Below are 72,089 nucleotides of genomic sequence, written 5' to 3'. Positions count from 1 at the left end.
ATTTTGGTCAACTCCACTGGACCAAACACTCAAACCAAACTCTCTTTGCTCAGCTGGTGCTTTACCTGATCAAACTGTCCAGGATTTTGCCTCAGTCTACCTCTCCTAAAAGTGAGAAAACGTAGAAATCTGGTGCCATCACATTTCCACTCCCTTCCTCTGCTGCTTGAGCTTTGCCAGGAAACAACTCCTACAACCAAGGAACTAATAGTGAAAAATCATTATTATTACAAAACAACTGAGTCTTCTAAAACCTTGCCTGTAAAATGACTTTTGAAAAGGTTACTTTCTCAAAATATATAGTGTCTTTCATTAACTTGTGGGAATAAAAGTAGGAGCAGAGCTGACAAGACTAATGACAAGGCAGTTCAGTGCAGTCTCTGTGCCCAGAGCACATCAGGGGATCAGAGCTCCTACAGCCACCTGAGAAGTGTCTTTTGAAGTCATTAGGATTAAACAATTAACAGAGAGATTTGTTTGATGGTTAGATGCAGCCACATAAGAAAGACATTCAGCTCCAATTACCCATTATTTTACCTGTAACAGATTAACAGCATACTTCAAAGGCATTTTCATATCCAAACCTATATAATTGAAAGAGAAAAAATTCAATTCACCAACTTCACTACATTTAAAAAAGAATACAGAGTTCTCTTTTAATAACAAATGTGCAAATAATCATGACTTTGAACGGAAAGGATGAAAGACACCAGTCAAACCTGAGGAATCAGTGATACCCATTTTCTATTTTATCAATTTTAATAGTTACACAATATTTCCATGATGGTTGTCAAATTTTTTCTATTGCCTGAACTGGGATATATTGAACTAGATAGCAAATGTTCATCCCTCTGCAGTCAGCAACAAAAATCCTTCTTCTTTTTGAGAGTTATTCTTTATTAATTGGGTCTCTGGACCCTGTTAATTGTTAACAGCAAAGGGATCGAGAGACCCAGGGCTGTGTCTGATCTGAGTTACAGCTCTTGAATGTGCTCTGAATATTTCATTATAAGACTTAATTTTGCACCATGAGACAACTTGAAATAGCTATTATTTTTTCTTACCTGCACTTCCCATTTAATGTTTAATGCTTCTCTCACTCCCTTCTCAAAAGGTGCCTCAAATTCCCTCCAACTTGGTTTAGAAACTTCTCCTATTTCAGAAAATTTAGAATTGACTTCTATTCCATGCTCTGGATAATTCATGAGGTGTTTTTCTGGTTTACTCCTTTTAGTTTCCAAGCAGGAGTTTTTTTAAGTTAAAAAAGTAGTTCTGTTGATCTGTAATTGATTGGCTGACTATATAATGAGCCTTAATTAACTTTTGTCCAAGTTCAACCAGTGCAACTCCAATTTCCAAGAACTGAAAGCTCATCAGAAGCTGCAATTTTTTTCTCCCCCATACAGACCCTGGGAATTAATTTGGTGAATGAGTGTGTGCTTTTAAGGAGAAAGAATATGGTCTGTGTGTTTGTAGGGGACAGTTTTTCCTAACCCTCCTAAATATCTGGTAACACAAAGTTCTATATAAATACTGTCCTCTCTGGCAAGATCTACTCTCGTGGAGTTGAAATCACAAATATTTCAAATTCTGGAATTGGTTCCCATTAATTGAAATACATTTTTCATTACCTTGCTATTTGTCAACTTGTTAATTTATTTATATTTTGCTGAGTGACTCACAACAGCCATCACAACTTCCTTTGAAAGATAAAAGTTAGTCTTTTTTATACATTTGTTTGCCTCAGGTTTGAAATCTTATAGAAAACATCAAATATTCCATCACTTGACAATAAAATCAGAAATGGCAGTTTGGAATATTTATTCTAAAATAATCAAAGGAAACCTTTGATGCATACTTCAATAATTATTTAGTACATTTTACTCCTATAAATATGTTTCTTTGCCTTACAGACACAGGGAAAAACTCTTAAAAGATATTTCAAATGAATAATTCAAACAATGACTGACAATATAATTGTTTATGTTTTTTTATGTTGGCACATTCACTTTATTCCTTCAATTTATAAACCAAGTTATCACTCTCTGTGATATTTATAAAAGTTGAATAAATAAAAGAAACTTTATAAAGATGTCTTGTCATTTTTTCTTCCTGTATATTTGCTAATCTGCTCCCATTATTTTAGTTCTTTAGTTGAGAGCTCCTGGTACCACTTGTATCCCACCTTTGGTGGGATTTTACCTATACCAAGAAAATACATAAGCACTGGCAATTAAATTGCCTTATCAACTTTCTGCAGCTTATTAAGTTGTTTTATTGTAAAGGAAGATTAATGTCTTCCATAGACAGAGGAAAATACCTAAGCAGGAATCCATGGATTAAAGCTGTGATATCCTGTACAAACCCACTTTCTGAAGGAATTCTGAAAGAGATAAAAGTAAATTGAAGTGAAAATGTAAGGATATAAAATAAAATCACAAGTTGAATACTAATGAAAATACCAAGTTGGAATTGGAAAATCTTTCATATGTGGAAGAATCTCTCAGGGAATGAACTGCATCTCTTGTGAAGCAAAACTGTTTTATATATAAAAAAATCTTAACGAATTCATAAAAAAACAGGACAACAATAAAGCTAGAAAGGGAGATTTAAAAACTCACTAAAAATAAAAATCTGCTTGGGGCAAACCAAAAAGTTATAGGTAGATATAAGAACAAAACAAAGAGCAGGAGCAAAGGAGCAGGTGGGAGTGCAGGAAATGGAGCCCACCACTCAGAATTATGGCTCACAAGGACAGAAAGCACTTTGAAGTGATGGGCTTGGCAGCAGCAGCAGCAACTCACAGAAAAAAAGGAAATATGGATGGAGGCACTTCCACGTCAGCAAGAGCAGCCTCTCCTTTATCCTTGTTTCCCTGGATCCTGTGAATGGCTCTGGATCAAATTCCATCCGGACTAAAGGGCAGTTCCTGAGCTGGGGAGTCACACACAGCTCCCAAAATGTGCTCCTCCCAAAGCCAGGAGAGCAGTGCCAGCCCTGAGGCACAGCTGGAATCCCACCCCGAGCCAGAGCTGCTCCTGCTCCCCCAGGGCTGGGGGTCCCTGCGGGGCAGGACAGGCTCCAGCACAGCCCCGGGGGGATTCAGCTGGGAGCACTGCTCTCACAGCTGGAAATGGGAGCACACCAACATCCAGGGCTATGAGAGCTTGTGATAACAGAGCTAACAACAATTGTCCCTTGCCTAAAAAAATCTAACAAGTGTTTCTGCAGGTACCTCTAAACAAAAGCCTCAGCTTGGTAAAACAGAGGCAAAAAAATGTTGAACTCACCCCCTATTGGGAGTCAAGGTCCTACATTGTGGCTGTGAGGAAATTCAGTGAAGAGCTGAATTTCGGTAAATCAATTAAGATTACATCAGATGAATTTCTAAAGAAGAAAAAAAAACCACTACCAAAAAAAATTCTCCTGGGATCAATGCCACCTTCCCAGTTTTCAGCCAGACAGTTCTGTTTTAAAATATTTTGCTCAGAATTCAGACATCTGCTTTACTATGTGTTTGTTTTGCAGGTTTGATGGTAGAGGGACTGGCAAGGGATGAGGTCTGCTGTTTAAAATGCTGGCCTGCCTCTGTCTTCTCTGTTTGCAATTTATTACCTTATTTAACTGATTGAGAAAGATATTTTAAAAATTGCTGAGGTCTCGCTGCAGTGCCAAATAAAATTAAGTATGTGCTTAAGTACTTAATGGCATGAAATAACAGTTATTCTTCTATTTGCTTTTTTTGTTTACTGGAGACTTGTACTGAACTCAGTTCACTGCTTTTGAAGAAACATACACTGAAAACTTAGTTAATTCAATTAAGGAGCTGAAAGCACACAATAAGGCAAAACATCATCCCCAAAATATGTACCTTTTCTCTTTTCATTGCAGCAACACTCCAAGGCAAAAGGACACACGGGCAAAGGTTCCATCCTTTACAGAACCACTGCATTCCGGGGAAAAGCCTTTCAGACTGTCTGGAGTTCTGAGAGAAAATAAGGGCAGAGGGCAGGAGGTTGTTTAAATTGATCTCTAACTACTAACACAGGAAAGGGGGAATGTACTGGAGAAAGGGAGAAATCAAAACAAATCTAAATCAGGGGCTTTTATCTCTTGGTAGCACACTGAGGTGCCACAAAACCTGCCTGGCACTAATAGAAGTGCCCAGTGCTCTGCTGGGCAGGAACACGTTCTGCTCTGAGCAGCCCAGAGCTCCTCAGCATTTCTGTGTTCTGCTGCTCCCACAAATGATGCTTTGGAGCATTGATTCTGTCAACACTGTTCCTAATCCTGACATTTTCTGACATTTTCCATTTCGTAAAATGAAAAGAGTTTAAAATTTTTAGCTTTGACCTTGACATAACAAACTGATGGATCCCAGCAAGGAAATGGAGGTAGTATGAGCGTATTTGTTCCAATCTTTCCTTCAGGTGCTATCAAAACTGCAAATTAAATTATATTTTTTTATCAGAGGTGCCTGGAAAATGGATAATCTTTCTGTGGTGGTGGTGAAGCCATAGAAATGTTTCATCCTATATGGGGAGAGAAGTCTCAATAGAAAATAATTCAGGGCTTCCAGAAGAAAATGCATTTAGGCACAAACAACAGGGTGCAGTTTTTTTTTAGCTTACCCAGTTTAACTACCTGCCCACAATCCAAATGAATATGAATATCCAGTGTAAGGTCCAGAGGTTTTCCTTTGGTGTTATGAACAAAGCAAGGTGTTGTGATGCCTCCTGGATAGGCAAGAGCTTGGTATGTTTGACTCTTAGAACTTCTTACCTCACAAGAATTTGAAATTAAAATGTGTACAGTAGTAAGAAGTGTGTCCTCCACATGATTCAGGGGCCAATCAAGCCTGATCACAATCAAAAGGCAAATGCAAAGCAGTTCTTCTTACCTTTAATCCCTCTCTTCCTAGTAAATGCACATCATCAAAAGAGCAGTGGCATATAAAAGCTTTAAATGAGATCACAGATGTAACACAATCTTGTTTCTGCCTTCTATCCATTCAAACAAATGTCATTGTAAATGTATTGTAAGACCTGTGATTGATCAGATCAACTTCTATGACAGCATCATTTCATGTCACAAAGTCAACTGATTATGTTCTACAAGTCTCTTCTTTGTACAATCTCAATAGCAAAAGGCATAAACATTGAGAACGGGAAAAAAGATTCTTAATTTGCTTATAATGATGTCTTGTCATTTTATTGCTACACATCCTCCTCTTTTTCTGTCTTTAGTCCCTCATTCTTCTTCAAGGATCAACTCAGAAAGGTTTGATGTACTAAAATTTAAACCTTTATTACTTTTTAACATAACTAATACTGCATCCAAACACACAGCGAGGAGAGCATCGTGGCCAACACCCAGCCAGAGCACACAGCCAGTCCTGCTCAGTCACCCAGGACCAAAGAAGGTGGGGAACCCAACCTGTGTCTTGGTTGGCATCCCTTCTAACAGCATGGCAAACATTTAGGGACTGACAGCTTTGGTTATTCTTCCAAGGCAACACCAGGAACCCTGGAAATGATGGTAAACCCTCCTCCTGGGGGATCTGCAGCATATCTCACATATTAAGGGACCATGAGCCATGTTTCATCAGAGGAACTGCACAAAGATCTTGCAGGGGTGTTGATGAGTCACACTGCACCAACTAAAAGGCCTTCCCAAATCACTGCAGCCCTGAGTATCTATTTCCAGTGGGTTTCTGCAAGAAAGAAAAAGGGAATGCCAAAGGCAAAAAGAACTGAATGGCTGTGGATAAAGTGGGGAAGGGCAAAGACTGAGCAACTGGCAAGTGGGAAGAAAGGAGGTTAAAAGGTAGGAAGGAGCTTGGAAAATGGAGGTTAACAGAGGTGGAGAGGGCTGGTAAGGGTGTACCTGGAAATCACAGAATGGCTTTAGCTGGAAAGGACCTTAAAGCTCATCCAGTGCCACCCCCTGCCATGGGCAGGGACACCTTCCACCAGCCCAGGTTGCTCCAAGCCCTGTCCAACCTGGCCTTGGACACTTCCAGGGATCCAGGGGCAGCCACAGCTTCTCTGGGCAACCTGGGCCAGGGCCTCCACCCTCACAGCCAGGAATTCCCCCCCAGTATCTCATCTATCCCTTCCCTGTGTCAGTTTGAGGCCATTCCCCCTGTCCTGTCACTCCAACCGTTGCCAACAGTCTCTCTCCATCTTTCTTTAGTCTCCCTTCTGGCACTGCAAGGCCAAAATTAGGTCACTCCAAAATCTTCTCCAGGCTGAACAATGAGATGGTTGAAAGTATTTATAGGTTCATACTGTCATTTTAGACATTTCAAGTTATTCCATTGATTTCTCCCATATCAAAATCTAATTTGAGGGACTAAATCTTGGCTTGATATCACAGACCTTCTTTCTTTGTTTCTGTGTAAGACTGCTTCTCTTCTTCCAATCATTTTAGAAGGGTTGATGTTTACAGATCCTGCAGGCACAGGCAGAAACACCTGGGACCTGCCCAGCTCAGGCCAGGCATCCTCTGTCCATCCCTGTGCCCTTGTCCCTCCAACAAGGTGACAGAAGTGCCCTTCCCTTCAGCACAAACCTCAGCACACAGAGCTGAAGGCTGGCAAAGGGGCTGAACAGATAAAAGGGGGATCAGCATTTACAAGTAACCACCCCCAGAGACATGTTCACAAAAATGACCATAACCTTCTGACACCTCATCAGGGGGAGGTTGTCTGTAAGTTCCTTGCATGGAGAAATCCATAGAATTGAAAAACGGAAACAAGGCAAGGATCTTGGAGCCATTTGTCCACTCTCCCACCTCCTCAGACAAGCCCAAGGATGAGTCTGCAAAGGGCTGACAGTGCTGGTTTCAATGTTTATCTTCAACACGATCCATCCTGGCAGTTCTAACTTAAATCTACTGCTTTGTCTTCCAAAGAGGGACAAGTGTTTTAAATAAATCTTCTCTTCCTGCACTCTGTGTTAGCACTTCATTCTCTCCAAACTGAGTAAAGCATCTATCCTGATTTACCAGACATCTGGGAGAGATGGGAGCAACAACACTGGTTATGAAATCCTCGGGACTGCCCCAGAATCCCTTGTAGCAAATGTCTTGGGTCAGGAGTTCAAACTACACTCAGAGCAGAGATGGATTTTTCCATGCTCTATCCCAGCCTCTCTGTGTCTTAGTCAAATCTGATTGGAGTCAAAGAAAATAACCTGCACTGGACCTTCTGCCTGTCAAAGGGAGCTGCTTTCCCACGCTTTACAAGCTCATATTTCCTCCTGGCTGTTGGATGGCAAGTGAAATGTGAGGAGGAGAATTCAAAACAGACACATCTACCTGCATCCCCTCAAGCAGCTTGGATGGGAAAAGCAGTTGTTTGGAGTCATCACATTCCATTTGTGAAAACACAGCATCTAGCACAGCAAAAAGCCCCTGAGAACTGTTTCTCTTTAAATATATTCTAAGTAAAACTCAATGTCCCACTAAGGAAAAGCCTGTGACTACATCAGGAACACGAGGAAACAACCACATTGTGTATAAACAGCCTCAGTGGGGGAAAAGGCTGTTTGCTTATTTTTATTTTCCCTCTAAATTGCAAGTGTCATGTAAACCCTTTAATAAAAAGATCAGAGCCAGTTACTAAAGTGCTAGTCAGAAATGCCAGGCAGTGCAGAAATCAGCATTTTAATTTGAGTTTTGAACAGAATGAAGCCTTAACAAAGCTCTCAAGTTATTTAAATATGGGGGAAATTAGCTGAATGAATGAAAGAAAATAGCACAGCTGGTGACTATTTAAAAAGGAAGAGCAAGACTGTTTTTGTAAGTTCAAACAGGGATGTTCAGAAATAAGTTCTTATAAACTAAGCAAAATCACATGTTGCACAAATATACACCTATATATCTATTTATCTCTCCAGATCAAGGTCTTGACAATAATTAACCATAATGAAGGTTTCTCCAAGGAAACTCTAGAATCCTTAACTCTGAAAGAGTCTGCAAAGATCTGGTAAAGTTCATATATATATATGTATGTATGTAAGTATGTATGTATGTTTATACACACACATTTGAAACTAATCCACTGAAAAGTTCTTTTAGAAGCATCTCTTCTTTCTGTACATTATTTAACTTTACTGAATTATTCTGTAGCATCTGGGAAGACTACTTTAGGCAAAAAAATTTCCAGCTAAAACCAACATCCAACTTTTTTGTAATTTTTGGACTCTTGCAACATAACAGCTACTCAGAGAGTACACACAGCCTGCTCCACCCTCACTCTGGGCTCAGTTCCAGCAGCTGTCCAGCACGTCTCCAAGTTCCTGAGTACTTTATTTTGCCATCAGAACATTAGAAAATGTAGTTTTTCCTCTGCAGGCAAAAGGCTGAAGTGGGACAGGAGCAGCACGTTGAGCTCAGCTCCTCAGAGTCCTGGACACCAGCAGTTCAACTTCCCTGCAGAAATCCTTCCTTCCATACAGAATCTCAGATTGTCCAGCAGAATTCCTCTGGCAGAAATGATGCATCTAATTTGGAAAAGGAGAGAGAGAATAAATAAGAAGGAGGTCTAACAAAGTCAGGAACTGTGCAGGTGAAAAGCTTCCAGCCATGGAGGCACTGATGGAACTGGGAGGCCAAAGGATGGTTCCATCTGTCCCACAGCCCCACCACCTCTCCTGTCCCCACTGCTGCCAAAAGGATGGATAATGCAGCACTTTTTGTTCTAATAATACACATAATTGATCTCTGTGCTTCATATTTTCACACTTTTTATAGGTATGCTGATTTTATTACAGAGTTTCTTCTGCAACCCAATCATTTCTTTTCATGAGAAACCCTCCAGGGCTTCACTTGGGAGTTTTTGACTGAAAGAACTGGGTTTTTTCAAGTTTTATAGGTTTGAAAAAATATTTTAATATCTTTAATTCTCCACTTACACCTTACAAGTCAGCCCAGCCCCACAAAATCCTCCAGTGGCAAACAGCTGCACTAAGTCCTCTCTAGGGCAGTGAAAAGATGAGAGGTGAAGGAGAAATTAGATTGCTGAAGTTAAGTCATCATTTTACCAAAGCAGAGGAGCATTCCCAGGAGCCTCCAAAATAACCAGGAGGTGTCTCCAGCCTTCCCCTCACCTTCCACAGCCAGAAGTGTTTATCTTCCACTACCAGGAGTATTTAATGCATCCTTGCTTTTATTAAAACCTGTGGACACTTTAATTCCAGCCTGAACATATTTATCCTTGCCAGTGTCTCTGAAACCCGTTCAGCAGGTGAAATGTTCCAAGATATCCGAGCTTTAAAAGGTCAACTTCCTGGTTTAGACTCTCATTCCTACAGTTTTGAGTCTAATCAACTCCAGTACCACTGAACGACTTAACAGGCTGCCAAAATTTGATAAGACAATGTAATTGCCAGCTTTTATGTATATTCTTAAAATAGCTCCTTTCCTCACAGAGGTTGTACAGGATATAAGTGTTAGCAGAAACAATTAAAGAACTGAAACAATTGAGGCAGATTAGAGAATTATAGCATGCAAAAGCTACAAAAAATTCCAAACAAAATGCCCTTACTCCTTGTCTTGCAAAACCAATAATTTCATGTACTGGAACAAATTCCTTACAACCAAAAAATCTCATTCACTATGAGGAACGAAGATAATATTTACCAGTACTGCAGGAAAAATAGGTACAAAGAACCTCATATCAGTTCAGGTAATTGAAGTTCCTGAACTAAATGAACTTTATCTTATAAATTTCAGGTATTCAAGCCAGTGGAAAAACACAGACAATTACTTATTCCAAATATTGGTGTTCAACACATCAGATGTTGGAAGGTGCAGTCTTATTGGGAGTTATTTCCATCCCCAGTGTCAACACCTTCTACCTCCTGCTTGTGGAAGCCCCAGCCTTGCACCCCTATGCTCTGACCCTGCAGCAGGCTGAGCACAAACTCATTATTTCAAGTATTTCAGGTACAGCTCCAAAGAACAGACCTCTAGTTTATTCTAGCAATTATATTTGAATAACTTTAGGGCTCACTCATAGAAAGCCTTTGGCAGCAGCTCCCCTTTCTTATCCAAAGCCTAAGAAGCCCTTAAATAGTATTACAGCTGTGGAAACACAAACAGAAATACAGTACAGTGGTTTTCCTCTAACCTTGACTCCTATCAGTAAAGCATATTTCCTTCCCTACATCTCTTGATCACATTTTAATGTATTCTTTGGACCAACGCTGTCAGAAGTCATGTAAGTTCACTGTTCTAGTATGCATCATATTAAAAAGACAACAAAGCTTTTTCGGGGCAACCAGAGGGTAAAATAAAAGGATTTGTAGGAAAGTGGATTAGAAGGCACTAAATTAATCTTGCACTCCAATCAATCTGCAAGTGGAAAGATACTTGACTCAATCTGTCAGCCAAGTCAGGCAGGTATCTGATCAGCTCCATGGAAATCTTTCATAACTCAGGCTCTGGTGAATGCTGTAACCTTACCTGGAAATGTCATTGCCTTGTGCTCACATGCCTGGGAATGGGTGAAATTTGAAGTCTGAATATCTGATCAAGGCATTTCTTTCTTTCATTAAAGGAATGATTCCATTAAGTGTTTAAGCAAACAGTACAGTTCTATCAGATGGTGAGACTTCTGAAATAACAATCTTGAAATTTCCCCATGACAGAAAATTTCTGCATTGCATAACCAGACAAATTCTGAATATCTGCTTAGTGCAGTACATAAGAAGAAAAATTATCAAACTGAGATCAGATTTCCAACCGGAATTATTGCAGATTTCCTGCAATACAAATCCAAGCTGTTGGGATCATCAATATAACATATTATGCATGTAAGTGCAGCAAAACCAAAGCAAATGGCACTACTTTATAATTCTCTCTTTGCCCACTGGAAAATCAAGGTCAATGTTAAATTTTTCTAGGACATTTGATAACCAGATCCTTCATTACCTCATGCCTCCAATGCTACATTACAGAAAGCAATTGGGTAACCTGATTATTAAGGATATTAAACTCTTATTTCAATCACACCCAGCGGCTGCAGAACAGCTGCTTCCTAAAAATGGAGGTGCAGGATTGGAATGCCAACACTGCAGCCAAAGCTGGGGCTCAGCCCTGTCCACGTCTGGCCAGTTCAGACACTGCTGGAATCTGTTAAGAAGCATCACAAAAAGGTGTCCATGAGGAGACCCAAGTTGATCAGAGGACTGGAGCTCTGAGAGAGGCTGGGAGAGTTGGGATTGTTCAGCCTGGAGAAGAGAAGCCTCGAGGTGAACTGACTGTGACATTCCAGTGCTTGAAGGAGCTACAGGAAAGATGGAGAGAGGCTATTGATAAGGGCCTGGAGTGACAGGACAGGGGGAATGGCTTCCCACTACCAGAGGGCAGGGTTAGATGGGATATTGGGAAGGAATTCCTGGCTGTGAGGGTGGTGAGGCCCTGGCCCAGGTTGCCCAGAGAAGCTGTGGCTGCCCCTGGATCCCTGGAAGTGTCCAAGGCCAGGTTGGATGGGGCTTGGAGCAACCTGGGCTAGTGGGAGTTGTTCCTGCCCATGGCAGGGGGTGGAATGAGGTGATCTTTAAGGACCTTTCCAACCCAAACCAGTCTGGGATTTTATGAAAAACAGACCAGCTGCAAGTCTCCTCCAAATCCCAAAGCAACTTCCCAGCTTTGCTCAGAGTCCTGCAGGGATTCTGGCTCTGAATCCAGAGCACTTCCAGTTCAGGCTGTCTCAGGTTGGTCCCTCCTGCAGCTCCACTACAAAGTGGGACAGTGAGACAACAGGAGCTTCATCATTTCTCCCTTGGAATAATGAATTCCTCCTCCACAGGAGGGAAGAGCTGGCCCTGAGCCCCCAGGGAAGGGTGTGGGGACCCTCAGGGATGCTGCCCTGCCACGCTCCTCCCTGCACCACGGTGGGAACTGCCCCTGGCAGAGGTGGGAGACTGCTGAACACAACACCTCAGCAGTGAGGGTGTTCCCTCCACTCCAGCCCAGCCAAGACATGCTCCAATCCAGTAGAGCAGACATTCACAGCTGACAACACTGCTTTTGGCTGGAGGCTCATCAAAAGGCTGCACCCAGGCAGAAAACAGCTTGAGAAAAGCAGGAGGATGTAAAAAAAGGTATGGGATAGAGTTTAAAATAAAGGTTGAGGACACTTTTTCCCACTAATAATGAGGATGTAGGGTTCCACATTAAGTACATGTGCTAAAACACACAACTCATGTGGGAATGAAAACTCACAGAGAGTTCAGGTCCTTTAGTGGAAAATGCCCCCTGACTCCCAGGCAAGGTTTTGCCTTAGTTATGTCAAGCAGTAAGGTTAAAAGCCTGAGAGGAATAATGTTTTGTTAGATGATGTCAATGCCCTGGCTTATTTTATATTGGAAATGGGATGAAGAGGATGTTCAAAGGAAATATCACCTCCATTCAATATCAGCAGGTCCTGGAAGATCACTGAGACACACAAGAGTGCAAGAACCTGCTGTGCTTTTCCTGAACACTTGTCATTTGCCACATGGAGACAGGAGACAGACAGAGGGAGGGAGGTGTGGAGTCCTGGCGTGGGTGGTTGCAGAGCTGACATTTAGCAACAGGAAGGCTGAGTTTCAGTGCTGAAAGGGAGCCAGAAGGGCTGAGAAGAAAGTTTGCAGTATCTGGGAAATACTGCAAAGAGAGAAACTAAAATATACAGAAGAGCAACACAGTAATTGCTATTTAAATGGCAAGCAGAGCTGGAACAAGGTGATTATGGGAACTTCTGCCATTTCTTACACGTGACTGCAAATCAAGGCCAGGGCCACTGCTCAGCACTTTTGGGAACATTTGCAGACAGATTCTCAGTCTGTGTGCTGACTTGGTCGTACATGAACCCACCTTGATTTACACCATCCAAGGGTGTGGCCTCAGCCCAGCATTAGATTTACAGAGAGAGGAGATATATGTTATGGGGGTACACATAAGTCCATTTATAAAGTTAAAATTACTAACTAAACCAAATTTCAGAGCAGCTTCTGATCTCAGAAGGGTATTACAGCTGCAGTGATTATGAAGGCAAGTAGTGATAATACACCCAGCAAACACAACAGGTAGATCTGTCCAAAACAACAATTCTGTCACTTAAGGTCCCTCATTCCATTTTGATACATGGTCTGGGAAACAATGAGACAGGAGAGACCTCTCTGCCCATAAACATGTGACACAAAATGAGTCTGCATGAGCAATTTTTCAGTTCCAGGACTGAAATTTCTATTTCTAGTGTTGGAGAATCCTGTCTACTACAGGTAAACACCCCGTGGTGCATCAGCAGCTTGGCAGGTATGAAAAACCCTCCACCTTCATTTAATCTCAAGGCATAATTTACAAAGATCTATAATTTGGGTGCAGCCCAAGTGAGTGGCCCTTTTCTTGATTTGAGAGCAGTTGATTATGATCATTGTGGACAGTGTTTTTTGACAGGTAAGCAAAGGTTTCTGAAAAATATCACTGACCTGAACAGGAAGTCCTGAGCAAAGGTGAGATGTTCAAAGCCTTCCTCAGAGGGAAGGAAATTGCTGGGGAAAAACTGGAAAGGGAAGAGTACAGTTTTTTCAAATCTAGCTGGTGAGAAAACATACACACATCTGATTGTGGACATTAACACTGAACATTTCTTCCACTGAAGAAATAAAAAAAGAGAGTCATGAATATATCTTTGAATAATTTAAAGAAAGGCTCTAATAGAATTTAATACAATACAGCTCTCTTGCCTGCAGGCTATGGGTTCTCTCCTCCACCAAATAAATTCTGGATCCTTTCTTGTTGAATAGTGGCCACTGTCACAAGAACTCTGCATTAATATTCTCACCAGAAAAGCACAACTGCTCTAACAGAGAACTTGTAGCAGAGTAACTCTTATCTGCAGCAGAGAATATCATTATGGGCTCCAATAAGAAAAAAGTAGATGGAAGAATATTAAGGAAAGAACCGAAAACCACTGCAAGAAGATAAATTATTTACACAGAATTCCATCCAGGAACACAAACCTTTTTTTTTAAGTCACCTTCTTTTAAGTCATTGATTTCAGAAAAGAAACAAAGAGGTGTTGAAAGATAAATGATAGTCTCAAAACTACATGGTGCACTTAGCAAAAGGAGGGAAGAGGAAGGAATACAAACTGTATACAAAAGATGCTAAAATAACACTCATCTAAGCCATATTTATTGGCATTATTTATTCTTTAAAAGATGTACAATTGCTCTTTTATCAGAAGCACTTCACATTAATCCAAGTTGTATCTTGGGAGTCTGTTGTGTGTGTGCCAACTTTTAGAGAAGTGAGACATAGTTATTAGGCTTTTAAGTAAAATATGTGAAACTCAGAAGATGGTCGAGATCATTTGTGCATTTTAATTGGATGACTACTAAAAAAAAAAAAAGGATTTTTATCACATCACATCTTAATAGAGCCTCTGGATTAAATACTAATTAATTTGCCACCAAAGTTTGCTGCTAATCAGCGGCATGTCAGCATCCATTCTGAGTGACATTTAAATGACAAAATATAGTGGGATTATCTGCAGCCTTGCAAATTACCTCTTTATAAAAGTCAGAGTAAACATTATGTGTTCACTAGAGGTATCATTAGCCTCCTGTTTACTCTCTCCATGGTTCTTTGGATTACAGGTTGTCTCAGTCTATAGATACAACACTTAGATCACCTCAGAAAAAAAGCAGCTGCAAGTTTTGAGACTGAGCTTTGAAGGTCTGAGCTCCACCAGCCACCCTCACCAACAACTGTCCCAGTGGTTTATGTGCAGCTGAATGTTCTCCCAGGCAGAGACTAAACTGAGCACTGAAAATGCTGCCAAACCCATCAGCAGTACAGGGGCCTCGACTGGAGCTCTCAGGAACAGTCTGAAATCAGCAGGAAATGGGAACCCTTTGAGAGAAATGGCCAGTCTCCATCTGGGAGATGTACCAGTCACAGCTCACCTTCAACCCCAGCTCAGCTAAAGAGAACAGCTGAGGAAAGGTGTGTGAAGGAGGGACCAAGCAATTACAGGACACAATTGATGCAGTATCTGTAACAGTATCACGAATAGTTACTGTGGTCCCAGGTTTTAAAAAGCAATAGAAAATCAATTCAGTGAAAAAGCAAACCATTTTGTTGATGAATAACTGGGACAAGGAAGGAGAGAATTAGTTTTTAGGCTTCCTCGTGTTTGAACAGTCTATTAGTATTTGACAAAAATTATAATTGAAGTGTCAGCTCCATCATGTAATGTAAACCAAGGAAGGAGGGTGTCTAAGGGGATGGAATCCTCAGACTGTTCAAAAGCTGCTCACTGAGGCTCAGGGTATATCACATATATCACCATATAGCACAAACACAGCCAGTAAAGCACAGCTTCAACAGTAGAGATAAAAAAGGACTTGACAGAAAAAAGGTCTTTTATAATAGAAGAAATAAAATAATAATTTCTACCAAGATGGACAGATTCCAGTGGCCTCAAATTTGTCTACAATATAAAGCAGTAATATAGAAAAATCTCAAGGGATGACTGTGAAAACCTTGAAGAAATCTGATTATTTTTTTTTTTTTAGAACACTGAAGAAGAAATCAATGACAGAATATTAGTTCTAAATTATTATTTTGGTCTCAAAGATCTTGAACTTGGCCACTAACCTCAATCCAACAACTGACTCTAGATATAGATTTAGGGACCAGTCAAACTCAATCAAATGGGAAAGGAAAACATCTTGAGAAGAGAAAAAAGAAAACAAACTTTCACACACGTAAGCCACATTTTTCATTCGTCATTGCAACTGTTGATATGTAAAACTGCACCCAGATGGAGCAAAGACATCAAGTGTGGAGGAAAGCAGGGCTGGCTGCAACATCTTCGTGTCCTCACCTAACTGTGCCACCCTTACACGATCCACTGAGACCCCACCATGGGATTGGAGTGAGGGCTCTGTGCAAACTCACCTTATCCCTGCTCTTTTGGATCCACCATCTCTGCTCAGCAGCAAGAAGGAATTGTCCTCATACATAGGTGGGAGAGGGAGATAGTTACCAAGGAAACGGGCTTAGTTTGACAGAGATTTGGAAACCCAAACCCAGCTGGAGCTGGGAAATCTGAACACCCTCCTCCAGAAAGCATTTGAAAACTAGATGCAATCTGGCAGTAATTAAAACCCAGTTAACTCTCAACTCACTTCCCTTTGTGAATCCATCTTTCATTTCATTTATCTTCTCAGTAATTCTCTCCGTGGCTCTGTGGATTCGAAGGGGATGGTAATGGACACTCCTGAGAGCCAAAACCTCAAAGGGACACACAGATATTTGTCTCTTTTTAGGACCATTACTCTTTGTATTCAGGTGAGGGAAGCCCAAGCCATGCCCCAGGTACTCACAAGGGACTCTCACTTTAAAATAAATTCAACCAACATAACCAAGACCAGAATTTCTCCTGAGGCTGGAGCTCAGCCCAAAGCTCAGTACAGCCCAGACATGCCATTGATTATTGGAGAGGGGCTGGAACAACGATTAACAGCACCAGGATAGATCCTGAGCTGGTGTAAATCAGTGGCAGCCCCATTGATTCACTCCCAGCCAGAGGAGAGTTAATCTAATTTACACAAGCTGAGGGGGTGAGGCATCACACTTGAAGGAGTGGGCAGTGGAAAATGATCCTGCACAGAGGAGATACAGCAGGGGAATGGAAATATAACAACAAAACAAGAACAGGGAGGAACTGCTTGAGGTGAAAAGTCCAAGAGTAATGGCTGCAAGATGGACAGGAGACCCACTGAAGGCAGTTAAGATGCATTTTAAAGGAGGGACTTACAAGAGAATTTTTTTTCTTCCAGAAGAGGGGCTTGGTTGTTTTTTTTCTAGTCAGATTTTACATTTTGTTTATGGGCTTTACTAGCAGGAATTTTAAGAGGGTTAACTCTCAACAGCTGGAAAGGAGGACTGAAAAACGTGTTAGTTTTTGAAATAAATGGCTCAGCAGATTCCCTTCAACAGGCTGGAGCCTGATTCCACGTACAGCCCAGGCCCTGAGTCATAAATACCACACTTGGCCCTGCTCCCAAATGTCAGAGCAAGAGCTGCCTTGCTCCTCCTTCCAGTTCTGTGCATGACATCCTGCACAGAGCGGTCAGGGATCCTGCGTAACACGCTCTTCCCATTGGAGATATTTTGTGACTGAACTGAAAAGTTGCAAGGAATTTGGTGTCTGATGGACCCAAAAGGCTTTTTTCCTCTTCCTGAAACCAGTGAAAAGCTCTAGAGGTACCACAGAAAGTCTTCTATGAGATACCAGTAGGATGATTTCAGAGTATGACCCAAACTGGGACTTGTTAAATAGCCAGGGAACCACTTCCATTTTCTCTCAAACTAATGAGCATTTCACTCTTCTTATTTTGTCATGTTTTCTGACAAGACTATAATTTGAAGCAGGAATCTGAGCTATAATTTGATACATCAACTGTAAATTTGCTTGGTTTTCCCTAAGCCAGCCAGTTAATACTATTTACAATAATGTCATTGTCTGGCACTGATATACAGTAACATAATACCATGTCATGTAGTTTGACACATTTTAAATTAAAATTGGGAAGATTGTCCTTTCCCATACCAAGTTCCACTATCGTTAATCAGGCACATATTGTTCCTGAAATTTAATTGTTTTAAAGGCACGATGTTAATTCAGGGATGTACAGGTGGAGATTGCCAGCTGGGGAGCACCAGATGAGAAATGGCATTGACCTTCAAACATGTGTAACTGCCTCAACCCTCTGAGAGATCATCTTTTTCAGATGGAAAAATAAAAAAAAACCAACTCTTTACTGGGAGCAGGCAAGAACAATTGGGAGTTGGTCTAATTAAGAAATTCAGATCTTTAACGAAAAGATCAAATCAACGTTTCACACTTCAAGATGATTCTGACTCCAAATTACAAAATCAGAGTTCTTAGGCTGGTTCCCAAAACTGGGCTAGGTGGTTTAGGCTACCTTTGTCTCCACAGGCTGTCTCCACATGGCTTCTTTCCTTGACAAATGTGACATTTCCTGGGCACAGGCTCCCTACAGGTGGAAAAGAACCATTGCTGGCCTAGACATGACTGACATTCTGCCATTGCATCAGAGATGGCCAAAGTGTCCAAACTGGAGGAGGATTCTCATCTCAAATCAGATGCTAGCCATTAAAGGTTTCAAAAACTGAAAGATCTGGGGTACAGACTTATCAAGAAGTCACAAAAGCCAACATTTCTTATTTAATTTTGGGGTTTGGAGTTAGAGACAGAATATTTATTCCTATTTAATTCTAGTTCTCAACTATATAGCAATTAGATTTGACCAGCACCCAAGTAAAAGAAAGGTATCTGCCTCAGATCCGGTGAAAAATACATGGACTATTATATAAATATAAATTTAATAAATCCATTAGGACCTGAAATTATATGCTTTTACAGTCAAACTGGAAAGACCCTCACTTAAATGAACAGAGCCAATTCATTGAAGTTGGAAATGTGCCTACCACTGCAGTATTGAGAGAGAAATGATTTGTACTCAAGAGGCAGTTTCTAGAATTTACCCACATTCTGGAGCCAGGAATTTGCTTCCAGATTTCCATTCAGTTCCAGTTACCATTCAGCCTCGAAAAACCCCTAATCTTTGGTTTAAATATTTGTCATTACATGACGTTGGAAGTTTAACATTCCTGATACAGAGAGATGAAATTAGAAACATCTTGAGAAGAGCATTCTTGTTATCAATCATGTCATCTTGAACATGTTTAGAAGCTTGCTGCTGGCACCAGGAATTGATATTTTATTCAAAAGAATGCATTTAAAGAAATTTACAGCACTGTTCAATTCAGCTGTTGTAAAACAAGAAAACTTTCAAGTTGTCCAAACCGTGTGGATTTCAACATTCCAGTGATTAAGACTATTTTCAATTATACATGCTTTTCCCATTATTTTTTCATAGCTTTAGGGTAGATTTTCAACACTCTGCATGAAGAATTAGACACACAAATCACTCACAACTATTAATGGGAATTGCACAGATGGTGGAAGAACTGGTACAGAACAAGAAAAGCCAACTCAAACCATCAAAAACTTGAGAAAAACCTGCCATGAACTTTGCAGAGTGGATGGATCTGCCATTTCTGCTCCTCATCCTGCCAGGCTGCACACGTTCAACGTGAAGCACTGGAAGCGAAAATGGAAAACAGCCTTAAGAAAATTAGAAATGAGGAGAGAACCTCTGCAGCTTCACACCTTCAGGATTGTCAGAGAGCAACTTTTTGGTCTAAATAAACACAGCTGGATGACCCTGGGAGGTCTGCACAGCCTGGAGCTTCTGGGTGAGCAGTGGAGGGCTCTCCACTTGAAAGCAGAGACCATATAACGTCACCTGAAAGGACTGCAACTGAACTGGAAGAGGATATGCAACACACTGGTCTGGTTTCATCTGGGTGTTCATTAGAGAAAACTGCAAAATTTAAACAAAGTTGGTATTCTATTCTTTTAATCAAGGGAACCATTAATGAAATCACAGAAACTCACTTCATTATACCCTCTGTTGCCTCAGCAACCCACTTTTCTCCAAGAAATAGTCTCTCTATTCAAATTTCATCAATATAACTTCAAAAATCACTTAATTAAAACATTCATTACACCAAACATTTCAGGCTAACATTTGTTAGACTTTAATACTGTGAAGAAATCTGCCATTTTCTTTTAAGTCTTTATGACAACTATAGACAGAGATATTCCAAGAGTAGAAAGGCTTGAGAAGGTGACAGAAAGAATGGATGAAAGCAAGTCCAAACTCACCACTCCATTACCCCCACCCTCCTAGACTTTGAAGTGCAACAAATGGTGTTGGTTTTGTTGCACCCTTCGTTTTCTCACAGACCTGGAGCAATGCCAACCATGTCTGTAGGAATTAAGAGCCAACAACGATGCAAAGAGCAATTAAACACCAAGATAATTTGATTTACAGCACTGCATTGTGAATCTCTTACTCCCATTGTGAATCTCTTACTCCCCACGCAAACTCTTTACTGTGTTTGTAATACAGTTTCAAAACCCAGCTCAAAGAATTTTGGTTTTACCCTCAAACATAAATGTAGTTCAAAAACATACACGCTGGGTTTTGTGACCAAAGTTATTCTCCTTTTATATATTCTCAGCTAGTGAAATACAAAGTCCAACTGTTGAGTTGGAGCTGAAGAAATGTATCATTAAGAAATGTTTCATTCTTCATTATCCTCTCAGAACTTCCTTCGCTTGAATGAATTTCATCACAGATTAATTTGAACTCTCCAGCAGAATAACAGTGAAGCAATAAACTATATAAAAAATATACAAGGGTATAAAGTGTACTCTCCATAGAGAGGTTGGACATCCTCAAAAGTTATTGCCATGTTCTCTGCTTAGTATCACAATACCCAACTGCAACCATAATATTAACTGTCCTGCTGGTTAGTCATTTTTGTGGCTCCCTGGAAAAATAAAGCTGTTTTCTGTCACTTCACATGTTTCTAGGTGGTAGTTTGTTACACAGAAAAAGACTGAAATAGAAACTTTTATGTCTACATAACACCATAATTTTTATAACTTCTATAACTTTTAAATTTAAATTAAGATTCTTGCTCAAGAAGTAGTTTGTGAATGAAACCTAGAACAGCAAAATGGTGAACAAATTGAAGGTATGAATCTTACTTTCATAAAACTGCCTGCATATGTCTTCTGATTGACTCCTCTGAAGTTTTCTGTTCTCTGGAAGGTTCTTAATTTCTGTAGTGTTCCTCACTGGCATTTTATTCTTCTGCAACTCCAAAAAGGCAGGAATGAAAATCCAGAGAAAGCTGTGGAATTTGCAACACACCTTTATAGACAAAAGGTATTTGGAAAATATTGGCCCTCCCCTCCTAAAACAGGACTTTGTTGGCAGGGTGGGATTCCCAGGCTCTGCTGGAAGAGCTGTGTCCACCTGCTGCCGAGCTCTCCAGCTTCTCCTCCCACCTCCTGTGGGATCCAGGGATCCTGGAAAAGCGGGGGAGCAAAGGACAGGGACACACAGAGCCTCAGGCAACGCTGGGGAAGGGATGGACCTAAACTGAGTTAGTTCAGGGATGGCTCAGGGAGGTGAAGGACAGTTTGTGACTTCACAAAATGAAATTTGTCTCCTTGCTGTAAATGGTGACTTTAGAATGGGTGTCAAAGACACCCTGGCCAGGGAGGAGAAGATTTAGTTTTGGGGTCTTACGAGAAAAAGGAAACAAAACACAAAAGAAAAGGAAAAGAGAAGGGAAGAGGAAAGGAAAAAAAAAGAGGGGAAAGGGAAAAAAAAGAGGGGTAAAGGAAAATAAAGAGGGGAAAGGAAAAAAGAGAGGAAAGGGAAAATAAAGAGGGGAAAAGAAAAATAAAGAGGGGGAAAGGGGAAAAGGAAAAAAAGAGGGAAAAGGGGAAAAGGGGGGAAAAGGAAAAAAGAGGAGGAAAGGGGAAAAAAAAGGGAAAAGGAAAAAAGAAGGAAAAGGGGGAAAAGAGGAAACGGGGGGAAAAGAGTAAAAGTGAAAAAATAGGGAAAAAGAAAAAAAAAAGAGGGAAAAGGGGGAAAAAAGAGGGAAAAGAGAAAAATGGGAAAAAGAAAATATGGAGGGAAAAAGGAAAAAGAGGAGAAAAGACAAAAGGGGAAAAGGAAAAAGGGAAAAGGAAAAAGAGGGAAAAGGTAAAAAGCAGGAAAAGAAAAAAGGAAAAAAGGAAAAAACAGGAAAAGAAAAAGAGCAAGAAAAAGGAAAAAAAAGTGGGAAAAAGGAGAAAGCAGGAAAAAAAGAGGAAAAGGTGGGAAGTGAAGAAAAAAGGAAATCAAAGAGAAAAGACTCCAAACCAAAGCAGCCTTTCCAGTAGTTTGGTTTCTGTTTCCATCCAAGGTGTTTTTAAAGAGCTGCCCAACGTTCACTTGGCAGCATTCCTTGGCCAACAAAGATATTTACAGGACTCACAAATAATTTATGGTTGCAAGTCCAGAAAACTCACTAATGTGTTCACCTACCTTATAGAACTGTAAACGTTCACCAAAACTGCAAAAAAATATCTGCCAATCCTAACATGAGGTGAGTGGAGGGAAACAGCCAAAAAATTTCTACTTCCTGGAATTTTAAGTTGTCATTTTTAATATGATCTCTGCAGGGATGGTTTGTATTCTTCTTTGAGAATTAGGAATATATATGTATTTCATGATATAAGGTCTGCTGCACGAGGAAATCTTGATAATCACTAAAAAAGAATCTACCTGATATCCTGGCACATACTCTGCTCTTTCCCCTGACACCTCTTGGGGCCAGGATGGCAAAGGAGGGGAGTGACTGCAGCACTCTCATCTCTGCACCTCTTCTGGAGCATAAGCCATGGTTACACTGCAAGTGAACTCTTATTGCATCATAGTCTCAAAATGAACAGTAATCTATTTTTACTTAGGAGAAAACAGACTGTGTATCGTATCTGTTCAGCTATATTTTATTCCCAGCTGCTTTTTATGGCCTTGTTTCAGATAAAATTATACTGAAATCTTTCAAGTGCCTCAGAGAGCCCATTTTGTCAACCCTTCTCAAAAGAGGGCTTTCAAAAGCTGTGCACTGAAGGGCTGACCTGCATCAGAGGGACACACAACAGCTCTTAGGTCTGTGCACTGGCTCCACACTGATGTTTTCCTTGAAAAAATAAAATTATAACCATAGCTCATGCCTACAGGTCTTTAAATATGTGATAAGAGGTTAATTAAAACTGAGCATAAAAGAAAATTTGGGCCAATAGGCACATCCTGGTTTGAACATATACACTACCCCCAGACAAGGTGAGCCAACAACATCTTAGGACACCTCCAGCAAGCTGCCAGCTCCAAGACAGTTGGTAAAGACGTGTTTTGTCAGAGGTTTATAAAACCAGTTGAACATGGCAGAGGTCTCTGAGAGTGCAGATTGCCACCATCTCCAAATTTTCCTCTAGTACCACAAAAATTTTCCACACAACCATTTCCAAAGTCATAATGTCATATAGTGTGCAGCACCAAAACACCCATCCTGTCATTATTCTGTATTTTAAAATCAAATGTACGAGAAGGGATTTTAAAAACCCATTCAGATGCTACACAAGCAGCCATGTTTTTAGAAGTTGTTGAGCCACCATTCAACAACAAAACAAACAGATATGGAGTGTCCAGCTCTTGCTCCCAACTGAGGTTTAGGAATCTTCATTTGCATGCCTAAGCAGGAGCTAAAAATTATCCAGTATCCAGTTTCCAAATATCCAATTCAAGGCCCAAATGTAGTTGCCTGCTCGTATACAACACGACTCAAAATTTATCTTCTTTTTTCACTCTTTCAGGACCAATTTCAGGCCTCTTTACCAAATCACTGGCAATTGAGAAGAGCTAGCAATGGTTTCTTTAAAAGAACACATCCATAGTAAGCACAATATTCCCCTGACACTGAGAGCTGGGATGTGCCAGAATAGATCTGTTGATGTGCACACATTATAGCAATAACCTACACAAGCCTGGGAAACGTTTAACACTTAAGTAAGTAATGCTGCAGATCAGCACTAAAAGGAGTTGCTCTTGTTTTGTCAGAGTTTTGGAGCTTTACTTAAAAGGCCGCTTCCAGCAGGCAAATGTTTGCTCCAGGAACCCTTAAGCAAAGTCGAGCAGAGCCTCTGAGAGGACATGGACAGAATGGAAGAGGACGTGGGGTAACCAGGTAAGTCACCAAAGCTCTGACCCTCACAGAGTCACAGGATGTGCTGAGCTGGAAGAACAAGGACCATCCAGTCCAACCCCTGGCCCTGCACAGGCCCATCCCCAGGAGTCATCCCCTGTGCCCCAGAGGATCATCCAAACCCTCCTGGAGCTCTGGCAGCCTTGGGGCTGTGCCCACTGCCCTGGGGAGCCTGGGCAGTGCCCAACCAGCCTCTGGGGGAAGAACCTTTGGCTGAGATCCAACCTGAGCCTGCCCTGACACAGCTCCAGCCATTCCCTGGCTGCTGTCCCTGGTCCCCCCAGAGCAGAGTTCAGTCCCTGCCCCTCCTCTGCCCCTGCCCAGGAATTGGAACTGCACTGAGGTCTCCCCTCAGTCTCCTCTGCTCCAGCTGAACACACCAAGTGCCCTCAGTGTCCTCACACGGCTTCAAATCAAGGCCCTTCCCCATCCTCGTTCCCTCCTTTGGACAATCCATTCCTGCCCCATTAGAAGTTTTTCATGGACACAGGATGTGCAGACACAATCTCCACAGGCACTTACAGAGCTGCCTCCCTCAAAAGCTCTCAGAATAAACAGGAAATCAAGATTTGACAGGAGGCTTCCTTTTCAATCCACACAGAAATTCAGAGATTGGAGAAAAAAACCCTGTAAATAGTGTAGGAATAATCAGGTCAGAGGTGTCACCTCCAGCTGCAGAATTAAAAATGGGCCTTCAAATATCTGTTAAAAGCAATCTATTTTTTCACTTTTTTTTTTTTTTAAAGAAGGAAAGAGAACATTGATCAAATTGCAGCACAGACATTGACAGAACCAGGATGCACAGAACATGGTTAATCATCAGCCTACCACTCAGGAACAAATCCAAGCTCAGTAAGAATATTGAATACCAGGAGAATAAAATAAAACAAAATTGTATTTTCATATTACTGGAAAAAAATTTTTCCCTCAATGAAAGCTGTTTGATTAAAAAAAATAAATTAAGTATATAAATATTCCTAGCACGTCCCATGTGCAAAAAGACTTGCTCAGTAATGCACTGTATAATTTTCATTTAAGTCTAGAGTGTGATAACAGATGGGGTCCCAGTAGTCAAAAATAAGCATGTTATGATCATTGGCAGCTATTAGACTGGTGCTAATAAATGACATTATGAAGTAATTTATTGTGCCTAACATTGTAAAAGTTCATGATGATAGCTTACAAGGAAAAACTTATTGAAAAATCGTATTTTGAGGAACACCAAAAAAAGGAACAGGATGATGTAACAGTTAGGCAAAAGAAATTCCAAGTTCTTTTTATAATCAGAAAGTTTTCATTTGTGCTTACCTAAAAAAATACTCTGGATAAGCCAAATGGTGCTTTTCTTAATAACTCAGTCATTCTACATTGGAGTGCAATGAGTGCACTGATACAAAATAAGGCAGTTATCTTAAAAATAAGCCAGCTATCCATCAGACAAACCCAGGCAGTTCACTTGCCTTTCTGTCTTCATTTACTTTCCAATCTTTTGTTGTCTCCTTTATTTAATAGTACCTGTAGGTCTGTTGGCTCACAAATAGGTTCAAACTGATCCTTCCAGATGATTCAGCTCTGCTTATTTGGCCTTGACCCTTGTAGTCAGGCACAGAGCTGGTTGGAGATAAACAATTTGTTTAACATGATTCAAGTTTTATCAAACATTTGAGATTTTTCTTCCCTTTTCTTCCCTTCCTTTTTTCTCAAATAAATGTTCATGCTTTTTCTGAATGAGGGTTTGAATGAGGGTTGTTCCTTATGGCTTAGGTGGTCATACAATATTTCTGTATATTTTAATTTTTGTTTTGCTATTATTTTTGTTCTTAATCATTTCATGTGAATGGTGGTTAGTTTTTACTACACATTCTGTAGATGCTTCGTGCCATGCAGAAAAGTGAACACTGACATGAACAAAATCAACCACTACTTGGTTACAAAGACCACCCAAAACCACACGTGCTCATGTCAGTGCAGCTCTTGCTGTCCCTGGGTCTCCTCATGCCCAGTGGTGCCTCATGGCTGCACACACATGTTATGCCTTGAGCATCATCCAAGGCCTGTTGGTCAGACCAAACTCTTCCAGAAGACTCAGGACGTGAACTTAGAATCATAGAATCATAGAATCACACAATCATAGAATCAACTGGGTTGGAAAAGACCTCTGAGGTCATCAAGTCCAACCCTCAATCCAACCCCACCATGGTTCCCAGACCATGGCACCTGTGCCACATCCACTCTCACCTTGATGGGGCATTTCCTGTGTAACTCAATCAAAACCTGTGGGCTTCCTAAAAAGATGCAACTTGATTTTGATTTGAAGGGGAACCAACCCCTTTTCCAGGTTCTGGCCACTCTTGGCTGTGGCTCAGGTACAGACAAAGCTGGAAGGGACAGTGCACAGTTCCTGCAGTGAATCTCTGGCCTGGTTACTCCTGTGTGCAGGGCCTCCAAAATGCTTGGGATAGGTTCACAGTCAGCTCAGCATATTCCTTGATTCCCAAACTCCCAAGGGTTTAGCAAAGCTGTTCCTGCGAGCGCTCGTCGCAGTGGAGATTCCTCAGTGACTGCTGATGGCAGGAGAAATGCAGGCCAAGGGCAGGAACAGTGACTTCACTGACACTCACAGTCAATCTCAAAAGATACTCCAAAGGTTCTTCTGCAGCCTCTTAGAGCCTTTGTTCAAATGGGTATTCAGTCACTAAATCAGGCTTTTAACTTGAGACCCTTCAGAATAACCCCCTCTTTCCAAAGGAATGATACAGCAATTTCTTAAAGGCAATTCATACTTGCTTTTATCTCTTGCTACAAGGAGGCAAGCCATGAATGAAATTAGTTAACTGAAATAATGGAAGTTTGATAAAATTTTTCAGTATTTCTCTCTCTGGAAAACAACTTGTAAAAAATTATATCCCATACCTGCCTATTCTTTCCCATCTGGAGCAACTTACCAATGAGAATAATTAATAATCTGGAAATATCATAAATTCAAAAGTGTAGTGAATGATCACATACCCATTTCAGAGTCTAAACTGTACTGCATCAAATAGGATCAACTAGAAATTATGGAATAAGGCCCTGAAGCTCTAGATAAGGTTTGAAATACTGTTTGCAGCAGCACTAGAATATTTGATGCCATGCCTTGAAGATGTGCACAAGAACAAACAAGAACACATAGTAAATAATATCAACAACACATCTACAACTGATTCTTGTTATTCTTGGTTATACAGAGGAAAGCAACACAAAAAGAAACACATGTATCCTTAAATTAAGTGTTTTACTACTGAACTCTCCATAATCCTGGAGAATGTCACTGTAAGACATTCAGCACTTCAAGAAACAGAGAAGGAAGTTGCCTGATGAAGTTTAATCATCGATGAAGTAAAATGAAGTAAATCCTTCCCATGAAGACAAATGGAAGGCAAGCAAACAGCTGGATATATTGTGGTCTAAGACTTGGAATCCAAAGTGAGCCCAAGCCAACCCTATAGGAATAAGGAATCTTAATCCCCATACCATCTATAAACTGAATCAGGACCTGATTTACTCCTATGCTAAACCCATTGTTCACTATAGAAAAGTACAGGATTAACTTCAGACTGTTTTTCCTGGTGAGATATTACTTGGCACTGTGTGAACACAGACAACACCTTCTTAATATCTAAAATGCCCTTTCCCTGTGTCTACATGCCCACTTATAAATTCGATCTCTTTTATGTTCCTCTCGACAGTGTGTCTCTTCCCAGGGCAGCCCAGCTGAGTCCCAGCTTACAAGTGTATTTATTGAAAGAAGTACAGCAATAACAACTGTTCTTTTGTCTCTGTGAGAAAAGGCTGCCTAGAGCCAATTATCATTTATCACTCCAGATACACATTTTATGATTGCTCTGTTAAACCAAAAAAAAAAAAAAGTTTAGGAATAAGGAGCCAATTTAATATCTTCAAGTTCAATCACATCAGAAAGGAACCCTTACTTGCATTTTATGTTGTTCAGTATAATTGTCAGATTTTATTAATTTTGCACGCTAAGCTGGAAACATTAGGCACAGGTTTCTTCTTGGGAGAGCAGCAAAGCTAAAAACAGCACAAACACCAGAGGAAACTATTTATAATTGCTCTGTTTCTTAGTTGGACTTTGTCAGCTCAACTTGGGTGGCAGCATGACATGGAGAGGAAAAGCTCTCTTTGATTTGGAAAAGGTTGTTTGCAGGTGTCAAAACAAAGTCTACTAGGAAACCAAGGGAGAAATTAAATGCTGTGAGCCATTATTGCAGGTGTACTCTAGTGAAAATTATCATCCTTTTGTTTTTACCTCAGTAAATATGTTGTGCAGTTGAGGCCAAGGAATGGAATTTAAAACACTGTAAGCTCACGGCAAAGCTCAAATTTAAATTTCTTGGTCCAAACACAGAGATTAGAAATTATTCATCCTTCTCACTGAAGACAGGAATACAATGCAGGCTGATAATGAGCAGGTACAGAGGACTAACCATTCAAAAAGAGGCATCTCTGGCACTGCACAGATCTAACTGCCAGCATTTCGGGAGCAATCAGTGTGTCCTGGAGATCCATCTCCGGGCAGGAGGAGTACCTGTGCCATGGGGACATGGCAGGGGCTGCACCCACAGAAGCCACCCCACAGCAACCACCCCCAAGCTCAGCTGCTGCCCCTGCCAGAGCTGCACAGGATCCCAGACCCAGGGAGCAGGTACCACCTCCTTGGAGGGGCTCTCTCTGCTGCCCAGTTCAGTCTGGGCTTGGGTTTGGGACACAAAAATCTTGCACTGGTTTGATGTCAGTGTACTCGGTCTGTTATGCTTTGAAAACCCAAACTGTGACACATCATCTTCTCCACTCTGTATTTTAAAGAAAACCTGGAGATTCTGGGGGAGGCTCAGCCTGGAGTGGAGGAGGCTCAGGAGAGACTTCATCACTCTCTGCAACTCCCTGCCAGGAGGGTGTAGCCAGGTGAGGGTCGGGCTCTTCTCCCAGGAACCAGCAGTAGGACAAGAGGGCTGGGTCTTCAGCTGTGCCAGGGGAGGGTTAGGTTGGATATCGGGAAGAAATTCTTTATAGAGAGAGTGCTCAGACCTTGGAATGGGCTGCCCAGGGACGGGTGGAGTCCCCGTTCCTGGACATGTTTAAGGACAGACTGGATGTGGCATCAGTGCCACGATCTGGGTGACAAGGTGGTGTTGGGTCAAAGGTTGGTCTCGATGATCTCAGAGGCCTTTTCCAACCCAGCTGATTCTGTGATCCTGTGATTTAATGAAACCTACCTGATGTTGGGGAAATTGCCAGAATTTATGGCTACACAAGTAACTTTTACTCCAGACAAATAAGGATTATAAAAGATACAAGTAAAGTTAAACAAAGAAAAACTGTTCTGGGGTGGATGGGTGGGATTGTGACCTCTAAGGAAACGTCTTGAATTGTCAGAGCTCTCTGAACTCATTATTGCAAACAGCTCTGGGCCTTGAGAACCTCAATCCCATTTTCCTTGTGTTTTGGGTACAGTTATGGCAAAGGCTCACATCTCTGCTCTGGGGGGACCAGGGACAGCAGCCAGGGAATGGCTGGAGCTGTGTCAGGGCAGGCTCAGGTGGATCTCAGCCAAAGGTTCTTCCCCCAGAGGCTGGTTGGGCACTGCCCAGGCTCCCCAGGGCAGTGGGCACAGCCCCAAGGCTGCCAGAGCTGCAGGAGGGTTTGGATGATCCTCTGGGGCACAGGGGGTGACTCTTGGGGATGGGCCTGTGCAGGGCCAGGGATTGGACTGGATGATCCTTGTGGGTCCCTCCAATTCAGCACATCCTGTGACTCTGTGATTTAGGACCCTTTTGACTTATACATGGAAAACAGGTTTTTTTGCAGGTTTTTTTCAGGGCATTGGCTGGCAGAGGAATTGCTCCCACCATCCCACAGCCAGGCTCTGGATTAGGACAGAGGTTGCCTTTTCATGACAGTACATTCCTGTATGTGTACACTTGATGACAAAACAGATTTCATCTGGGGAGAAATAAAGATTTTTGGAAGCACTTCAAGGTGTGTAATCCAACCTAAAGTGACATCTCCTGCAATATCCTGGCACTAGGATTTGGAGCCTTTCATTCAATCAGATTCATATTGCTACAAAAATTAAATGATGAAGGAGGAAATGCCTTCTCTTCTCCCTCAGAGCCTGAGGGAGGTATTTTGATAAATATCCCCATCTAGCAGATCTGCTTTGAAGTTGCCACATGAGGTAGGTGGATTCTAAACAGTCTGGGTGACAGTGTGAGAAGTTCATAAAGAAAAGAAGGCAACACCACCAGTCAACTGGACACTGGGTTATCCAGTTTAGGGCAAATAAAACCAATCCAACAACCACTGGAATCATCTTTAGAGAAATAATGAGAGAGAGAGAGAGTGCAAAATGATCAAGGGACATGGCATGAGCATCCTTGGTAGGACTAAGGATGGGTGTCAATGTTTCTGCAGCTGGGTGTTCTCAACACAACAGAGATTTATCACTCCTGTGTTGTTGGAAGCTATTCATTCTCAAGGAAAATCTGGGAGCATTCATGAACCCTACAAAACAAGGCTGACTGGGGAAAAGTACCTCTCACAAGGCCAATTCAAAAAAAAAGAGCCTATTTACCCTACATTGATGTAAAGGGAGGGGAACAGGCTGGAAGGGGCTGAATGTGCCAATGAAATATTGAGAACAAGTTTCCAGTCTCCAATGTGTCTGTCTGTAACCCCAAGTCAGCAAGGGTAAATGTGTGCTCTCAGAAACAGAAGTTATTGTTTCCTCTGGAGTGTTATACTTTGTTTTTACACATTTGTAAGAAGTGGTCCAAATGTCATAATATTAAAAACTGTTAATTTAATTCTTTCTCCAATGGAAGGTTGTTTATGTTGTATTTACAACATGCTTTGCCTCAGTAAAGCTCAGGAGTCACAAGAAGGATTTTATGCTGACTTGGCTTCCATAACATCTAACTGTGGATTATAATTAAAAAACACACACAGGCTTCTGTGCATGAGAAACAGAAGAAAGAGATACTGAATGTGCTGTGCAATCATTCCCAGCAAAGATTAAATACATATATACTTCAATTAAATGAAGCATGAGACCTGAGTCCACAGGTTCAGAGCTGAATTAAGTTTTAAGTTAGGGTTGTCTTTCTATGTTTGCTTAGCTCAAGATATTTAATTCAGAGCAGCATTCAGTGACTCTCCAGAGGTATTCATAACAGCAAATTATTTTAGTTGTCTATAAAGCTGAGACTGGAGGAATTGCTGTATCACAGGTGTCCCTGAACACCATTCCATGGAGTGTACAAAAACTGGAACCCTCTGCCACACTCATCTGTCCCACAGCCATTGCACCAGCCCAGCTCCACTAAGTCTAAGTTAATAGCTTTAATTCAAAGAGCCTTTTTATAGTCTTATTTATAATAATAAAATAAAACGGTCAGAAAACCCCAAAACTTTGTTTTTGCAAGCCACCATTAAACTAGAAAGAGAATCAGAGCACTCAAAACATGTTGAACAGGTTCATGTCTTTTCTGACCCAGAAAACCCATCCCTGTACACTTACTAAACCAAAGCAACTCCCCCCCCCAGCATTTTAAAGGCACAGGGTAATTTCTGCATATTTTGACTAAAAATTTTACTTCCTTTTGATAGAGCAAAAATCAAAGTAATCTCCATCATAGCCAGGGCCATTTACTTTAAAACAACCACATATTCCTAACTATACAATTTCCTTATACTGACTGGCAGTTTTACTTCCTGTTTTCTACATGTCCAGTGGTCACTAGGACAGATGCTAAAGGTTCACTGCTTTCCTTACAGAGTCACCATTGGTGAGTGATCTTTAACTCCTACTTTGGAAATTGCTAATATTGTAGCTGGAATTTCATGTGGTATCACCTCAGTGTGGAGACCATGAGCACCACAGCTTGTTATTGATGTTGTCAATGACAACAATCTCAGAAAACAGAATATTTCTCAGGTTACACTGATACTCTCTCATTTCACTATTAACATTTTTATAGAGAGAACCAGAGATGCCATTCACCTAGAAAGGCTTTTCTGCCACGTGACCAGCTCTTTGTCACACAGCACACCAGAGAAAATGATCTATGACAACCCAACCCCAGCTGCGACAAGTGGACAACCTGTGGCATATTAAAAAGCATAATTAAAATAGCTTTAAAATTTATAGCTTAATTATAAAAACACAATTTAAAGCTCACATGAGGGAAGCAGAGGTGGGCCCTTGGAACTTACTTTCAGTGCAGCAAAATTTACTGCAATTAAGATTGCAGAAATATGCTATCAAGAAAGTTCAGTAGTGCTTTGAGGTCTACATTTATGCCCACTACTTTTATGTATATTTTTATTCATAGCAAGTACCATGAAGTTGTGACAGCTCTTACCAGAGCCAGGACTGTCACCAGAGACTGTTCTAAAAAGAGCCAGAGCCTTGGATTTGGGCATCAGCCTTAACAGGATATTCCTACCTTCCAGAATGCTCAGGCAAATTAAAACACTGCAGAAAATGGTAGATCTCAAACACCCTCACAAACAGAAAGCATTAGAAGTGAAATATCAATAACGTTTCCTAAAAAGCAACTGTGTGTCTTGGTTTTTGGAGTGGAACCACATCATCAGTCAGAGAATCCTCTCACCACTGAGCGTGGGGCTCCAGGGAAGTTCAGGGGAAATCCAAGATAGTCTCTGTGGTTTTGTTCCTGAGACTTCACAGTTGCTACCACCAGTGGCATTTTGGGGCACCAGAATTTGGTGGAACTGCTCAGAATAACCTTGAAAGGGCTGTTCAGGCTCAGCACTAAATACACTGAGGAGATGAAGAGAGCAGGAACTAATGCAGATAAGTTTATAGCCAAGGACTGTACAGAAGGGTGCACACTGATTGCAAGGAAGAAGAAAGGGGGGGGGGGGGGGGAAGCTCCTTATTATGTTATCTGGTCATTTCCTTTTTGTTAAGTTTTTATTTGGTTGCAATTTCAAAAATATAATTAACAGTCCCCCAGCAAAACTGAAGAGGTGGAATATTAATGGAAATTTTAATCTTCAGCATAAGAAATCAAAAACATTGAATAGCCTACATACACAAACATCCATTATGTATGTAATATTTTCAATTCAAATGTAATATTTTCTTGCCACCCAGGTTTCTATTGCTTTCTACTTTCAAATCTTTTTAGCAGTTCCATTTCTATGCCCACCTGTGCCTTTGAGAGACATTATATTGGTACGTTTCATGCTTGTACAGGCAAGAATAGTAATCTTCAAACTCTGGGGTTGGTTTGTGATAAGTATGGGGCAAGTGGGATATTTCTGTCCTCAATTTATTTATTTGGTTATGGCCCTTACAAGCAAAGTAAAACAATCCTGGAATGCTCATGCAAAAGTTTGTGCTGACTTGGAGAGCTGTTCTCCTTGACCTCTTTGTCTCTTTCTGGACACCTGAGTGTTTTCCAGCTGTTTTTTGTCCTGTCTAGGACAGATATTCTGCAAAACCAGTCTCAAATATTCTGTGATTTGATGGTTCTGTGAATGAATCAGTGAGTCAGAGAGAAGGATTAGTTCATGGTGTTGTCCCTTACTGGGCTCCACTCACACATTTTAGTTTGGAGGACACTGTGGTGTCCCATAAGAGTTTGTGTTTCTCAGCTCAGTAACTGTGTTTCCCAGCTTGTGATGTGATTTGGGTCTATGTGAATATATACAGGTACATTTGTATATGCACTTCATCTATATCAGGAGGCATTTCCACTGACTGTCCCACAGCAGAGTCATCAATTCCAGCAGTGGTGATGCTCCTGTGAGAGCTGAGAAAGCACCACTGACCCTTCATCCTTCAGCTCATGTTTGAGAGAAGTGTCAGGGGGGACACTGACACCCATCAGAGCAGTGAGAGAAGGAGAGGCAGAGAAGATTAAAAAAAAAAAAAAAAGGAAAAATGAAACAGGAAAAATGGAGAAGGATAAAAATAGAATAAAGAAAAGAAATGGGAAGTATAACAACTTCACTGCAGGTGTGAATTGCTGCTCCTTGGTACTACATCTCAGTAAACAGAATAAATGCTTGGTGATGTGTGACTGCTTTCCAATCAGTGAGAGCAACGTGCTGTGACTAGGAATGGATCATCTCTCAGCCTTCCTTTCCATGGGGAAAAAAAACAAAGACAGTTATCATGGTAGAGCTGGACTGAGGAAAAGATGACTGGTCCATGTAGTAAGTCAGGAGATCCTCTAATTTCAGAAGGTAAAATCATCATTACAGTTTAAACCAGGTTTCATAAGTGGTGTGATGTGTTTGTAAGAAATACTACAGCCATTAATGAACCTCTCCCACACCCTGTGGGGCAGGAGCACCAATCCCAGCATCCCCCAGAGGCCTTACTGGGACCATCATTTATGAGATCTGAGCACAGGCAGTGAGTTTCCTGAGAGAGAGAGTCCCAAGTTAATGGTGTCTGCAGGTGCTCTGTACTCCCAGGAGTTACACAATTTTGCAAAAAATTGATGAAACTTGCACAAGCATTTACATGCTCAGAAAAGCATAATATGAACTAACAGTAAAAACTATCAGCTACAACAGCAAAGATGCTGCAGAGGGCCTCATTCCATGGGCCCTGTCCACCCTGAGTTTTGCTGACAATATCTTTTATTTCTGATAATGGTGAGTTGACATTTCCTAGTGGAAGGCCACTACTTCTGCCCTGGAGAGCTGCATCCCTGCCTACAATGGTTAATGCCAGCTCAGGCTGCCAACAGGTGACAGGAATTTACAGAAGAGAAGATCAGTTTGTGGATTTGATTCCTGCATGATTCAGACACTTGCACAGGGATCAAAGGAGGCAGATGTAAGTTCTACCTGAATATTGAACAACTTATGAGCTGTGTCAACGCTTGCCATTTCTGACCTGCTCAGACAGTCCTCACCCTCATTTTTAAACTCCTGAAGGCAGCAGTTTAATTTCTTCTCTCACAGAAAGAAATTTCAGTTACTGCAGAGCTCTGAATGATATTGAATCAATGTCAAGTGCTCAAGTTCTCTCTCATACATCAGCATGGCTGTTGAAAGAAATGGAAATTTCCTTCTTGTGATCTCACCAAATCCTGATCTTGTTTCAGGGCTACAAGACTCAATTTTGTGATTTTATTGTTGAGTTTTAAGACCTTCCTATAGAAAATATAGCTTAGCCACTCCCCTAAGCCCACGGCAAACTTGGCAATCACTGTCTTTTGGGGTATTAAGATACTTCTATCCCTCTGACCGATATTGTCTTGCTCTCCATTTATGTCTGTTTGGTTTGTTTCTCTGTATCTGTAAGGGCAGACATGGAATATATGTGAAAGCAAATGCTATTTTTCCATCATGGCAACTTACTCCCTTGGGTTGCCACCGTAGAGAGAGAAATTGGATGTAAATAATGTCACTTAATGTACCAAATAACATTTATACGCAGTAAAATCCTCCCTTTAGATACTAGCTGCCTACTCTCTTTTATAGGCTCACACTTAGCAATTAAGCCACTGAACATCTGGGCTTCCAATCACTCAGTAATCATTAAAATCAAAAAGAAGATCCACTGAATGCCTCTGTGGGTCGGAGTGTGGACGATAAGCCCAAAGCAAAATATCTGTGGCACACACAGAAGGGCACACTGAAAACAGCTGATGCCTCTTATTCAAAATTTACTAAAGCAGTGGAGGAAGCTGAGCATCCTGATGATTTATGTGGATAAATAACTTAGTGTGATGCAAAGGTTTGCACATCTTTATTACAATAAAACAACACCTGGTGCCCTTTTGTTACCATCTGCATGTTCAAAATAATTTGGTCAGCATTATTGGTTTGGAAGATGGCCAGGGAGTCAAATTATTCACTAAATGCTGTGTGTGAACAGAGGAATTCCAAGCAGGTTTTTGAGGTATGGTAACAACAAAACTTTCCCACATGTTGCCCCAGCTGACAGCTCACCAGGGAATGGAAGGGAATGGAAGGGAATGGAAGGGAATGGAAGGGAATGGAAGGGAATGGAAGGGAATGGAAGGTGCCCCTTTTACTGTGGAGCTTCCTTAAAACTGCTCCCACATGCACCTCGCTTGCCCTTCCTGGCAGAGGGAGAGGATATTGCAGTCAGTACTTGTCCCTTACAACTGGTTGTAAAGCTTGTCTGTCCCAATGGGAGCTGCAAGTCCACACTTTAGATTCCCAGACATTTCAGAAATAAATAAAATGTACTAATTAAAGCAACATTCTTTTTCTGAAAAGGTTTTTTGGTGGTATTTTTTTGCTACACTCAAACCTGTTCACAGACCTTTACCATGGAGATCTATTTGAGAGGAGGAGGACACGAACTACTCCAAATTCTCATGGAAACTTCTCCAATACTTTTATGCCATGAGAAAGCTGACTAGAAGTGAGGGAACCAAACAGCACACCAAGGAGCTACTCATACCAGACAGTTCGTCTCCAGAGATTGTGAAACACGTCCTTCCTTCTTACAAAGGCATTTCAGTCACCCATTTATTTGGTTTATCTAATATAGGGGCTCTTTAGCACTGGAATCCCACCTATTTGGACATGACGGATGGAATTCATGCATTTCTGTTCCCCTACAACTCTCAGAAGTTGTGAGCATTCAGAGACACAACTTCAGAAACCACCATCTGTGGGTGGTGGTACCTTTCTGCACCTCTCCCTTATTGTCATTCCATGGGATGTATCTCTCAGCAATTTACCACATTCTCATGGTAATCAAAGGTTAAATGGTGGAAAGAGTCCATGAAAGGTCATTAAAAAAAATACTTCATTGGACCTCTAAATATTTTATCATTTAAACTGAGGAAAAATCAGCAAGTGTACAGAGGTGGGGTGTCCAGTCTGGGAAATGGCATCTGTGCTCGTGTTCTCCCCTTTTTCCCTACAAATAAATTGGGTAGCTGTGGAGCAACTCTGACCCTTTTACAAACCAGTGACAGTCAAACCAGTTAACATTTATAGACATTACAGTATCTGTAAAACTGACCTACCTTTTCTTTTGTAAACACTATTTTTCATTAATTACTGCCCCATCTGCTTCCAAAAGCATTGACCTGAAACATGGAATACAAGTGAGTAGCCTAGAAGCAATGGTTCATGCTCATGTAAAAAACAGTGTAGTGAGGCTATTTTGGAGCACAGAAAACCACAAAAATCATGATTTGGGATTCTGTCAAGTGGTCTCCCAGCAATCACTTCATAATAAGAGGTGCATTTTTATATTCAAGACATGGTTCTGTAGTTCAAAACTTGGTGCTGGCTTATCCCCTGAAGTGTTTGGACATAAAAGAGATCTAATATGAAAATTAGCCTCTGTGAATAAAATATAAACAACACTAGAGGTTTTTTTTAATTGCTGAAAACCGGATTGAAAAGGAAAGAATGTTTAAGTATCTGCCTTTCATAACACGATGTAATTCTAGAAATTCAATAGAATCAGAAGTAAGTTTATAGGGAATGTTTCCCATAATTATGAGCATTCCTTTATTAATGCAAAAAGTTATTTACAGCAAATCTAAACAGAAACAGAAGAAGACATAACAGCAGAATTCTTGGATATCCTGGGGATAGTTTGCTTATACAGAATTATTTTAATGCTCTAACAGGAAGTGAGAAAGGAAGGAAGAAAAAGAGAAATGCTTCTCTATTATTAAAGTACAGCTCCACTGCCCAGATGGAGGATGTAATTGAGCAAATCCGCAGTTAGCAGCAGCGTAAGTGGGCTTATTTATACCAGCTGAGGGTTGCTACAATAAATAATACATATGAAAAGCTTGGATATGTTGGACCATTCAGATTTCATTGAATTTTTTTTTCTTTAGATTACTAAACAACACAGAGTGGAAACAAAAGGGCCACAGTCTTTGTTGCCATCATGTTCTGCGTGGGAAACCTGTCTCTCTTCCAACAACTCCACAGGAATTATATGAAAAAATGCTCAACTCTCTGGTTTTCCTTGTTCATGTTCATGAGCACAGACAACGTTGGGGAAATTTGCCAGAGTTAGCATTTTCTCTTTTTTTGTTGTTTTGTCTTCCCTTTCAAAACAAGGGGTAATCTCAGGCAGTGTTCCCTGTTCAGGGCTGGGAGATCTCCCTGCTAAATACATTTTGTGCACTCATCCTGCCCTGCACAGCTTCACAGGCACCTCTTCTTCCTGAAAGCAAATTCCCTAACTCAGAAAAAGGGAAATTTACAGGCTGGAATTCACATAACATCAAAACATATGATTCAGACAACACCAGTCTTCTAAACAGTCATAAACTCTAATGTGAAATATATACACCAAGGAAGAATTCCCAAACTTAAGCAGTTTCCAAATTGCTCAGAAAACATTGCCAGATGTACAAGTAACATTCAGCAGTTGTAACTTGGCCATTTAGGTACAGAATACAGCCCATGTGGGTTCACTTGAGGTTAAGTGGCAAATCTGGATTCAAGCTTTAGATTAGTGAAAAAAATGTGACATTTACATTGAAACTGGAAAGAATGTATTTATAAATGTATCTCAAAATCCCACCCTTTCATTTGTCACACAGCAGTTTTCTCTTTACATCATGGTATTTTTTATTGGCCATGTACTGTGTTTTTTAAAACAACCTTTGGAAAATCAAAGTGGTTTTGTGTTTTCATGTGAACAGCAGTGGAATTTGCTGCTGTGTTTTTTCCTGCAGTCACTGACACCTGAAGGTTAACATCACCGAATTTTGTCGCTGGGTTTATTGGCAGGTCTGGCATGACAGACTTAAAAGCTTGAGTGATTCACTGATGTTCAACATTACCAGAACCAGTGCTGTGTAAGAGTAGGGAGCATTTTTATTCCCATAACAATGCCCGTGACGACAGCCTGTGGGATGAAGATGGAGGGAGAATATGAATGAAGAATTTCAAAAATATTTTTATCTGAGGGAGTGTTTGTGCCTGGAAAGCACACAGGATCTCAAGTGACTCACTGTACCTCGGGCTGGCTCCCACCTTGCTCTAAAAAACAAACTGACATTTTCATACCAAATTGCTCTGATATTCCAAGCACTGCCAGCACCTCTTTGCTATCAGTAGGTTTCTACATTCCAGAAGAATTTTTCATGGAAATTTTGATAGAGCAGGACCAGGAATCATAAGAAAACTATTTACTCATGAAAGTAAAGGTAATACTAATCCTCTACTCGCTAGCACAGCTTTACCTGTGTGAACAGAAGATGAAGATGTGTTTATGGGATCCAAATCCATCAGCACCTACCACCTACTCGCAAACAGTTACACTGCTGTGGGATTTTCTCTTTCAAACTGATAATACAATTAATAAACATATGACTTACATTATAGAACAATGAATCTCTGGTGTCATGCTAATTAAAAAGCCAGTATTACATTATTTCCTCAAGGGCTCATTTTATAATTTTTAGGATTATAGCACATTGATTAATTTATACAAGTTTTTAATCCCCTAGTATTTAATGAAGTCTAGGAACTTGGGAACTTGTGCATAATTCAGATTTGTATAATTTTATTACATGGGAGAAAAGTTAAACTGGTCATGTACTACTTCATGTAGAGAAGTGTCTGAGCACACCAGCTCAACCAGCAGCCTATTAACCATTTGCAGTGAAAACATTTGAGCCTGAATTAATTCTGGTGTTATTAGATTATTTTTCAGCTTGCTAAGGACTCCAACAAGCATCGCTTGTCTTCTGTGCTTGTCAACTGCCTTTTAATTAGCTACTGTGGAACAACTGAGCACAGTGGGAAACTAATATCTGCTCAAGTTATCTTCCATATCATTTAGAGAGCCTTGCAAACAACACTGTCATTATCCGGCCCAGCCCCAGATTTACCCACTCTGTAAGTTAAAGTGGTTTGCTGCAAATGGAGGTGGAAAAACACACTGCAAGTGAACACTCCAGGAACCAACAAAAGAAATTGTTGAAGACAAAATATTCTGCAAAGATAAAATGATGAATTGTGTTTCAGGCTGCTGTCTGGTTCATTTTTACAACCTCAAAAATGCAGCTCAATCACTCAGTTGTCGAAATGTTTGACCCACCCACAAACCGTAGGCTTAAAAACAAGAGGGTTTTATTTTAAGTCTTCTGTACACAGTGTAAAATATCTCAAGAGCTACACTTTCAGAAAATATAATCCTGAGTCTAAACCCAGGCCTTCTTATACCTCATGGGGGGAAACAAAACAAACAAACCAACCCAAAAGAAAACATAGGCACTGAATTTTGAAGTCATGTTTAACCAGACCTTGTAGGAGGTCAGGGTCAGGCTCCAACTCTGGGCATTGATCAAGAGAAACAGAAAATCTCTAAATGCTTAGAGCATGTTTTCTGGTCTAATGGTGGCTAAAGAGAAACATTACTGAATCTCCAGCTCTCTACAAAGTATAAATGCAAAGGAAGGAGACTGATTATTCAAAGCACTGAGGATTATTATGGAGGTGGAGGGGGAACAGTTCTATTTAGTGGCACTACCACACTCTGCAATGTTTACCCTCTAAGTTGTGAGACATAAAAAAGGAAAAACTTGCACAGTCACAAGTACAAGCTGAGACTGACCAGTGAATCTGCTTAAAGACAAGATTTATGAGCAATCCCTAATGATATTTTGCACAAAAATTTCTTGCTTTTGTCATTTGTTGGTTTTACAGGCCAGACTTTTCAATTTTATCTTGTACTTTAATTTGGATTCCCAAGATTTAGATGATAACAAGGAATTAAAAAAAGACACGTGAATGCTGGTTAAGTAATAATTAAAATTGATAAGCACATTGGTCTGCACTGTAGGAATGTGGGACTCACATTCTGCTTCTTCACATCCCTTTGCTGTTTGGCAGCATCTCAACACTCCCCTCACACAGATGTAACCAACTGAACGTGGCATCTGTCTGGGTGGGGACTGACAAACACATTTGCTGGGGTATTTATGTTTTCCAAACAAGTGAGCTGGTGTGGTATAAACCTCTCCTTACCCCCCTGCACAGACCCTCAACAATGTTGTTACTCAGGAGAACACCTACAGTAAGACAGAACAGCCACTGTGTTGGTAAAGGTGGTAAGTTGTCTCTACTGAGTGATAAAAGCTGTTCCAAAACCTAATAATTAACTTGAGTTTGCAGACTATTTAAAGAAAATTCCTTCTTGTTCCTATTTTAGAAAGATCTAATACTGACAGCAATACTAAAAATTAGTCTTTGGTGCTAAAAAGTACTCAGCCATGAAACATTTATCACCTCTTCCAGAGGAAACACCTTTAGATTATTAAATATCTGGGTTTGTTCCGACTCAGGGTGCAGTGCCAGGCAGAGAGGTAATTACACAGCAGGGAGAAGTGTCTCTGGGAAGGCCCTTATTTATTTCAGCTCCTCACAATTATATTCATTTTCTACATGTTTTTTGAAAATCACACCGGCCTGTCACGTTTTCACCTCAGACAGCAGAAAATGATTAGTGCTATGAGCAAAAGTCACGTTTTCCTGTGACAGTGAGGTGCTCAGTGCAGAGACAATGATCACTTTGGGCTCAGTCTTGGGGAGCTCAGACACAGCACTCGTAAAAAGGCTTTCCTGTAACAGCTTTTAATTGTTTTTTGGTTCTTTCAATTTGCAATATTTATATAAGGTAAAAACTAAAATCTCTATGTATTTTGTCTCATTTTGCTTTTTTCAAAGGCAAACTGAAATGCAAATCATTATTTTTCAAAATAACTATTTGGGAGACGGAATATGCAGAAATGCTACCTCAGCAATACTGTAAAACCTTTCCTCCCCCACACACAGGAGGGGGGAGCCGGGGGGGGTCGGGCTCTGCTGCCAGGGAACAAGGGACAGGAGGAGATGGAACGGCCTCCAGCTGTGCCAGGGGAGGCTCAGGTTGGACATCAGGAGGAATTTCTTGCTGGAAAGGGTGGTGAGGCCTTGGCAGGGGCTGCCCAGGGAGGTTTGGAGTCCCCATCCCTGGAGGTGTCCCAGGAAGGCCTGGCCGTGGCACTGAGTGCTCTGGGCTGGGGGACAAGGTGGGGATGGGGCACAGGGGGGATCCATGGGCTGGGAGGGCTTTTCCAACCTCAGTGACTCTGGGATTCTGATTCTGGGGTGTAATTAGCAAATCAAATACAAGTATCTCCCTGTAGACTTTACAAGCTCTCTCTGACTGAAATATTATTCAGTCTCATTCTTTAGGTTTCCATTAAAAATTCCACAGATGCTTTGGTAGTGCTCCCACCTTGGCACTTCAGCATCTCCATAGCTCACCACTCTCACTAGTTATCTGCCCTTTTGCTACCTCTTTTTGTCCAGTCACATCCAGTTCATCCCAAACACACAGCAGCTGTTAGACACCCTGTCCTAAAAAGCTGTGCCATCCCTGGAGGATCCTGAGTGGCTGATGTTACACCTTTGCTCTGTATGTGTTCCCTGGGTTGTCACACCATCCCCGGGCAGTGACACTGGCTCTGATGTGCAGCCAACACCTGCAACTACTTGCTGTCATAGGACTCTGCTTTAATTGCTGATAGGTTTCTACACTTTAATTGCTCTGACTGACATTTCCCATTCCAGGCTGATGTTTGCCTCAGGCTTTTTTTTTTTTTTTTTAAGTTTCAGCAAAAATTATTCAGCTTTTTTTTATAGAATAATTTAAGTGGAAAATACATTGTTCTTACCATGGTAAATTTTGCCATTTTATTGAGACATTCTAGTACCCTCTGATTTACATCAGTGGCCTGATGATTTACTTAAGTTAATGTATGAAGAAGCTGGAAATGTTATCCAAATTTAGACAACTTAGGAATTTGTGGAAAATTACAGATAACATGCTTCAAGAAGAGGGAATTGCTAATGCTGCAAATTGAAGCATTCAGAATTCAGGAGTGGCAGAGCTAGGGATGAGCAGCAGCTTTCCCCTGCACGTAGGCATTGTGATTCCATATCATCAGCCTTGTATGTCATCATGCAGAAGCCCAGGTGGCTGAATTAAGGTTGCATATCTTGCATTTCCTAAGTTCTGAGGATTTTGTGTTGGTTGTTTTTTTGCAAACTACCTCATTCTTTTAAACACTGATTGATCTTGTTTTGGAGTTTGCAGTAAAATAGAGCTGAATGCAACATTTACTTACTTCAAAATACAAATCTAGGATTCTCTACCTAAACTCTGTTGAAAACACATAAAGATCTCATGCTAAAAAAAAACCCTAAAGCAGACACTTGATCAAACAAGGTATTGTTGGGATGGGTTGCCTTGGAGGGCTTGTGTAGCTGAGTTAAGTAACATCAGGGATCCTGTCTGAAAGATGTGTTCAGCAGGAGGATCCCTAAATGATTTATGAACAGCTGAATCAATAAGCAACCCCTGGTGCTGAAAATGTCTTTTGAAGTGAGGTATCCCAGGCTGCTTTCACTGTGTCTGCCTGGAGTCCAAAATAAGGAAGCAGGTGGAAGATTAACATCTCAACAGGCTCTGGAGGAGTAGGATTTCCTAAGGAAATCTTTCCTAGTCGTTTAACCACTATTGCCCCTCAGACAAAGGTTCTGTTGGAAGAAAATTGGAGAAAGAGTCATGATAAAGCTGTGGGATCTCTGCAGAACTGGAGTACAGGAGCTTCCAGTTTGCAGCTCAGAAACGCTGAGTATTGTACAGACAGAATCACAGAACCACAGAAGGGTTTGGGCTGGAAGGGACCTTAAACCTCATCTCATCCACCCCCTGCCATGAGCAGGGACACTTTCCACTGGCCCAGGTTGCTCCAAGTCCTGTCCAACCTGGCCTTGGACACTTCCAGGGATGGGGCAGCCACAGCTTCTCTGGGCAACCTGTGCCAGGGCCTCACCACCCTCACAGGAAAGAATTTCTTCCCAATATCTAACCTAAATTTCCCCTTCTTCAGTTTGAACCCAGATGCAAATGGGATTATTATCAACAGGAAAATGCTAAAACTTTGAAATGCTTAGATTTTACATCATGCATTATTTTTTGCTTAGATTCTGCATAAAGAATGTTCAAGAAACACCCCACTAAAAATATTAGAACACCAAGAGAAACTCTTTGCTGTTTCCCATTCAGAAATGCCCAGCCACTGGCAGTGAACTTCAGGGACTCTTGCTGTCCTAGAGATGCAGAAGCAGGCTGAGAACACTGGTGGAAATCCAAGGCTTTGGGGCTTATTGCTGAAGAGAAGAAAATCTGACACTTCTAACTGCAGTTAGGGGTCCACTGCTGGGTTCACTGTCACAAAGCAGTAACTTCAACATGAAGACAAGGTTCTTCAGCATGCAAGATTATTAATGTAAAACTAGGATCAGGCTGCCAGGCTTATGGGCTACCAGTCCTAGGACTAAGAGCCTCTGAAAATCATTATTACAATTTTATCCCTCAGTTGTAAGCTCTGAGAAAGAGGACAGAAAGATCTATCAATGCACAGTTCCATCCAGACATTCTGAGTCTTGATGTTCTGCTAAGAACACCCATAAAATCTGCTACCAGGAGCTGTATCACTCCACTGCAGAGACAGAATAGCAGCCTCACAGTACCAGCAAATGTGTCACATATTCATGGTTTCAACGGATAAACTGTGACAGACATCCTTCTAATCATTTTCTGAGGAAAAAAAACCCACCTTGCTCAGTGAAAATTCCTGACCCAACCATGATAATTATGTTGAAAGCCACGAGAAGTGCCAGGTATGGGAACGGACTGAACTTCACTGACTATCAGCTTCACAGATTAAAGATTTTCTCTGAGTTTTTTTAAGGAGGAGATAACACCAGACATCTGGTTGAATTTTAACATTTCTTAGTAGAGACTTGACAAGACAACAGACTCCCAGTTAATGAATTCAAGGTTCCATGAATATAGAACAGCTCTAGCTCTGTGAGGATGAGCGTTGCCTCCAGAGAGCTCAGCTACAAAGCACTGGTGCTTCATTTTGTCAGGAAGGTTACCCAGCTATGTCACCAGAAAGAATCAGCTGATTTCCTTTGGGATCACCACTGGTTCAGAACAGCTCCATCTAGTTAGGATAAAACACACTAAAACCATAAGCAAGTAACATAAGGCTGATCATCTTTCCTTCCAATGAAGTTTCACATTCCTCGGGACATGTCAGTGAGGGATGCAGAGTTTTTAAAAGACCCTGTGGCAAGAATGAGAGCACTTGGAGTATAAGGAAATAGGGAAAGCTCATCATAGCCTTTTCTTAGAGGGAGAAAAGCTGGCAAACAAAGAAGGGTCTTTGACTTGTTGTCTGATCAAACTATTCCAAATGGCAGATGGATCCCTGAAAACAGAGGAGTTCTGTGCTGCCAGCGAGTACTTTTGCTTAAAATGTACCAGAACCTGGAAACAATAGGAAATAAAGCAGAAGAGCTCAAAATGTCATGGATAATGCAGACATCTGTTATAATTAGGCTGCATGAATGCAGCAAAACGTTCCCATAAATACTCCCTCTGGTATGAGTGGCCGTTTGCTCCGGTCACACTGACTCACCTGGCCACGAGCATTCCACACACTGGCACAAATATTTGTAGAAAGCAAGTTAGAGCCATGGAAACAAAACTCCATCTGCCTGGGTATGTTCCCCGCATTGTTCCCAGAGTCAGGCATTGTAAAGAATCAGGGCAACAATACACAGTGGCACAGGCATCTCATCCTGGGCCTCTGCCACCAGCACCACAGGCACAGAGCACAACCCAACTGTGCAGGTGCCAGAGCATACTGGGGCATTGCTACTGCAAAATATTCCTGGAAAACTAATTTAAAACAATGCAGCAAATTACTAGATGTGGTAAATATGGATTTTTGTATCTAGCCTTCACAGAAATTACAATAATATTAATAGCAGGCCAGAGTTTAGCCCTACCAGATCTAACATTCCCTGTCCCTCCTTTCAGAAGAGGGAAAATGAGGATAGCACCTGTAATACTGCTATTAATGCCTTCCCTTTAACAGTGCAAGAAGGAACCCTTCAGCCTGTACTGCTTATTCTGGACAGCAAGGGGTTACACAGGGAACAAAGGCAGAACCAGATACAGATGTCCTGTTCCCAAAGGTTTAAACTGCCTCTGTGTGTACACATCCCTTCACAATCACAAAAATTAAACAGGAGCTGTCAACAAGATTATTTTGGGGGAAATCAGATAGCAAAGCATGAGTAATTACCTCAGCAAATCAACTAATCTCTTTAATCTTGAAAGGAAATTTCAAACCTGCCTTTCAGTAAGCTTTATTTCCGTTCCCACCTCGATTTAGGTGTAAAAAATGTTTGGTTTTATTTTTAAGAAATGCAGAGCAGACCTGAACTCAGAAAACCGTGTCTTGTCGGGTGTGAAGAAGTTATTTAAGACAAATTATAGTGCTGTCACACTCAAACCTCATAGTTTAAAATAAACCTTGTCATCTAATTATACAAGAGCTTGAGTTTGTTTAACAAATTTCTCAGAGGTATTTGTGTGGCACTACATCTTCCTTCTCCTTTGATTATAGCCTATCATGTCAGTCTTCTCCCTCTCTAGCTTTGGATGGCTCATTGTGGTATTTAACAGGTTGCATTTATCACATCTCTTCTGCTGGGCTAAGGCAGATAAAACCACGAAGCCTCAGTACAGTTCTTGGCAAATCACAATTAAAGAATTATTTCAAAAAAAAGGCATCCCAAAATGGGATTACTGGTCCCAAACTAACAACTTCCACAAGAAGAAACTGGGTCTCTAAAAACAGTTTTGATGTCCCACCCACAGGTCTACTGAGGGAATTAAGGGAAAAGGAAAATTCCCCTTGTGTTTTAATTCCCAAACTGGCTTATCAAAATGTCAGGGTAGACTTGACTAGAATCAGCCAAATGATAATTATTTCAAGAAAATACTGTCTGCAGAAGAAACTGTCCCTTTCTTGCTTGTCACTGAAGTCAGATAAACTGTAAATTGTTCACGAGGCAACAAAAAAAGGGGTAAGGAACTGTCATCAGAGAAAAATGAAGTTAAGCACAGCTCCCTAGAATTGTCATGGAATTGAAAGAATTTCATTGACCAAAATATTAAAGGCAAGTGTAAAAAGTACAATAACCAGTCTCCACAGGGAATGTGAAGCACTTCAGGAATTTGGCAAGGCCCAAGTGACTAGGCCTGACTGTGAAAGATGACATCTTATCTCACAGCTGTTATTTACTGTAAGCCAAGAATAATATTTATGGTTTAATCACCTGATCATCATAATCTGGCTTCTTAGTGACTCATAACTGCAAGTACTTGGGAACATATGACTGCACACCCAGCACTGGGAGGCTGCATCTTAAAACAGGTCAATTAGTGTTTTCCAGCCCATGAATTGCCAAGCCCCAAACCAAGATGGGTCATTTCTGGTTCTCTGACCGACAGAACATTACAGATCCCTGCAGATCCAACCCTTCCACCGGTGTTCTGGAGACTCTGTGCCACAGCTGGGTTCATGTGCTCACTAATTACAGTTACCTTGCAAAAGGCCCCAGTGTTAAGCTGGGCTTGACATTAACAAGCTGTTAAATTAAATTTTGATGCAGTTTTGAGGACTCCCCTCAAAACTCAAACACAACTGTACCCATTCCATTAAGCAATGAGGACCATTTGAGCTCAGATGGAGGGGAACGGCAATTTTAAAAGGCCAATTGTATTTGCTGATTTTTTCCCCCCTCAGTATTTCCAGCTGCTTCTTTCTTTTCCCTTCAGTGGAGGAACTGAAGCTGCTTCATCACTTCTTTCAGACACATTCCTATTACTGGGCATATTCTGGAGGTATCACAGTCATGATACATTCCCTGATTGCATTCAGGAACATCATTGTTGAACTCTGTTATCAGGAATAAACTGACTGTATTTCCAGTATTGAAATTTAAACCAAAAATTGTAAAAGAGGAGATATCACAGCCCTGCCTGTTTAGTTTACAATTTAATATCTCCACCAAAATCAGATTTTGATGCATATGTTCTCCCTTTCTATTATACAGGATCTAATTCAAGATCTTTTCAAACGCCACTTTTATTCCAACACTGCCTCAGAATCAGAATTAATAGCAAACTTTATTTATCACAGTAATTATTAAAAACAGTTCTTAGCAACAAAAAAGAGTGAAAAAAATTCATAAGGAGCAAGCCTTACCCTGTTACTTCAGGAATTTTGAGCAAAAAAAAAAAAGGAAAGAATTTGTGTATTTTCAATAATCAATCAGGAAATTTCTTTAGTTTTTAAAGAAGAATTTCCACCAAAGTCCATCTCAATCTCCTGGAGGAGTGAAAGCCCTGCTAATGATTTCATTTCAGAGCAAGAAAGATTTGCCTTTCCACCCTCTGTTCCATGCCCATCCAAGAGACTTTTGTCTTGGTGGTAATGGTGGTGATGAAAGAAGCTGTTTGTTTGGAACAAGAACAGGAAAATCTTACTGATGAAAAGCTTTTTAGTTTGTTTCTCAACTAAATCAATAAACCCCAAAATATACCAGTTTCACTTCCCATTTTGGAAGGCACTGGACAGCAGGGCACAATGGTGTTTCTTCATTATTCTCTCTACTGGTCTTCAAATAATGCTGTTTGGGATCAGTGACCACCTCAGACACGCCAATACAAACACAATTTGGTTCCATAAGAACTGCCATGCTGCTATTTAGTGCATTATACAGGGCTGGATAAATTAATCACAGATTCACATAGTGGCTCTGTGCTCTGCAATTTGTCTTTCCAGAGTTACTACTGTCAGATCCAGTTTTTATCTAATCTTAATTTTAAGCATTTAATTACATTAGTATTCACACTATAAAACATACAAAGAGGTCTCGATTACCATTGCCCTCCATGAAATGAATTAGTTTAAGTTATAAATCCACTCTCCTCTAGAAAGGAACATCCAAAGAATCACTGTTTAGCTCATGGACTATCTGATGTTTTCTTCCTGTCTAAATGAAATATCCTCACTGTACTCTTACTGGAGTGCACAAAATGTCCATTTATCCTTGTGCTTTTCATTTGGTTTTGAGTCACAGGAATGACCCTTCATCTACTACTTCATTCAAATGGCACTGAACCTTTCTGGGGATTCTGCCCAATAAATGATGGCACATACCCTGAAAATCAAACCTGTTAAAAACATCTCTGGCCTTCACGTTTTGCCAGATTACCCTTTAAAAGGAATCTTTTCTCAAATTATTGCCCTCTGTGTTTCAGCACATTTCACTTCCAGAAGCTGCATCGATGATGGAAAAAAAGAAGGAAACAACTAAGAATTCAGCATTAGTAAATTTTCCAAATGGAACTTTGACCCAAAAGTGTCAGAGAGCTGAGTCAGAGCCCAGCCCACAGTCTTCATTTTCTCTTCTCTTTCCTTGGCTGCCTGGACATTCCCAGGCACTGATGGGAATGTCAGTTTTAATGTAATTTTAATTGACTGACGGAGTGCAGATTAACCCACTGCAATTTTCACACGTCCAGACCATGTTAACAATTCTCTGGACACAGTTTGTCGCTGCTCACTTGCCTGTGCCTTCACCTGCACTATGTGAGCATTGCCCACCACCTTCCTCCACCCCTCTGGGCAGCTGCCAAACTTCAGAACTTCCCTTCAGTCAGTGAGCACACCCACGGGCACATCCCTTCCTCTGCAAACCTTCACCTGCCTCCTCTGGAGCAGGAATGATGTCTCCTCCAGGAACAGCCACTGCCCTTCCTGGGCCTGGCTCAGGACATGCTGCTGCTCCTTCCTCTGCATCAGCACAGGCTTAGGAGGTGCTGACTTTTCTAAAGGAACTGATGAATTATGTTTAAGTTAAGGAAGGAATAAAAATAAGCTCCCTTGCCTTGTGTGAGAAAGAAGGGATGAGTTTCTAATGGTAAGCAGGAAAGTTGTGCAAGAACAAGCAGAACTGGTGGAATGGATGCAGGAAGGGATTAGGGGGTGCAGAGAAAGGCCAAAGCCAGGAGCCAGCAATGTGGAAGCACAACTTCACATATTGGTAGGGAAGGCAAGAAACAATATTGGCAGATAGGGGGTGAGAAAGGAAAGAGGATAGGAAAGGATTAATAATTCAAAGCTAGCTTAGAGTGGCTTAGTCTCCATGCTGAAGATACAGATAGAAACAGGGAACACAGGTGGCTCAAAAGAGGCTTCTGTGCAGGCCCCAGGAGAGCACTTGTCAGACAGCACAGAACACTGGACAATATCCTCTTCCCTGGGCAGCTCATAAAGAGGATTAGCCAATAAATAGAAAAGTTTGCTCACCAACAGCTCTATTCTGCATCACAGACACCCAGCTAATGCTCCAAGGCTTGTCTAAGAAAGAGGGGAGCTAAACTGTTCCCTCAAAGCCAGAAATCTGCTCTTGGAATGGTGGTTCCATGGCTGCTGAGCCAGGGCAGGTCCTTCACTGAGAGCTGGGCCAGCTTTTCTCCTTGCCTTAGCAGGTGTAAGCAAACACTGCTCAGCAAGCTCTCTGCTCTCTATACATGAGACTTTTCTCTTAGTGCCATGTGGTTAATCCAGGTGTCTTCACAGGAAATGTATTTCAGAGAAACTTTCACTGATGTCCATGCAGAGAACCCCCCTCCTTTAACACACACCCGTCCCATTTCTTACCAAATCCCTCTAGGCAGCTATTTTGCCTCTACCCTGCTGGGTATCACTGACAAGTCTGCCTGACATTGAGCTTAATTTACACATAACTTACACAACAAAGAGAGAATTATGTAAACCAGATTCATATCCTGCAAGCCAGACTCCTATTCTGCTAGCAAAAGGATTCACTCTGTCTGGTGGCTACTGAAGATGCATAAGAAAACAAGACTCCTGCAGGTGTCTAAAGTAAAGTGATAACAATCTCCAACCTCAGTGCCAAAATCACTTTAAAATTTCAGTTAGTTTTTGAATCACTCCAGAAGTCATTATAATCACAGCTTTGCTGTTGGTCTTCAAGAATTTTCAACCTAAGCAAACAAGAAATTCAAGGAACAATAACAAAACCAGCTCACAAATAAAGTAGCTGAGAAATATGTCTTAAATGGTCTCATTTTTTCAACTGTAGGAAGTTGTTTCCTTATTTCCCATTGTTCACATGCCCTAGCGAGCCATAAGAATGATAGAAAGTATCCTCTAGCTATAAACTCCTTCCATAGTTAAGTCCTGAAAAGAAAATATGTACACTAATTATCTCATCATTAAGTCACTAATTATATTGGAAAAAACCTAAAACACATTGATTTTTTTTTTTCTTTTGCCCTTGGGGGAAAAAGTTTGTATATAATTATCAGTTTCCCTAACTCTCTACTTGCCCTTTTGTTTTAATAATGAAAGAAACTCTTTCATCTGTCTGCAAAATAGTATCGCAATGAGACAGGCTGGAGGAAATATGAACCTGGTGATGGTTCAGGGCTCTGGAGAAAACAAGCAATATCCATTCTAACCCCTTCCTGACCTACCACTGGCCTTAGACAAACAAGTTAAACATTCAATTAGTAGAAAAGAAATGAATGTGCTGTTTATTAACTTGGAGGAGAAAAAGCAATGTTGTGCATATTAATTGCCCTAATATGTCACACAGCAGCTGAACTTCTGTTCCATAAATCCCATCCAGTTTCAGACATTCAGTCCTGAGAGGCAACTTGGTAGCAAAATGCCTTGCACACAGGTCTCTGCATATTTGCACTACACAGAGGAAATGTGGAATTAATGATTTCTTAGTTTCAGTGTGTCCCGAACCTTGTTTATTTATCACAGCTCCGAGCTCCGTAAGTCCTTGATATCTATTCATTTTAACTTGTTTTCCATCCTGTATCCATCTTCCCCTGCTCCCTCATTCCCTGCTCTTTGCTTTGATCTTTAGCTTCTCTCTCTCTTCCGATTTAGCCTATTTACATCCACTGTCTCAGAACCTCATCACAAACAGCCCCTCCAGCTGCCCTGCAGGATGCTCTGCCCTTGCAACGCTCCAGCAACTCCAGCAACGCCCCGTTTGCAAGGCTCTCAGTGGGGGACTGAGAGAGGGTGTGTCAGGCTGCTTTGGGGGTTGAATTGTGCTAAAACCAGCAAAACTCACTCAAACTACCCCAAAGTTAACACCCTGACAGCGAAGCAAAGGTTTGGCAGATGTGGGAAAGTGTCTTTATCTAAAAACGCTGAGCTGACACACCTGGCTGACAGTCCATCACTTTAGACTGTGAAAGTCCAGTCATTGGTATGGGTGAGTCACATAATCTCTACTTAATAATTATTTCTTTCTTTTTTGCCAGCTTTAATATAATTGCTTTGATATAATTGCTTTGATACAGTGCACGATACTATATGAGTAATTTTAACTTCTATACTACAAATAATTGTGATTAAGACCTTTTTGTCTAATCATTTATCATCATAAATACCCATTTTTATATGAATATATCTGATTTGTCATTCTCAATCCTGTGGGACAAAGTTCAATGCAGGCAAGTGCAAAGTTTTCCCCCTCCATTGCAAGACTGACAATAAAATCTCAATGCATTCTATACATACTGTAAAACAAATCCAAACCCTACACAAAATGTTCACTCCAAAGAGTAGAACAAACTAAAACTTCAGAATGCAAGTCCCTTGGCATTCTAGCAGCAGTGCTCAATAAAATATGGATATTCCTGATTTGTTATTCTATTGCCTGACCTTGAGAATATGTGATCACCACCCATCCTCACAGCCTGTACAGAAATCCTTTTCCAATCTGTTGTGCACTGTTGAAGTTAAGAAGTTAAAGCTCAGACTGGTTAATTAGATGTAAGAAAGCCTAGGATACAGAAATTTAAACTTGATATAGTTCATTTCTGGAGACAAAGAGGTCAAGTGTGCATTGCACTGAGCTTACCCAGCTTTTGTGGGTATTTATGCAGTACTGTAGGTAGGCACCACCATCCCACTGCAGTGCTGTGGTGGGAACTGCAGGCACTTCTAGAGTTACACCACAGTTCACACTGGACAAAAGTCAGTTTTAACACCAGTAGCTCTGTTGCACAACTGGAACTCCAAGAATCTGCCAGCAGGTACGAGAAGCCAAATGAACAACATTCTTTTCTTCCCTTGGCCTGAGAATTACAAATGTCATCTGGTTATAGCAGGTTTCTCTGTCTTGTCTGGTTGGTAGCTGGCATTCCAAATATCCCCCTTGTTTGCACACAAACAGGGTGTACTACAGGCTCACCAGGCTTGGGGCCCCACTTCACAGCACCTCAGTTTTCAGTGTTCAAAAAGAGTTCAAGAGCCATTCTTACAAAAGTCAGGCTGATTCCGTCAGTCTTTGGGTGGAACCCACTGTCCCATTCCATACACAAACCTGACTCCAAGCAGCCAAATACCACGTGAACATGTTTCACATGAACATGAACATATTGACATGAACATGTTTCATAGCAAATGTGGAATCTTCTGACAGAGCCAGACGAATAATAAAATTCTGTTTGTTCTTTCCCATTGTACAGAGGTGTTCTCTGTACTTGTGACCACTCATGTTTCTCTGCCTCACCCTCTTATGGATCCTGGGCTGTTTTGAAAAAGATGCATCTGCTCCTCTTAGCCACAAATTGCTGTAACATCCAAACCCTTTCTTCTGATTTTTTAGCTGCAGAAGAGCATTTTCCCAGACTCCTAGTTGCATGTTTCCATTTATTTCATTGCCATGTCACTAATTCACATTCCCCTTAGGTCTGGGGACATTTTTTTGTGAGAACAGATTGCATTGACTAAATTTGTTTTTTCCTCCAGAAGACAAAAAAAGTCCTGCAGGTGGGTTCATGTGTATGGTTCATGTTAGGACCATTTTTCTTATGAAGTTCTATTGTTGCAGAGAAGTCGAGTGATCTTGCTTCAAATTCAGAGACAACACAGAGACCTGATGGTTCCCCCCAAGCTGCAACAGGACACACGAGCTTGGGAGGACTTTTACAGAGTGTTTGTAACAAAGGACAGAACCTGAAGTTTCAGGAGATCCAAATCTGGAACATTTCACCTCAACATTTCATTTGTTTGTATAAATCACTGTGGAGGATGGTTGAGCACTCAACTTAAAGCAACATTTAGATTATCACATTCTGAAATCATGAGTAAGAATAATCAAATTGTCTAAATAATGTGAAGCAGTCTCATTTGCTCTCTTCTCCAGCAATTACAGTGCCTGGTTGGTAATTTTCTCAATGTAGGAACCTCACGAGCGACAGAAATCTTTTTTTTCCCCCATAATAAAAGCAGACATGGAAGGATAACAATAGGTATTTTAAAACAAAAGATATTTGCAAGAATATTTCTATGCTGTCTGTATCAGCCTCTCCTTTCTTTGGAACATCACAGACCAAGTACTAAAACACTTATTGATTATTGTCAGAGCATTTTATTGCTACTTCTTCTCTTTCACAGACAAAGTTTCAGTTCGGGAAAATAAGATGGGAGTAGACAGGAAAGATGAAACTACTTTTGCCTTATGGCAAAACTGACTTTAGTGAAAATGCATTTTTGTCTGTGTGATACAAAAAAATAAGGAATAAATAGAAAGTTCAGGTTTTCACAGCTTGGCTATAGATGAAACACATCTTGTACAGTCATGAAACTACAGTGGAATAAGTGCCACTGGGAAAATTAATAACAGGAACAAGTGATAGCATGAGCACTGGAACTAGTGAACCCTGTTTTTTATGGATTTAAATTGTGTGCTTGGATTCTCTGGTGTTTAATAAAGTAGAAACTTTGCTTGCTTGTCTGAAGCCTTGCCTGCTCCAGCCTTTCCCTCCATGGTGCCATTAAACAGCTTCTCCACTGCTCCCAGCCTGAATCCATAACATCTCTGGAACTAGCTATTTCTTAGAACCTTATTATTTTCTTAAATTTAGCTCAAGTTTGCCAAGTGGATACACAGCCTTCCCCACCCCTGCCCTATCCTCAGGATGAGACACTGTGAGGCTGGACTGCTTAAGAAGCAAGACTAAAAGTTCCCTGCCAGCATCTTCTCCCCCAGCTGAGAGGAGCTCCCAGCACCAGTGCCCAGCAATGCCTCATCCCCCAAACCTGCTGGAACATCCTGCCTGGCTGTGCTGCTGACAGAGCCTGGCAAGGATTAGTTTGCTATGTCCTGAGCCCACTGTTTATCTCACACACCAACAGGGCCTCAGTTCTCCTTGTAGTGTTCAGTCTGTCTGTCCAGTGCCTCATCCTGCCTGGATTTAGACTGAAAACCCTTTGAGAGAAAGAACCACCCTCTTACCTCGTTTATTTCTTTAGCAAGAACAAAAATCATACATGTCTGTGACCAAGATCCTGAATACTGTATTTATGCAATTAATAGGTAATAATTAAATTAATAAAAGGTCAACTGAGCAGGATACTTGGTAGAGTCCCACGGTGCTCACCCACTGACCTGCTGGCACCGACAAGGGGCTGTCAGTTGTTCTGACACACCAAAGGAGATATTATTCATGTGACAAACAAACCTGTCAAATGGCTTTACCAGTCTGCCCAAATTCTAACAGTGTTTATTCAAAGCAAACCACTTGTTCAAAGTTGGCAGTCATTATTTTTCATATTAATATGTGTACCAACTTGAGGGTTACTACTAAACCTTCCCAGGCCTCCCTCTCCAGATGGATTGATGATTGTACTTTGATTTATGGCTCAGCACCAGGACATTATTCAAAAGGCCTTGATAACTCATTTATACTGGTCAGCTTGTGCATTTGACTTGACAGAATCATTATCCACATTATCACCAGAACTCACACATGGCCCCCTGCCCGTGCTCTGGATTTGAGGTTGGATTTGAAATCTCTCAGCACCACTCAGCCCACTCCCCCTGGAGCCCCTGCCTGTGCTCTCCCTGCACTGCAGTCCCATGGGATCCAGTGCCCACCACACTCCTTCTCACACACCCAGCCCAGGAACATTTACTTTGGAGGTCTGTTCTACAGTACCTGACATTTCAGATGTTACATCTGTTTAAAGTGTCCAGTGGTAAAAGACAAAACCTTGGCATTATGAAGTGCAGCCACACTACCTTTATTTGTAGTGAATTTAAAATTCCACTGCACCTTTGGGGCAACTTGTGTTTTTGCATTACTTTACACATAACACCATACTCTGTGAGCCCGTAGAGTCAAACCTTTCCAAATCAGAATAAAAACATTATTTCTGAAAAACAAATTTCTTAGAAACTAGAACTCAAGTTTTACTCCAGGCTGTGAGAGTTCAACTTCACTCTGATAAACACTTCAAACAGTTAAATACTGAAATGGAGAAGGAGAGCAAGGGATGAAGGTTGTCCCTCTCCTGCTTTACTGCTTTAGACCACAGGAAAGGACCAGGCATTACAAACAGGGGCTCATAAGCATATCAGTGTCATGCTAATGCATTTCATCAGACAGCCTAGTAAAGGTACTGTTATCTTTAGCAGTAAAAAATAACTGGAGACACTTATTTCCTTTCAGGCAATACTCACATTCTGTTATCAAATTATTCAGTGCTTAAAGAGTCAGTAAAGATTCCAGAGATCAGGTGAGAAAGTACCTTCAGCTGAGCAACTAATTCTGACTAATTTGCACAACCGGAATGTTCACTTTTTTCCTGCTTTAGTTCTTCCTTCTGCTGCCTCTTTTAGTGATACAAAAATCCAAGGTGTGAAAGAGAGCCAAGTTCATTATTTGTAATTCGGAATGTCACCAGATCATTTCCAAAATTCAGGTTATCACATCATCACTTCAGTTTCTAGAAACTCATTTATTTCTGACCTGTTTTGCATTCCTGACCTGTTTTGCTATTTATGTAAGAAGATGAATACTGTTGCCTTAGCTGCCACTGCTTCTGTGTATCTGTGCATAATATATATTTCAGTTTCAATTTATTACCATAAGACCTCAGATTATAAAGATTTTGTCTCATGTGACAAGTTTTGCACTCATATATATATTTATTTATTTATTGTGCAAGTTAAACTATATGGGGACTTAAGTAACTGTACTTATATTTTCATGAAATAACCATGGCAACTGAACATACCCCACGTGGAACAAATCCATCTCTGGAACACCATGTCCCACTAGATCTTCTTTAGTGAACTCAAACATCACCAGGATACTTTCAGTGTGCAAATAAATTATGTATCATGTCAGATATTCCTATATTTTCCTAGTGACTTCTAGGAGAGTCCACCTAAAGCTATTAAGATCCAAAGGTGTATTACACACAGGGCACTCCATCAGCAGCTGTAATAATGAGAAATAATTGACTTTGTTTCTAATTATATGTATGTGAACAATCCTGAGTATGAGTAACTCTTTTGCTTTTATTTCTTTGTGACATCCAAGACAGGCTCAGAAGCAAAACCCTTCCTGATAACGACAAAAATCGCAATCCTACCTTCATGGGAACCTGTTTTTTACAAGACTGAAAAGGCTTTTCTCTTGCACAAGGTTATGCCCTTCTACCTGGCCAAACCAAAAGAGAATTGTTGAGCAGGTTGAGGCAGTAGGATGAAAATCCCATCTTTTGAACAACATTGATACCTCACGTTTATCACTGTATTGACCGACCAGGGTTGTGCCATTTACCCATGTTTGGTTCAGGTACCTGACAGTAATACAACATTTCTCAAAACACTGAAAGAAAAACAAATTAAAAACATTCATCTGAAATTAAGAACTAAAATACAGTATCCTGGCACTCTAGAGAGGGGTAGAGATCCCGAAAAGTTGCTTTTAGGAACTGGCAGGACAAGAAATGCCAGAATTGTCAAGCCAGAAGCCTTTCCTAGCCCCAGTTTAGCAGTTCACACCCTCAGGACACAGGATCAGGACCAGTTTCTGTGGCAGGCTGCTCTGCTGCAGGACCAGCATGTGTAAAAAAAAATAGGAAGTGGGAAATGGCACTGGGAAAAACTGTCTTTTCACATTTGTGTCTCAGCCTGAAGCTCAAACACAGCTCAAACTCTCACCACTGCGTCAATCTTTGCCAAACAGCCAGAGAGGCTGCCTTGGTAATTAGCTGAAAAGACAAAGGCCAAAGGTCAATTAGCCCAGAAGGCAAAGGCTAATTGCACACTTTTCTTTGGGACACAAGCTGGGAAAGTCAGAGCCAGTGGCCAGGGAAGTGCTCTGCCAAAGTCTGAGAGGGGATTTAGCAGAGGGGGAGGCAGAAAGGAGTGGGAGTTATTGCTGGGTTTCTTTTTTCCTGCTTGGAGAGTTCAGTTACACTGGGAGTTGAAAAAAGCATGACTCATCTTGAAGGATTATTTTAAAATGAGACAGAGTCACAGCTCAAACCAATCTTGTGACAATTCCTTTCTCTGCCTGAGGAGACCGAATGCTGAATGCCTGAGGAGAGCTTCCACCTTCACAAAAGGCTTCTAATCACCATTTCTCCTACTCTAAGGGATTATAATCTTTCCATTTTTTCTTGGGCAATCAAACATTTACTGGAGCAGAACTATAAATCGAGTATTCCAGTCTTATTATGTACCTGCAAGATTTATTCTCTGGATCCAGACAAACCCAAGTGGTCTGTGCAAAATAAACCAAGTTGGAATTGAGGAACAGTTAGCTAAAGCACCATGGTGGTGAAAGCAGGTCCAGAACTCTGCTTGTTCATTTATAGTGGAATTGAAACAGTGAAATAATTTCAACAGAAGAGTTTCAAGCACTGAAGCCAATATCCTGTAAGTCTGGTGGGTTAAGCAATAAATGCTGAAGTCCCTCAATGCTGACTTGTTGGATTTTTCCTTTGATCTTGACCTCAACAACTTTTCCCAGCTGAATTTATTTGGCAGGCTCAAGTAGTCTCAGGCTGAACAATACTTCATTTTTCCAGGAATTTGCTATCCAGTGCAGTTAAGCATATTTTGCTCCACTTTGTGCCATAGACTACTTTTCTGTGGTTTGTAAATGTTTGACTTGCCTGTCAGGTCTCAGCCATCAGCAGAATGATGGAGTCATTCCACAAGAACATGCTCTTCTGTTGAGGGTAACATTCCAGGGCATTATCAGATGAAGGTCTCTGCTGGTTTTTCTGGTCTTGGGTTCTTTGTAAGGCTTCACCTGCACGTGTTTGCATCAAAACTGGGTATCTCTGTTGGCATCATCAACACCATTCCTTTTCCTGTTAAAGAATAGAAGATATTTTAATAGTCTTGGTCTCCGTACTATGTAAAGAACAGATTATACATGTAGCTGTTATAGTTTTAAATCCATCCAGGTCTTCAGTTTTGTCTGCTGAGAGTTTTGATCAGTTCAACATTAAGCACAGTCACAGAATCACAGAATGGCCAAGGTTGGAAGGGACCTCTGGAGTTAAAAACAAGGAACAAATGTACTGTAAGACCTGCCAGGTTTCCCCTTCCCTTCTCTTACTGTATGATTAGCAAAGTTCAGTGCCTCCAAACTGGCATGAAGGTGTTTAATGTCAGAGCTTAATAACACAGCATACATTAAAAGTATAAATACAACATTTTTGCAGCTTAGGGAAAATATTTGCCCAAGACAAGCCGTATCATCCAGTGTTTTGCTGGATATAAAATGACCCTTTAAAGCCTTCTGACATTCTCCCCGAAGCTGAGGATTGAGGCTATGACCTTTGCAAAGCCTTCCAAAAAGCTTCACAATCAGCCAACTCTAAGAGAGAAAGTTTCATTAGAGGCCAAAGACTTTTTTGATAAACATGGTGGCACAGTTGCCCTCTCACGAAAAATGGGCAATATCAGTTCTTGCTATTTGAAGAAGAAACAGCTGTTGGGACTGAATGAGTTCAGCAAACTTGTTTTGTAGTTTGAATCCAACCTTCAACACAGGAAATCTTAATTAAACGCAAGGAGGGGCAGGGGGTAAATTACCATAAGGGCCCCAGGGAGGTTGTGGAGTGTCTATCCCTGGAGTTACTAAAACATGACTGGAGCAGCCCTGAGACCCTCTTCTGGTTGGACCCACTTTTAGTAAGCGTTGGACTGGGTGACCCCAAGAGTCCCCAGCCAACCTAAATTCCACCCCCAGCCAAACTAAGCACCCTTCACTCTCTATTTGCAGTGCCAGGAAAGCAAAGGTCTGCTTGTAGTTGTTGGGTCACTAGGGATGACTGAACTGCAGTAAGGGAACCTGCCAAAAGTAGGACAGGATAGGGCAGGACAAGATTGGATAGACCTGAAATCTGAAACTTTACAGGTGTCATCTGTCGAGTGGGGGGTTTCCACCTGAGTGGAAGTACAACTACTGTGTTGGAGTACAGACACAGTAGAGAGGCCACCAGAGTCCCAGGGACCTTTGAGCACACACTGTCACCCCACTGCAGAGCCCTGTTCAGCCAGCACTTCCAGCATTTTTCAACTGCTATTCACGCAAAACCAGGAATGAGCTGGAATCACACTGGAAGCAAAAGGGAACACAGGAAGGAAACTGAGTCCCAATCTCCCCATGATGGGTTTGTTGCAGAGGATTTTGCTGCTCATGTCCATCCTAGAGGCAGGAACTCAGCTGTTCTAACACACCACAGACAGTTTCCCACCTCTGGGGGGCTGCTGTATCCTGTGGTAACTAGGGAAAGGAAGGTCCCACGTGTTCCAGTTAAACAAATGAAGAGTCATCCTTCTACATATTAAGGCTTAATTGTCTAAAGCAATGCCTGTAAACAGAGCCCTGCAAGGGGCAGAAGGGAATCAGACCATTCTAAACAAAAGCTGTTGAAGGCCTCAAGCACTCAATCTGTGGAGTAACTTGAATGCTCCAGAAGGCATTCCTGTGGGCTGCCTGCTTGAATATCCAAATAAACCAAGAAGAAATGAAACAATCTATTTGGTCAAAGACAGCATTTGGTAAATGAACTTATGCAATAGCACAGCAAATAATCTGGAAGATCACAATGTAAATATCAGTTCTCTTTCTGTTTATTTTCTCTGGCTTTCTGAGATCTCTTTTCCTCCCCTGAAGCCTTTTTTCCATTCTTTAGTATGCATCAGGAAAAGCCTTAGATCCCCAGGCTCTAACAGAGAAGCCATAGTCTCATTTTTTCCATCAAGAGAATTGCTTTTGGTTTTGTCAGCCCTGAAGGTGCCAGACCAGTCATTCATTTTTGCAAAGTCATTTCGCAAAGTCCTTTGTGGTGGCCCAAAGGAGCACAGGGTTTGCTGGTGGTAAGGCCTCTGTCCAATCTTCTCCTTTATTCTCTACAGTTTGGTCACTCAAAGCAGCCCATTCTCTTGTTAGAATCCTGGCCAGCAGTCACCTCAGTGACACTGCTTGTGCTGTCATTCTGGAGAGGCCTCTCCTCCTTCCCTCTCTGATGGGTTGCCAACTCCAGTTCCTTTTCATCACATAAGATATGTAACTAAAGTTTTTTTCCCTCATTATTTTTTTTAGAGGAAATGGGCTTTTATCAATAAGACACTGTCATTAGTGGTATTATCCATCTGTATCCAAGTGTAATTTCCCCAGGTAGGAAACATTTTCCAGCTGGGGATTGCTGGAATATGGTTCATTATAGCTGCTTCTTGCACATCCAGGGGTCCCTCTGTTGATGGTGGAAATAAATTACTACAGTGCTGCTCCCACTGACAGTCACAGCACAGACCCGGGATAACACACATTCCTTCTTTTTATTGGCATTGCTAATTGTGAAAGGGAGATGATTAAGCAGCAGTTTTGTTCTCTCTGTTAGTTCAACCCTAATAAATCCAGTGAGGTGGCAAAGCAAGCACCAATTCACACACATTAGAATAATTTCACAACCACTGCCTTCTAGAAAGAGAATCAGGGCTGCTGGGGGGGAAGATACAGTCCTAGCAATTTTTGTTCAATGAAATGGCTATGGAAAATTCAGCTAGAAAGGATCATTTTCCCACAGTGACTACCCACAGTGGTCTTCATTTCAACAGCCCATCACCAGGGCAGGCAGGGGCACTGAGCTCTCAGCTCTGCTCACAAGGAGCTTTAAAGATTGACCATTTCCACAACTTTCCACAGAAACATATCTGTCAGGTGAACTTCTAAGCAAAGAAAATAATTGAAGAAATCTAATGTGAAAATATTTTTATGAGGGAAGGATTTGAACACAGAGAGGGTTTCTGGGTTTGTTAATAGGCCTTGTTTCACCTCCCTTTTTAAATAATCTCCTTCCCATGTTTCAAAAATATTCTTTCAAGAAAGACTGCAGGATAGGACTGCTCCCTTAGCAAATTGCCAGTCCTGGTGGGTTAAAACTGTGGAGACAAAGAGGATGGATTCCATCAGAGGGAAACACAGTGTGCAGTATAAGGGCAGAGTGCAGAAGTGCATGACTGCCCTCAAGCACAGTCAGAGCCTCCTGTGACTCACAGAGCCCAAAAAAAGAGTGGATTCAACTTCTGAAGAAGGTTGCTTGATGCAATTAATCCCTGTTCCCAGGTCATGATCAATGGGGACTAACAAGGGTGACTCAGGTGGTTCCTTGCTGGAAAACTGTGAGATCACAGAAATATTTTATGGTATCTCTTCTGGCTTTTTCCACATTGCTTTGGAGCTATTAAGAACAGGAGGGTTCTCAGGAGTTTTCCCTCCTTGTACAGCCAGGGATGAAATGGTCTCATGCCAGTGCAAAGGCAAGGTCAGGAAGTCAAACATTTGCTGAGGTCTTTAGGACAGGTCTAATCCTGGCAGGCCCAGACTTAAGACCTGCTCAACTCTCCTGCTTTGTCCATATAATCACTGGAATCAGATTTAACTGGAGAGGAAAATGCAGAGAAACATTTCAAAAGGTTTGGAACAGTCCAGGGTTCATTCTTTTTTTTTCTTTTTTTCTCAGAGTTTAGTGGCATAAGAAGAAATTTCTGTAAACCAGAGAGATCTGGCAGATTCAGTAAAAATTTTTCTCTTTGGATTTCTGAAAGTTTTATAAAAAGGGAGAGTGGTGCTTAACTCTCTGAGCTACTGGCTGGCAATGAAACTTGGGACATGGATCCCAAAATCCCAGAGTCTCAGACTGCCACAGGAAGCAGAACTGTCCTTGTGCGGAGACCAACACGGAGGGACTGAGAAATTCCCTTCACCTGAGTCTCCAGCACCCCAAACCAGCTCCTTTACAGATACATGAATGTCTCTGTATTGCAGTCTGCACTTTAAATACACCCTAAAGGCAAATTTAATCCCTTTGATTTAGCTTTCCCTCAATAATTTAGTCACACCATCCTTACACAGCACATCCACTCACTCACACACGTAAACAAACAAATGAAGGAATGAAAACCTATGAATTAATCAAGCTATTCTCCTGAAGACTCTGAAAGAAGAAAGCAAGAGAAATTGTAAATGATATTTCTATTTTGGAGGCAGCTGGATTTTATCATGATGGGGCCATGCAAATATATAACTATCTGAGATGAGAAGAAAGAGGATGAAATAAAATGGATGGAAACATTTGTGCTGTCAGTGAGATGAAAGAATAAAGTTGTGGGTGCAACAGAAAATGATTCTTTAAATTAGACCCATATCCTCAGCATCATATTTAATATCCTTTCCACTAACCTGCCCAGAAACTATTCCTGCTCTTCTCCAACTTGAACCTCAGCTGCTCTTTTCTGCAGCCCCAGTGTTCAGTGCATAACAAATGTGTGAGAGCCCCCAGGTAACTGATGTGTCAGGCAGCAGCCTGAGGTGGAGCCAGGACCTGCATTTCATTTGTTATGTGACAGCACTGCCCACCTGAACATTGGTATAGCTATTTACTGCCCATTAAAATGCTCATCTATATTTTAATTATAAGCCTGTGGCTTCAAGTTGTATTTATAAAAAAGACATTAATTTCTATTTTACTTATTACCAATGTAGTTCCAAAATGAAGCTCAAGGCAGTGACTGCATTAAGCACAATAGGATTCTGATTCTTTAACTCAGACCTGTCTCATTTTATCAATATTCCCTAAATGGTTATTTCCTTACCCTCTGTCCTTTCAAACTACAGGTACACAATGAATACACAATGAATGTTTAAAATTAACAAAGAGGAGGCTGCACTTATTTTTCTAGTAGAGCATTTTCTGAAAAAAAGAACAGTAATGATTTCAAACTATTCCCAACAAGTTAAACAAACAAACAGAAAAGTGTTCCCTGAGAATTTTTCCAGACTGCAAAATTCATAAAATATCTCAGAAAAACTGTCTTGAAAAAATGAAATCCCAGAATTCTCCAGGGCTTTTGTAAGTGATGGTGACATGAAATACCCCTTTTCTGGCATATGGCACATGCTTTGGAGCTGGGATAAAACCTTTTTGACCAAGGAAATTACAGACTTTTCTAGCAACAGAAACAGATACTTCATCAGAGAGGCAGATTTGTCTTTGTAGGTAGGAGAAGACATCCAGATGGGGTATAAATTCGAGTGAGTTTTCTAAAGGAGCCAATATTGTGATGTCCATTGTCTGATGCAGAATTACATTTACAAATGTGCTCAATTTCTGCCTGCAGCAACAAAACCAACATTGGAACTTATAATCATTTGTAAATAAACCCCCAAATATTTAGTCTAAAATTGTATGAGTTCCCTGTTTGTTGTTAAACAAACAAGAGCCAAATGGTCACATTAATTTTATCCTGGTTCTACTGGACTAGAGAAGTGAGCAAAGGTCAGAGTGCTCTGATCTGAATGTTTAGAACTTTGATTATGGAAATAAGACAAAATGTTAACAATCATGAGGAAAGTGCAAACCCTTAAGAAAGATAACAGTGCCTTATCTCTTCACTGTGTCTCCCTCCCTTTATCTCTGCACAGTCCTTTCCCTCTGATCTGCAGAGGTGATCTCTGCACCCTGTTAAATCATCCTTATCAAGCCTCCTGAATGCAATAACCTCTTTGGCACATTACCTATCTTTTAGGATTTGTATTTAATATATCGTGCTCTTCTTTCCTTTTTTTCCTTCCTGGGAGGTTACTCCAGAGCTCAGGATTGTTGGATTACTCATTGATTTCACAATTACTTTGTGCTATGGGTTGTTTTCATCTCTGTGATCGACTGTTGCAAGAAGTAAAAAGAGAGAAAATAACCCCTTTTCTCCCCCTCTCTCACACACATAGTGCTTATTTAATTACACACACATGATTTCACATTGGAAAACACTCAGCTTCCTCAACATATTTATAAAGCAGAAAAGAATTCTGCACATACCAGATTCACCATCAGACAAATGACCTGAATCCCCTCTCCATCTATCACCCATTTTGTTACTGTGTTGTAGGATAAGTTCATCTGCTACCTGTGGAATTAAGACTGTCTACCAAGCCCAAGCAATACTTTTATGAAGTATAAAAACAACCTTAAAAACTGCACTGATGGTAAAGAAACCCCTTGAGAAGGGAACTCTCCCACACTGGTTTATACATGTGGTTATTGGGAAAGTATGTCCAAAATTAATGCTCAATCCACTTTAAAAGTCTTTTCTCCTCTTGATTTAATGCAGGTTTGTATAAACCTCTCAGGTCAGTGTGGACTGGGCAGCAGGACTGCAGCAGTTTGGGTGTTCCTGGTGCCTCCCAGCTCCCTGTCTCTGTGCAGTTCATTATAAACTGGGCTAAGAAGAGATGTGGTGGGGAAGGGAAGGCCAAGGTGACTTCCCCTGATGGATACAGGAATCAATACTGGCTGAGACAAAAAACTGGTTCTCTGCAAAGAAAGCAAGATTTTCAGTCTGCAACTAGCCAGTCAAAATTGATATTGAATGTTTCCAGAAGGAATATTTTTCTTGTTAAACACTTAACTGTAGTTATAACATCAAAACCAACAAAGTGGGTTCTATTTGGATTCTTACACAGGTCAAGAATAAGTACTGGCTTTTATTAAAAATCACAGTCTCCCAGTACAGTGTGACTGGCAGAGCTTTCAGTAAGTGGATCAAAGATGTTCTTTACAGAGCAGTGAGTCACTGAAACCTCCCTGGGAAGGAACGAGGTCTGTGCTTGGGACAGGCAATTCCTACTGGCCAGGAGAGCCACACTCTTAGAACACAATTATTCCAACTGTTAATGACACCTACAAAAAGTAGGACAGAGGCCAAAACTCCCACACTTGCACCACATGAACAGTCTCTGACCTCAATAAATACACTGGTATGAGAAGAAATACTGAGAATTTGGCTCAATACATGGAATTTCCATTCAATATATTGGGCTTTCCTGTACTTTGAAAACAAAAAAGCACTTTGGATTTCCTTAGTATTTATGATAATATAAGCAAAGGCTCAACAGCTCACCAGAAGAAATGAATTCTTTATCTTCACATTCACAGTGCTGTAACTGGTGCTTTTTTAATTCATAGACAGCCTTCCTATGTGATTAATTAATGGCATTAAGAAATAGAATTTTGGTATTTTTACCATTTTTGTGTCATGTTCTACAGTGAACTGTAGGGTGGTAATGCAAGAATAATTTAGAGATATATTAGCATAATAATTAGAAGCCTAGAAGTCTTTATAGTGTTTTTAATATTTATGCTTGATAAATATTGCTCTATTTGTCAGTTTATGCAGTAAAAAGTGAAACTTAATGTAAGAAGGCTATTAGCATAAAATTAGCATAATGAGTAAAAACCAAAACACAAAGGTAATCAAAAATAACAGAGGTTGTTTCCTCTTGCCTCTCTCAAAAGACATACTTTACACCCAAAAATCTGTGTTATGGAAAACAACTTCCATTTAAATTAATTATGAGGTTCCATTATAGTTGTGAAAAATGGGTATCTTCCCACAGTTCTTCCAGAAACTGCTTTTTTTCTTTCAAACTTCTTCCACAGAGCCCAGCCACTCAAAGAATGAGATCATTGTGGTCACATGGTTTAGGAAATGTGAATTTTGTAAAAGGATATTTGTCCAATGTAACAAGACCATTTAGCTCTGAGTTAGGGGTGGTGGGAAAATATCACATGAAACCAAACAGACAGAGCATAGACACTGCCAAAAACATCATTCAGCAGCAGGTAAAAGCCAGTGTTATCTGTACTGAGAGATCCATCAGCCAAATAGTTACTTCTGAACATCTAAAGTTTTAGGGGAACACAACATTTGAAGCCTGAAGTTGCATCCTCTGAAGTTCATGGAGCCAGCTGTGAAACCAGATACCTGACACTTGTTTTTGCTGCCTTGTACAGCTTCCCAGTGAGGTTCAAATCTCTGTTTTCCACCTCCAGCCACCAAAAGTTTGTCCTGTACTAGAGAAACCTGTGGCTTCATAACCATCTCTTTGAGATGTGGGCAAGTGGCCAAGCATGGATGGGAGTGAGAGAGGGCAGAGAGAGAATGGAAAGACTCCAAACCATTCCTTAAGCTCCTCAGCTGTGACCCACATCAGCTTTATGAGGGAAACATTATGAGACTGGTTAAACCTCCTAAAAGGGGCTTCGAAGCTATAAAGCCATTATTCCTTGGGAGTAAATATAAGAGGCAGTTAAGCTACAGAAGCTGAAACAACAGCAACCATCTATCCAGAATATACATCAATACTCAGAATTAAGGCCTGGGAGTGGAAAAGCATCACTTGAGAAGATTTAATAATGTGTGAAAGATAAAAAGGGGAGAACTGTGCACACAGACACCTCTGGGCCCTCACATTTCGCTCTCTGATGGTTACAGGCTGCTTGAACTCAGACCAGTGTTACCCCTCACCCTCATTTCCTCAGCCCTGCCACCGAGCTGGAACCCAGGGAGCAGCTGGAACCCTGGGAATCACAGGATATTCTGTGTGGAAGGGACCCAGCAGGATCACCGGGAGCAGCCCCTGGGAATCACAGGATATTCTGTGTGGAAGGGACCCAGCAGGATCACCGGGAGCAGCCCCTGGGAATCACAGGATATTCTGTGTGGAAGGGACCCAGCAGGATCACCGGGAGCAGCCCTGAAGGGAATGGCCCATGTGGGGACTGCACCCACACTTTGTGTTGCCAGCACCGTGCTCTGGGCACTGAGCTCCCCTCAGGGTCCATCCCTACAGCAGCTCTGTGGGCTTGGAGATTCCCCAAAGCATTCCAGCCATGGCCCTACTGTTTTGGTGCCTTGTGAAGGAGCAGATACAAACACACTTGTGTAAGGCCCACTCTGGGGATGTCTCCACTTGCTGCTCCCCATGTTCAAGGGGAAAACCATGACATGCAAACCCCAAGAGCCAACTCAGTGACTTCACCTTCCTCAACTCAACTCTCCCTACTGCTTAAAAAGAGCACCTGGCACAACGCCTCATCCTTGGGTGAACCCTCTGTGTGTCTCCCTTCCTCACCCCCCAGTGATGAGAACACATCTGTAACATTGCACATGTGCACACAGGAGAGTTTCCTCCAACTGAAATATTGATCACGTTCTTGACATTTCTGCTGTGGTTGGTACAAGGACATTCAGGTCCTGGAGTCACTCACAAAGCCAGATCTCCTTGGCAACACATACAGTAAAACACAGCTTGGAATTACTGCTTTTTTCTAAACTATTATTTTTGTGGGACTCCCTATAGGATTAGTCATCAGAAGGAAATGGTTGGTTTACACCAAAAATCTGTGATCCTTCTCACACCCGCAATATCTGTAAGAGATACAAATTACCAGTGTAAGGATTTGTGGAAGAGATCTGGAAATAATAGAAATAAGCCTTTTAATGGGCACGGTAATTATGCAGATACAACAGATGCTAATAACAATTTTCATCTCTGTGGAAAAATGATTAAGGTTTGAAAGTACAATAACAGAGAGGCAGAGGAAGGGTACAAGGGAGTGTAGATGACACAGACAATGTATGTGTGATCACAATTGCTAATTTAAAAAGAACTTTCCCACTAAAATAATCTCAAAACCATCTTCTCAACAGCAATCTGCCTTTCATGCTGTTTTCCTGCTGTCTGTTGCCCCAGTTCAGCTATTTACCACTTCTGTTTTCTGTCATAAGCAAAATAGCAGAGCAGGTGTCAAACCAGAGCCTTGAATATCTGCTTGCTAATAATTCTCCCAGAATTATTCCGAACAATTCCAATATTTGTCTGAGCCTTGTGCTAAACTCAGGGAGTTGCATATCAAACTCTCTCAGAGCTCCCCAGGGGTCGGGTGCTATTTGTCCCCAGTGCCCCAAAGCTGCAGTGCAGGGGTGGTTCTGTGCCAACGATGCCTCAGTGGACTGCTCTGAAATGCACACCCAGGACAAGAGATAAGGCTTCAAATTGCCACTGAGCTCAGTGTTTAATATAATGAGTGGTGGAATTCAAGTTCATAGCTCCACTTGTGTTAGGGTGAGACTTTCTTTAAGTTCAAAAAATTGTTCATTAAGATAATTAAAGTTCTGGGCCATCTCACCCATCAATCAGTCTTTCTTCTGAGCACTTAACAGTTATTGCTGAATAGACTCTGAAATAACCCATTAACTCTGCACAGGTTTGCCAGAAATTATAGGTGTTTGGAGATCACTGGGAGTGAAAGGTGGCACATAAATCAAAGGCATTGTCATCATCTGATGCTCCCAAAGCCTGCACTTACCTCAGTCATTAAGGGCTGCTATCACACCATTTGCATCGGAAGCTGGGACTTCAATTTATTCCCAAGATCAAAAAGGGAGGTGATGAACTGACACTACAGCAGAGATCCTGGCAAGGGATCCCAGAGACAGAAGTGTTCCTGGAGCTGTCCTTCAGAACAGAGCAGGGAGTAATAAGCCTGCTAAAGAGATGTTCAAATCAAACCATTTCTCCCCAAAAGTCCACACAAAAACCAGCTTAGCAGATTCCACAGCACTGTGGAAGGAAGATTCACCCCCTTGCAGACAATATTTTTGGGAATGATGCACACCTCCCCTTCACTCCATCAGCCACAGAAGCTACAGAGAGAGCAATTACTCAGTGCACTCTGTATTTGAGTGTGCTGGGCTTCTCTCAATTATTTAATGACACAGTGGCTGTGCAGCCATGGCAGAGTCCCCTTTAAAGCAGGCACTGCCAGCAATGTGTCTGTGGTAGCTTTGAATTTAGCATGAACCAGCCTTTTCATATTTTTTTCCAGTTTTTTCGCTGAAATTTGCAACTAAAGTGAATCCTTTCCATCCCAGCTGCCCTGGTAATGCAGACAAGGTTCTCCAGCACTAAGGTGATTGGGATAGAGATGTACAGGCAATGCCACAATCCAGATGCCACCAGAGGGGAAAATTTCACAATTTAAGGAGTGCTGTGTTCACTTACACCTGGTTTGGTTAACCCTGGGAGGGCAGAGCATGTCCCTCAGTGCTCTCATATTGCAACTTTCTCACCATCTAGTGGCTGAAGAGTCACAGATAATAAAATGCCTTCACAGTCCTGAACCTCATGGAGGGGCTTTTTAATTATTTTTGTGTTTTAATAAGGCTCCTTGTTTAAGGAAAGCACCAAACAAAGCCACTTTACAGCTGTCATTTTCTGCTTCAGCATCTCTGTTTTCAGGTTAAAAAAAATTGCTCACTCCTAATGTAACATTTACAGGAGACAGGAGCCCAGAATAAACTCTTCAGTGGTACTTGGCAGCAAAGGAAAACAAGAGCTTATTCCCTATGGGGTATCAGCCTGGCCAACTTATGATACCCTAAATTAAGGAATTGTTCCCTAAGTCACTGCTGACTGTTACACTTAAGAGAGAGGATGAACATCTCATAGCAGGCAGATTATGGCAGAAATAGCCTGGTTTGCCAGGACCTTGGAGAGGTTAAGGCAGGTTTGAGGATGTGTCCCTGCCTGCTGGGCCTGCCCTGCTCTCACACACACTCTGGGACACACTTGGACACACAGAGGGGAGCTGGAAGCTCTGCTTTTCTGCACATATATCCAGAGGTATTTGTAGAACTAAAAGTTCAATCACTGCTCAGTACTTTGAGAAATGTGTTCCAGAGATGTCAAAAAGGACACTTTTAACTTATGGCAAATGCTTATTTTATATATATCTTTCAAATAAGTGCCCTAAATCTGTTCTGTGAGCACACACAAAGACTGGATATTAACATTTCTGGTATTTACTGAGACTAATTCTGGGAGTGTTTGCAGAAAGTTATGAAAAACAAGACACAGATCTGGCTTTCTGTTGTTCTCTGGCAAACTCACCAAGAACAGCACATGAAACACTTGGTCATAATCTACTCTATGACAGATTTTTGCAGGAGTTAAAAAGCAAAAAAAAATACTGTTGTTTTTCAAAGATATCTTGGGAGTTTGTAAAGAAAGCAACAACCAGTGTGAGCAAACACCCACTTCCTTTTGTATTTCCAAGTCAACAGCATCACACCATTATCTCTCAGCTGCATCCTGGGGGTGGGAGAAGCAATGGAGGAGAAGACATTTTCCACGAGCCACCTACAAAAGCTGATGGTACCCAAGGGCTTACCCCAAGAGGAGTCACTGAATGGCTGAGGCTGCTTCAGAAGCCACAGCAGCATTACAAATATCACTTGCTATATATGTGCTGCCCATGTTAGAAAAAAAACCAATTAAATTGGTTTTAAAATTCTCTAATTCAACTCTTCATATGGAATAAAAACATCTAACTGCCTTAACAGTAAGAAAGTAAAAGTTTTGCTAACCCTATAGGATGCATCTCCCATCTAAAGTAGAACGAGTACAGTGCTGTTCATACACATCCCACCAGTTTTGGGGAAAAGTTTGGACAACTCCATTTTGAATATATTGCTCCACAATACATATGTACTCTGGACATCATTTTCTAGTCCAAAAGTAACACAAGATCCCCCTTTCCTACTTGAATATTAAGAAGTATTTAAGGATACATTCAAAAGCAGTTCTTGGGAGTTTGAGCTGCTATAAACTCCTTCAGTAGAAGTCACAAGACCACTTCCTGTGGTCAAAACTAATATTCAAAAATTACAATTAAATATCCATATATCCCTTCCTGCTGCAGATTTTTTCCAAATCTATAGCATTGCTTGTCTGCTCTGCCAATGGAATCACTTGTACTTTCAATTTCTGCTTTAGAACTCTCAAAACATCAGTATCTACCCTTATGTTCAACAGAACATACCCTGATTCCCAGCTCCTCCTGCCCTTCTTCCCATCCATGGCCCTTCCATCCACTTTAATTGATATTTTATTTCATTGCAATACTCTGTGCTAACAGTTTTTTGGCAGTGGTTTAGATGTAAACTCTACTCTAAAAGGGAGACCTGGGCATGGAAACACATTCCCCTTAGACAGACAAGGGAAGAGAAGAACAATCAAAGAGGGTCCTTGGTTTAGGGTGGAGAGGGCCCTATTTAGTACTATTTTGATTTATTTGCAATAAAAGATTTTAAGCATTCTCCTCTGATAGCTG

Source organism: Manacus vitellinus, unplaced genomic scaffold, assembly GCF_001715985.3.
Source record: "Manacus vitellinus isolate BGI_N305 unplaced genomic scaffold, ASM171598v3 scaffold_10_pilon, whole genome shotgun sequence".
Classification (NCBI taxonomy): domain Eukaryota; kingdom Metazoa; phylum Chordata; class Aves; order Passeriformes; family Pipridae; genus Manacus; species Manacus vitellinus.
This window is presented reverse-complemented; position numbering follows the sequence as displayed.